The following is a 72,089-nucleotide window of genomic DNA, read 5'->3' as shown; positions in this document are numbered from 1 at the left end:
TGGGGAAAAATCTACTGAGGAGGAAGAGAAGGGCTTCTCCCCCTACCTGCCAGATGGGTCCCCACCTGTAGCTTAACATTATGTCATGAGCAGATTTCCTTGTGACCATGTTGGGAAATGTCCTATTTGTTTTGTTTTGAACAGTAAATTAGGGTAGTTCCGTTACAAATGAGGTTATAATGATCTTAAAATATGAAGCAGATTTCGGTGTGCTTTTATATATTTTATGGCCAATGCATATGACCATAAAGTTTCTCTATAGCCAGTATTTTTCCATCAGATGGAAACAGGGCAGACGCAGGCAGGGGCCTGGAAGGGACAGCAGGTAAGAAGCACACCTGGCCTCCAGCTCATTGTTCAGACAGGAAATCACCGGTTTCCCTACGTTTTCTGTTTTCTGTCTTTCAGAAGTATATATTTCTGTCTTTCAGAGTATATATTTAAAGTGGACTTTCATGAATAGGTATCACACAATCTAGTTTCATAGATGACAAAGGGCTTGCAGGAAGTTAATGTTTTGCTACTATTAACTTATCAAGCAACTACAGTTCCACGACATTCTTTCAGGCAATAACCCATACTTTTTTTGTTGTTGGATCACCCTTTATTTTTATGGTCCATTAACTAGTGCTGAATTAAAATTTGCGTAAATGACATAGTTTTTATATAAATAGTCTTGCAAACTAGTTAGTCATCTGAATATCCAGTACATTGCAAGGCCAAGATAAGGTTATGAATCAAATGCAAAAGTAGATTTTAAGTGATAGATGGTCAAAAAGATACTTCTTGTAGAATCAATACTCAAATCTGGGAAGGAAAATGTTAAAAAGGGGCCAAACAGATAAATTTAGAACAATGTTGCATTAACAGAGCAGAGCAGGTTTTGTGGCTGAATGAATGATACACACATTCTGTGTGCAGAGTGCTATTTAGTGCTGCTTCTTTCTTGGAGTCTCATTTTATTGGTTTTTGGAAGAGATGAATGTTTTTGGACTAATTTCTGCACTTTTCAATACCAACACCATCAGAATACACAAGAGCTTCCATTCACAAATCCATTTACCATCCCGGAAAAATGAAGACTAAAGAGGATTTTCAAATGGGAATATTTCTGTGATACTAATGAGAGGTTTAGAGTTCAGTGAACCAATAATTATAATTGTTTGATTGTGATGTACTTCCTAAAATAAAAAGAAATTTTTATTTTTGAGACAGAATTTAACTAATTCATTTTCCTCTAAGGTGAGCATCTCAGCTTCCAAGTCCCTAACCATAGAGACTCTGCCTGCCTCACTCTCAACCGTGGTCACATGAGTGACCTCAGAGACATCCTGCTTCACCCCTCACCCCAAAAATGGCCACGGAACTGACCACAGAGACTCCCTGCCTGACCCCCAACCAGAGTCAAGTGACTGGCCACAGAGATCCCCAAACACCTCACCCACTACCATGGCCACATGACTGTTGGGGAGGTCAGAGTGTCACTGGAGATTCATGCAGTCATGCAGAACATCTTTGCTTGGCAGAAGGTCTTCTCAGAGCTCAGTCCTTCCTGGGAGGGCATGCAGGGTGGCTGGTATTTCTCCTGCAGTGAAATAAACTACTTCCCTATGTGTTTCTGCCAAAAAAAAATTATTAAGTAGACACATACTTAGATGGAGCTGCTAGAACTTGAAATGAGAGGAGTTTGTGTGGTGTAAAGATAGGGCCTTCAAGTCAGTGAGCTTGTTTCCAGTCCTGCCTCTCTTGCAATCTGCAGGCTGTGGAACTCTTGCAAAATGAAGATGATGCACACCCACCACGGCAAGCATGGGAAAAACTACCTGAGATGGTGTGTGCAGTGTGGTTTGATGCCTGGACACAGCCCAAGCACAAGAACAGTGAGCACTCCTAATAAACCAGAAACCAATATGAGAAGACTCAGGCATGTCAGTCTTCACTTGGACACATTCCATGTGTTCTCCTCTGGGCCTCTGGTGCAGTTTATGCAGTGAGAGAAAGAGAAAGGGTATGGGATATGGATCTCAGTGTTTGCAAACCTCACACCCTCTTTAAAAATCTTCAATAGATTTGCACTCCATATATAATCTAGAAATGAAATGTATTGATCAATTAAAAATATCCAATTTTAAAAAATGTTCTCATTATCTTAAAAAGGAGAAATCAAATCAAATCAATTTAAAATAAAGTAGCATATGTTCCAGAGAACAAAGCATGCTACTGTAAAAGACATAGCCAGATGCTCATTCCCTGCTGTGGTCTTAATGTTTATGTCCTTCCAAACTCATTTGTTGAAGTCTAATTCCCCATGTATTGCTAAACCATGGGGCCTCAGGGAAGTGGCTAGGTCATGAGGGTGGAGCCCTTGTGAATAGAAGTAGTGCCCTTAGAAAAGAGGCCTGAGTGAAGTTTGTCTCTTCAGCCACGAGGACACCACAGCTAGGTGCCATCTATGAGAAATGGGCCTTCACTGGGCTCTGAAATCTACTGAAATGTTGATTTTGGACTTCCCAGACCCCAGAACTGTAAATAATAAATTTTATTGCTTATAAATTACCTGGTATAATGTATTTTATTATAGCAGCTAAATGGACTAAGACATTCTTGTATGTAAAATCCCCGTGAGTACAATAGATACAGATGAGGATGGGATAGACAAGAGATAGAAATGCAGATACAGTAGATGCTGACTTGGATATTTCATGATGGTGATGTAAACACTGCGGACAATAGCAGGGGTTTTTCTAAAGTGATGAATAATTCTAGGGGAAGTTTAGGGAGAAAGACATCTTTCCTTGTTTTACATGAAGTTGCATTCCTGGAAAACATGGTTTATATTAAAGCTGCACAAAAGTAGTCTGCATTCATAACGTAACAGTTTCAAGGCAAAGTGTGGGGAAGGTTTTCTGCTCCATAGCGGTGTCCTGTGGCTGGAGGGAAGCCATGGGGGACGTGACTGCTCCTCACTGTGTAGGGAAGGGAGCTTCCAGGGGCCTCTCTGCTAAGTGCTCGTGGAGCTGCTGATGACCGGACAACCAAAGGACACAGGTCCACAGGTTTCACACTCTCCTTTGTGTCTGCTTCTCTCTCTAGGGGAAGAGGTCCCACGGAACACGCAGGTGAGAGGCCAGCGGTGGTCACCAGGTACCTGCAGCAGAGAAAAACGTTCGGAAAAACATTGGAAGGGAAGGAAGACTTTGTCAGGAGCTACCCGAGCACGATGGAACTGGCCAGAAGCAGAGGCTGGGGGCCTGGGAACTGGGAGCAGATGAGCACCCCTATGTAGGCTCTCAGCCAGGGGGTCCTCTTAGTCCCTCTGGGCTGCTGTATCTGAATACTGTAACTGGTTTATAACAAGAGCAATAAACGGTTCCTCATAATTCTGGAGACTGGAAAGACGAAGACCCTGGGCATATTCGGTGTGTGCTGAGGGCCCACTTCCTGGTTGGTAGTGTTCTCAGTGTTGTTTACACTGCAAAAGTCAGGGGCGGGGCATGTGTGTCCTTGGGCCTCTTTTACCAGGACAGTAATCCCATTCATGAAGATTTCGGTATATGAATTTTGACGGGACACTAACATTCAGACTATAGCCAGAGACCAAGTGGCTGTAAGTCTCAGAAACCAACCCTAAGCTGAATCAGATCACAAGAGGCAGGTGCCCCTGTAGGGGGAGCAGAGACAGATGTTACAGCTCCTGCGTGTTCTGCCACTCTGGAAAGCAAGAACAGAGCCTCCTCTGCACCCAGGGTCTGAGGATACATGGAATACTTACCCTGAGAGTATTTGCCACTGGAGATAAGAACCATCTTCATACCAGCCCCTGAGTATTTCTGCCCACACATCCAGGAGTCAGAAGAGGGCAACCTTCCAACTTGATCTGCCTTCTAATGAGTCTGCTTCAGCGATTCAGAAAAACACAGCAAGAGCTTTTTGTCTTTCTCTGAACAAATATCTTTGATTTTTGTCTCTAGTGTTATTCTGTGAAGCCATTCCATTAGTGGTTCAATTGGGGAACTTAAAGAAAATAATTGTTAGCAAAATGTCATAGACCTGCAAGTCATGTAATTATACAATTCCTACTGTTAAAAAATAAACCCCATACACAGGGTACTGCTTCTTACTCCTTATTGTGTACCCCAAACACAAAGCTTACCAAGAGTCTTACCCAGGAGCTTTCAAAAGAAGAGATACTTGCAACTCAAGATTTGTTTCTACGAACAAGGATTCAGTATCTTCTGCCTATGATATTACTTACCATTATAAAATTTGGTTAACAAAAAAGCCAAGAAGTGTAGCTGGATTCTGTGCTCTGTTTTGCTTAAAGGTCAGGACACTGCTGTCTGTATCCTCAATGTGCCCTTCAATCACTCTAGTGTACCTGAACGCACCTGCATACATTTGCCTCAATGGCTCTGTTTTTTCTTGCCCTGGCTTTATTGAACTGTGGCTGGTTAATTTTGGACTTCCTGTCTGCAGGTCTTAATAGAAGCTCTGGATGATGTATATCAAGCACATGTAGCTGGCTGCCACACAGCCCGCACGATCTTGCCCTTTTACTGGGCTCCCTCGTTACAGGGAACTTGGTTGTCTTGTTTTCCAGAACCTAGAATAGCTTCAGACAAGGATTAGACGCCCATAAGTAGTCATTGAACCAACGAGTGATAAGAACTAATTTTCTGAATGTGTAGAGGTCTTTTTGCTCAAACTTCCAAGATCATCTATTTATATTTTGGGGCAGCTTTATTGGGATATAAATCACATACTGCACAATTCTTGCATTTAAACTGTTCTATTCAATGATTTGTTATATACTCCAGTTATGCAGCCCTTAAAAGAATCCATTTGAGAACATTTTCATCACCCTTGAAGAAATCTGCATCTGCTAATGGAAACCTTGTATCATTTCCCCGGTTTTCCCCAAACACCCTGAACTCTGAACAGCCATGAATGCACTGAACATTTTTGTATGGACACATGTTTAAAATTCTCTGGGGGATATATGTGGCGAATTCGCAGGTAATATAGTAACTTTAATATTTTGGGAAACTGCCAAAATGTTTTCCTAATACTGTGCCTTTTAAATTTATATAAGCAATATATTCAGGCTCAGATTTCTCCATCACCAATACTTGCTACTGTCTATCTTTTTAAATTTCCTATTGTAGTCATTGTAGAGGGTTGAGATAGAATCTTACTGTAGCTTTGGTACATATCTTTCTCATGAATAACAATTTTAAGTTTTTTTCATGTGGTTATTGGCCACTTGTATACCTTCTTTGAAGAAATGTCTACTAAAATCCTTTGCTAATTTTTAAATTGTCCTTTATTTTTATTCTTGAATTGTAAGTATTCTTTGTTTATTCTGGACATGAGAATTGTAATTTGTCAGATATTTGATTTGAAATATCTTCTGTTCTGTGGGTGTCTTTTCACTTTCTTTAGAATGACACTTGGAGCACAAATGTTTTTAATTTTTGTAATTCACTTCATTTTGTCTGGTATCTTGTGTCTTGTAATGGCTAAGAAATCATTGCTAATCCAAGAACACAAAAATATAAATAAAAATATAAAAATGCTTTGTTCTACTAGCTTTCTATTTCTGTCTATTACTCTTGTCTATTACTTTCTGTCTATTACTCCCCCAAAAGCTCACGTGTGAGACAAGGAAAGAAGGTTCAGAAGAGATCTAATTGGGTTGTGAGAGTCTTAACCCAACCAGGATTAATCCTCTGATAGGGATTAACCGAGCGGTAACTAAAATGGAGGGTGTGGTGGAGGAGGTGGGCATTGGGGACATTGCTCTGAGGGTGTTGCTCAGCCACACTCTTCTCCTAGGATGTTGTGCCTCACCTGGAGCCCCAAGGAATGAGGGATGGAGCCAGCCTTCTATGGACTAAGACTCTGAAACCATGAGCCCTCAAATAAACCTTTGCTCCCTTACAATTGTTCTGGTGGGTCTTTAAGTCACATCGGAGAAAAAGCTGACTAAAACATAGGTCTTGGTCCATTTTGAGTTAAGTTTGGAATACAATGGAAGGTAGGGTCCAGTGTTAGCTTCTTTTGTTGAAAAGAATTTTTTTTGTTGTTGTTGTTTTGTTTTTCCCCAGTGAATCATCTTGGCTTCATTGTAAAAACTCAATTGACCATAATACATGGGTTATTTCTGGGCTTTCGATTACATTCAATGGATCTATGTGTCTATATTTGTACCAGCATTATCTTATCTTCATGTTGAAGCTTTATCATGAATTTTGCAATTGTTAAACATGAATCTCCTAATTTTTAATTTTTAAATTTTTCTTCCTTTTTTTTTTTTTTTTTTTTTTTAGCAGTGCTGGGCATTGAACCTACATCATGGCCAAGTGCTCTATCATTATGCTACATCTCCAAACTTCCTCCTTCTTTTTTCTTTATTTTGAAGTTTTTTTTGGCTGTCATGGATCCTTTGCATGTCCACATGAATTTAAAAATCAGTTTGTCACTCAGGGGCCATGGCTTATGCCTACAATCCCAGTGGCTTAGGAGGCTGAGACAGGAGGCTCACAAGATCAAAGCCAGCCTTAGCCCTTAGCAACCCAGTGAGGCCCTAAGCAACTTAGCAAGGCCCTATCTCAAAATATAAAGGGAAAGTCTTGGGATGCCACTTAGTGGTAAAGTGGGCTCAATCCCTGGAAAAACAAAACAAAAGCAAAACCTGAATCAGTTGTCAATTTTTGCAAAAAGTGACAGCTGGTCTGCTGATAGGGATCGTGTTAAATCTATAAATCAATATGTGGGATATTGCCATTTTAATACCATTAAATCTTCCAGCATATGAATATTGAATATCTTTTCATTTATTGAGGTCTTAAATATATTTGAAATATATTTTAAGTTTTTAGTGTTCCACTGAAAACTTGCATTTCCTTTGTTAAATTAATTGCAAAATTGTAATTTTTTTCCCCTGTGCTGGGCTCAAACCTGAGGCCTCACCCATGCTCAGCTCTGAAGCCAGCCCCCAGATTTGTATTCTTTGATAAAATTGATCTCTAAATTTTATTTTCGGGTTGTTCAATTATAGAGTTTGGAAACACAGTTGATTTTGTACACTGATTCTGCAATGCTGATGAGCTCATTTATTATCTAGCACATTCAATCATAGATTCCTTAGAATTTTGTATATGCCAGATTATTTCACCTGACCGTGTCTGAGGTTGCTTCATGTATTTCTGTGCAGTCTGGATATTTTTGTTTCTTTTCCTCACCTAAGACAGCTTTCAGTCAATTTTAAACAAGTGGTGACAGGATTAAATTGCATAGTTCCTGATTTTACATGAAAGATTTTTAGATTTTACCAGTGAGTGTATTATGTCAGATTGAAGAGGTCTCTTCTGGTCCTAGTTTTTTGAACTTTTTTGTTTTCCACCATGAAAAAAGTGTTAACATTTGACAAACACTTTTGTATATCTTAAGATGATCCTGTGGTTCTTTGCTCTATTAAGATGGTGTTTTGTATTATATAATTTTTTTATGTTGAAGTAATTTTGCATTCCTGGGATGAATCCAACTGGTAATTGAATTCCCTTTCATTACCCATTTCAATAATTTGAATCCTCTCTCTCTCTCTCTCTCTCTCTCTCTCTCTCTCTCTCTCTCTCTCTCTCTCTCTCTTTCCCTCTTCTTGGACAATTGAGCTAATAGTTGTCAATTATATTGATCTTTATTTTTTTTACTTTGTTGATTTTTTTCTCTGTTAATTTTTTAAATTCTCTATTCCATCTAACTTCACTTTCATATTTATTGTTTCCTCTATTCTGCACACTGTAGATTTGAATTTAGTTTGCTTTTCTTTTCCTAGTTTCTGACCATGAATGGTTAGGTTATTATTTTGTTACTCTTTGAAATTACAGCCACTTCCATCTATCTATAAATTTCCTCAAGAACTCTTTCTTAGATGTAGTTCCATTAGTTTTGATATGAATATGATTTTGTTTGTTTGTTTTAATTCATTTCAAAATTTCTTAGTGTCTTTGGCTCAGGTTTTTTTTTTTTTTAAGGAATGTTTTATTTAATTTGCTTGTTTGTCAAATTCCCCAGGTTTCCTTCTGTGATGGACTTCTCAGTTCAATCCATTGTGGTTGGAGAATATATCATTTGTATGATTTCAGTCTTTTAAAATGCCTTGATATCTCTTTTATACCCTAGCATATGGGCTGTCCGAAGCTGTCCATATATACCTGAGAGCAATGTACATTATGTTGCTGATGGGTACTCTGTAGGTGCTCTTTAGGTGCTTTGGGGTATAATGGCCTTAAAGGGTGAGTTAAGTCTATTATTTACTTGTTCAACTTCTGACCTATTCTTCTATTCACTATGGCAAGTGAGTATCCAAGTGTGCCAACACTATAGATGAATTACATCTTTCTTCTTTTTTTCTGACAATTTTTGCCTTGTGTATTTTGAGAGTCTATTGTTAGGTCCCTGTATGTTTAAATTATTTTGTTTTCATGATGACTTGACACTTATGCCATTACACAAAAATTCTCTTTGTTCCCAGGAAAAATTTTTGTTTTAAAGTCTATTTTGTCTTAAAAAGCTACCCCAGCCATATTTTGGCTACTGTTTGAACGGTATATCATTTTCAGTTCTTTGACTTTAAACCTATCATTTGTTTGAACATAATGTGCCTCTTTTAGACAATATACGATTGGATTACATTTTTAAAATCCATGCTGCTAATTTCTGCCTTTTCCAAAAGTGCTTTATCCACTTATGTTTAGTGTAATTACTGATAAGATAGAATTAACCTTAGATTTTTTTTGTTCATTTCTGTCTCCATTACTTCCTTCTTTTGTGTTAACTTATTTTCTAGTGCAGTATTTTAATTCCTTGCTCATTTATTTTTCTTTTTTGAGTTATTTTCTGAGTGATTTAAATGGGGATTAGAATTAATATATTAATTTAAGATAATACATTTATATTGATATCAACTTAATTAAAACAGCATATGAAATCTTTGTTTATGAGGGTGGTTTTGTTTTGCAATCTGAAGGCACAATAAATTGCTGATATGAATTAGTACCTTGATACTAAAGACAAACCCATAAGTCATTTTTCATAAGAGGGTCAATGACAAAATATCACATCTACTACCTAATTCTAACATTTATTTTCAAGAACCAAATTTATACCTTTATATGTGATGTTTTGTCATTGATCCTGTTATGTATAATGATTTTTAGGTTTGCTTTAGGCCATTTTATAAGCCAAATTAAATAAATTAGGTCATTACTAAAATATGTGTTCTGTGACTTTTATTTAGAAGTGTCTAGTAATATATTAGCTTGTTATTAAGCATTATTTTTATTTAATATTTCTGACACACATTCTTCTCAAATACAGAATGACTATTTAATTTCAGAATTCCTTATATTCTAGATCTTCAATTAGATAATTACAGAGAACAAGTTAATCTTGTACTTCAAGTTGTATTTTTCCATAATACATTCATTTGAACTTATTCATATCAACCCAGTTGTATATTTTAACTTAAGTTTTTAGAAGATACCAGTGTATATCACGATATTTAAGTTCTGTTTTAGTTTTAAATAGATAAATAGATAGTCTTAATCCGAGGGAACCATCATCATCATGGAGCAACACAAAAAAGAATGAAAACTGTCTCCAGTGAATCTACCTGATGATCAAAAAAACATAAGAAGAGGTTTCTTGTGTATAATAAGGAAACTTGAAGTGCATGACACGTGAAATAATCGAAACCTCAAAGTAGCCACCCTAGGGACAGGAGACATGTAAGAGGAGTCCAAAACTTTAGGAACTGTCACTTCATGGTGAGTAAGGAGACATTGCAAGCATGTTTCCACATGGGCAAAGGAGCGCAGTGACTTTAGGCAACCAGGAAGGAGATCATTGTGACCAGACTCTCACACAGGGGAAGAGCTGGTGAGGTCCTTGCCCGGTTGAGTTTAAGTTTGGACAGGGAGTGGGCCTGGTGACCATGCAGGTGCTCATAACCCTACCACATTGGAACTTGTACAGCTTGGCCTTCAGGAGCACTCCAAATCCATGCCCCTTTGTTTTGTGAAAAACAAGTACCAAGCATTATTAAGCTATAAAACTCAGAGGGTCCTGGCTTTAAGAAGTGAATTTCAGAGGTGGGAGGATTAAGATCTTTTGGATGAGGGAGGGTGGGAGTATTTGTTTTGTGGAAGATTGGGAGCGTATTCAGGGTGTGAGAATGTTCTGAGGAAATCTGCAGAAGAGAGGGAATGGAAATCATCAAACACACCCAGTGATCAATTTGTGTAAAACCTGGGTCTTGTGATTTTTATTGTGCTACAAGACAAGGAAGGAGAGGAGACTTGTCAACTGAAAAATACTATATACCGAGAAATAAGGAAGAGCTGTTAAGTATTAATCTATTTCCATCAGAAACTTGAACCAGGTGATGAATTCCAGAGTAACTTGGCACCCAGAAATACCCAGGCCCTAGGTGGACCAGAAATACATGACTCAGTGAATCAAGAGACCTCCTGTTTTCAGGAAATGGGGTTCTGTGCAAGCAGGTAGTGTGAAGGGACAAGACTTTACCCACCTGGAGAGGCTAGTGAGAATAAGGGAAGGAGTAAGACGTGCCCTCATCAAGTAACCAAGACAGCAGCTCAGACCTGGCACCTGTACAAAGAATCTCAAGGAACAAGTCAAAAACTTGGTGAGTGGGGTCAGCACCGAAGATCAGACTGGTCCTGATAACGAGATTGGTTTGTTTCTGGATTTGTAAAATGCTGATCTGAAGTTTCTTACATGATTTTGCTCTGGAGGTTGGTCTGAGCTGATCGGGCTGACCTAGAGATGGAGGTCAAAGGGTCCTAGCCACAAAGATTGGAAAAGAAGAAGTCAGCAAGGAGCAGCAGATACTTTTAGCTTGCCTGGCCACTCCGAAGTTGAGCACAGACCCCTGGAACAGACACTGTGAGAACCTGAGAATACCTACTGCTCTTTAGCATGAACGAACGTCACAATCACATTGCTGTCTGAAGTGGGCCTGGCATGGGTCACAACACTTGTCACCTGCTCACCGTTTCTGCATAAATTATGGAGAAAGCTCTAGAATGAATCAGAGTGTAGCAAACCTTGATTATCAGATCGAAGGATCATGATTTTGAGAGCTGAGGGACATCACAGGAAGATCATGGCCAGCAGAGACATGCTCTCCTGGTTTTTGAGCTGGGCTAACTGAACAGGTTTGCAAAGACGACAGGTTGATAGGGATGGCAACAATTCTTCAGTTCTGTGTTTGTGGCTCTCAGATTTCACCCTAGTGTGAGAAATGGGATTCTGTTCCTTCGTGTTAAATTTTCTGTGCAGTGAGTTGTAAAAGCAATTGCCAATAAGAATGATTTCATGTACACATAATCCCCTGTGCAGCATGCTGCAAATTTATTCATGATCTTCTCTAGCTACTAGGAGGAAACTCAGCTGCAGCGCCAAAATGACAGGATGATTTATATATAAAACTGAAACACACATTAAAATTCCTCTATTTGATCTTCTGCTCTGGAATTTGAAGGGGAGTACAACGAATCTTTAAAAAATAGCCCTTCCTAAGGTGAGATGTGCACACAGCAGATGAGCATCTTCGGCCAGGGAAAGTAGAATTTATATGTTGCTCATGACCAGAGTGGAAAAAGACACTGAAGAAACCACACCAAAATAAGGAGTAGAATGTGAAAAAAATATAGATTTTTAATTAAAAAATTAAAATATATATTTAATATACACATACATATATATTTTTTTCCACTGAAAACCAAAAATTTTATTGAAGAAAATAGACCCCAAGAATGGTAGTGCCTCCTTAGAGCTTTGCTGACATTTAACAGCAGAAACTTGCCTTGATGCTCCTTCCACCCACCATGTGCAGAGTGTGTTTGGATTCTGCTTCCTAGGGTGCCACGATCGCCCTCCAGTTGGTAAGCCTGAAGCTCCAGATGGTGTTGACTGCACACGCCCTCCTGTCCTCCTTGATGTCCCACCACTTTACTCTCAAGTGCAAGTTTATGCCCATTCTGCCAGCCAAATTCTTTCATTCATTTCTTCCTTCTTTCTTTCCTCTTAAATTTCTCAAGTGGACTTAGCTTAGTGGCTTTTGTATTTTTTTTCCTCTTTGTCAGATTCCTTAAACCATCATTAGGTTGGTTTATAACACAAATTCTATCTTCTCTCCCAGATATCTCTCAATGGCATCCTGTTCCTTCCTGTTCAGGTCCAACTTCTCTACATCCTCCCCTGGAGGATGCCTCCACTACTGAGCCCCAACTCCAGACCCACCTCCAGAGAAAAGTAGTTCTTGAGTGCTTTGTTCATATCTCACGCAGCATGTTTGTATACAGACATAATACACATGCACACGTGTGTGTGTCACCTTGGCAATGTGGACACACTTATTATATTCCACCCACTGTGCTAAATTCCTCATATGGTTCTCCACTGCTCTCTTCCAAGAGGTGTCTCAGACAGAGAACTGGTCTGATCTGACTCAGGGGCTGCTCAGTCTCATTTGAGGTGCTCAGAGATTTAGTGAGGGAGTGAAGCTGCCTTCTACCTGCCCATCTTATCTGCCGCAGTCTGGCTGGGCACAATTCAGGAGCCACTTGTCAAAAGAAACGAACTTTATTTTTAGAACCACACATGCCAAACAAAACAGCTCCTCAGGAAAAACCCTCAGAGCCCAACTGCCACCACCGGCTTCCCACAAGCCTCTCATTTCATGAACCTGGCCTTAGATTCCATCTTCCATTCTCAGTCACATCCAAATCCAGAAAGGCTTCTGTGCTCCATTCTTAAAAATGCATTCCCAAGTCCCAGAGGACCTCAGCACAGACTTATGTTAATGAGCCTGTGTGCAACCTTCATCCAGAACCTCCAGGGAAATCAGGAGCTCCAAAACACAGTGCAGTGTGTGTCTTTAAACAATAGTTTTAACTGTCAAATGAGCCTGACATCTGACAGGCCATATGCATTTCATAAGCAAACCAAAATATTGTCTTATCTTTCTCTTTTTTATTTTTTGAAAAAATGTTAAGTAAATCATCCAAGTGGGGGAGGGGACAATGAAATTTCAAAGGGTTTATGAAAAAAAAAAAAAAACAGTCCTCTGCAGCCTAACTTATTTGTTTTTGGGCTGTGAAGCCATATAGAGGGCAATCAGGCAGTAGATGGTCCCTCCCACAGTCAGCGCCATGGTGGTCCGGTAAAGCATTTGGTCAGGAAGGCCTCGTTTCAGATGGACGGGCACACCATCAGATTTCTGGAAAAAACTTCTGTAGCTCTGGAAACTTTTGAGCTGATTGTTTGGGTACTAAAAATGTAAAAGTTTGATCAGGTGTAACTATTGCTGCTGTACCATTATTTGACCCATCAGTGAATATATTTGGAGCATTCATGACAGGTGTTTTTCTTGTCATTTTTGGAAAAATTACAGGATGTGATGACCAAAAGGACAATAAAGGATTAGATGGTAAGTGGTTATCAAATGAAACATTAGATTTGCACATGATTATTGCCCAAGTATTTAACTCATTAGCTAACTCATCAACTTGATTCATAGTATATGGAGTAATAATTTTATTGGGAGAAATTCCAAACACTCCCTTTGCTGCTTTTATTCCTTTGAGTATTAATTGTCCTACAGCCTCAGGATACCTAGTAAGAATAGTGTTAGGAGAATAAGATAAATGTATCCACAATAATGGACCTTCTTGCCAAAATACTCCTGTAGGAATATTTTTTGTTAGTAGTACAATAAATAATAAAGGCAAACTTATATCAATTCTACCCAAATGCATATTTTCCATATATGTTTCAATGATTTTTAATGCCTTTCTTGCTTCAGGCGTTAACATGCGGGGTGAATTTGGATCTGATGGACCTTTTAGGATATCAAATAAAGGTCCCAACTCTCCTGTTGTTATACCTAGATAAGGCCTTATCCAATTTATGTCTCCTAATAACTTTTGAAAGTCGTTAAGTGATTTGAGTTGATCTACTCATATTTGAATTTTTGGTGGATGGACCATGGTTGAGGATAATAGAACTCCTAAATAATTAATTGGAAAATTTAATTGTACTTTATCTATTGCTATCTCTAGATTATAATTTTTTAGTAAGTTTGTAAGTGTGGCATAACATTCTAGCAGTGTGTTTTTATCTTTGTGTGCTAATAATACATCATCCATATAGTGAAATATTTGTAGTTCAGGATTTTGATTTCTAAGTGGCTGGATTACTTTGTTAACATAAATTTGACACATACTTGGGCTGTTAGCCATCCCTTGAGGGAGTACTTTCCACTCATATCTCTGATCAGGACCTTCATGATTCAGTGCAGGGATAGTAAATGCAAAACGTGGACTATCCTCAGGATGAATTGGAATTGAAAAAAAACAATCTTTAATATCTATAACTAAAACATACCAAGTTTTTGGCAAAGCAGACAATTGAGGAATCCCCGATTGAGCAGGTCCCATAATAACCATCTCATTATTAATGGCTCTTAAATCTTGCAATAATCTCCATTTACCAGATTTCTTTTTGATGACAAAAATGGGAGTATTATGGGGAGATACAGAAGGTTGTATATGTCCTTCCACTAATTGTTGTTTGACCAGGTCATGGGCTGCTTGTATCTTTTCTTTAGTCAGGGGCCACTGAGGAACCCACACTGGTCTTTCTGATTTCCAAGTAATTTTTATTGTCTCAATGGCCCTTTCTGAAAATCCAACCCATGTCTGTCCGTTCCTTGATCTATTTGTATTGGTGCTGCTATACCTTGTTCTTGTTTTTCTAATCTTTTTCCTTTCCTAAAACCTTGTCTAGTCATAATAGTGGGTGCATTTTGGTTGATGTTATTTGTTAATGTCAAACCTAATTGATCTAGGACATCTCGTCCCCATAAATTTACGGGAAGATGATCCAACACATATGGCAGTATAGTTCCTTCACATCCTTCAGGATCCTTCCAATCTAATACCGTTGCACTTCTATGGGGATTAGTCACCACTCCTAGGCCTCGAAGAGTTTGAGTGGCTTGTTGTAGCGGCCAATGTTTTGGCCATTCTTGATGAGAGATGATGCTAAGCTCTGCACCTGTATCCAGTATCCCATTAAATTCATGTCCTTGAATATTTAGTTTTAGCATGGGGCGAGAATCTAAATTTAAAGAAAGCATAGCCCAATCTACACCTGTGGAGCCTAATCCCTTGGAACCTCTTTCTACAGCACGACTGGAAAATTTATCATGTAGGCTGGGTATTATTAGTAAATGTGCTATTCTATCTCCTGGTGAAATTACTGATATACCCTTTGGAGAACTGGCTATAATTTTTATTTCACCTTCATAATCGGGATCAATTACCCCAGGACTTATCATAAGTCCTTTTAGAGTAGAAGAGCTGCGTCCCAATAATAAGCCTACTGTTCCTTTGGGAAGAGGTCCTTTTACCCCTGTGGGAATGATTTGAACTCCCATCTCTGGAGTTAGTACTGTTTGGGCGGAGACGCAGATGTCCAACCCTGCGCTACCTCTGGTTTGTCTGATGAGGGATCTAATGGACAATGTGTCCTGGGCACTACCCTGATGGGGTTGCTGGGTTCCTCCAGTGCTCCATATATTTGTGGTTTGGGCCCCGGACCATTGGGCCCCCCTGTCCATTTTTTGGCAATGGAGCCGGATGCCTTTCTCCACGATATTGTGGATAAACACCTGGTCCTTGTTCGTTTTTTGATAATGGAGTACCCTCTATGGTGGTTTGAGAACGGCATTCATCAGCCCAATGTCTCCCTCTACGGCATCGTGGGCAAATACCCGGTATTCTACTCCTTTGATACCTAGTTTTGTTAAACCCTCCTCCTATGGGGCAATTCCTTTTGCAATGTCTTGTTTGTTCACAATTGTAGCATGTTCTTGGCCTGGCATCTAAAGCCTGTTTTACTGCAGCTGCCACAATTTGCCCTTGTTCATTAATGTCTCTGGCATCTAAAGCCTGTTTTACTGCAGCTGCCACAACTTGCTCTTGTTCATTAATGTCTCTACATGATTTAATATATGTGTTTAAATCTTCATGTTTCCATGGTTTAATGATTTCTCTGCACCAACGATTCGCTTGGTCATAAGCCAGTTGTTTTATTAATGGCATTGCTTGTTCTGTATTCCCAAAAACTCTGGTAGCTGTTTGAATAAGCCTATCTACAAATTCAGCGTAAGATTCATTAGCTCCTTGTATTACCTTAGATAACTGACCTTGTAAACCTCCATGTCCTTGTAAAGTCTTCCATGCCCTAACCGCCTCTGCAGCAACTTGTGCGTATACGCCAGGATCATATGCATTTCATAAGCAAACCAAAATATTGTCTTACAAACAGGACATTTTTTCAGTTCAGACAAAGATAGAGGAAGAAAGCTTAGAGCAGAAAAAGCCATCAGGGGGAAAGTTACAAAAGGAGACTGCTACTAACAACTTTCTATCACCAGAGGGCGTAAGTGTCCAACCAACAGTGCCACCTCTACAGGAGACTGCTACTAACACCTTTCTATCACCAGAGGACGTAAATGTCCAACTAACAAGGCCACCTCCATATGCTGGAGGCCCCTAACCCCCGCAGTTGATAGTTGGGATCCTGAGACAGGATCTCAAGTATTAACATGCCCTGTATTTGAGGTAGGAGGGCAGCGAATTCACCATGCTTTAAATTTCAAAACAGTGAAGCAGCTAAAAGAGGCTGTAACAACCTATGGTCCTCAAGCACCCTTCACTGTAAGCTTGGTCAAATCCATTAACAACTTGAACATGACGCCAGCAGATTGGGCTAATATGTGTAAAGCTGTGCTAAATGGAGGACAATACCTGTTATGGAAGGTTGCCAATGAGGAATTTTGCAAGGAGATGGCTAGGCGAAATGCAGCAGCTGGTTATCCTCAGAGAAATCTAGATATGTTGTTAGGAAAGGGACCTTATGAGCACTTATCGAGCAGGATCACTCTAGGCTCTGCCCCAAGAACAGCCTTATGCTGTGGCTCATCTGTGGGCTCTTTCCACCAATCTCTCTCCTCCCTATACACCACCCAGTTTGGGTTCCTTCCTACCACTGCATCTTGCCTGTTCTACTCAGATACACACTCTGTGTGAGGCCTGTCTTGATGATGGCAGCTGGAAGGACTCTGACCTACTTTGGATCTGTCACTTGCAAACCTGGATTCCAGGCACTTAGGATAGGTGCCCCAAAGCCTGTGCTGCAATTGTCTGTGTGTTTATTCCTGGTGGACGACAGGGCTGCATTCCCCATGTCTGTAGTTCCTGGAGTGTTTAGGCTGAATGGAAAAGCAGATCTGAAAAGCTGCTTCAACACAGAGCACCAGCCATATTATTTAATAAGATACTAACAAAAAAGTGCTGCCAAATGATAGGAACGGTGCTATTAGCAAATAGAAACCTCAAGGAACTTCCAAAAAAGGTTGAAAAAGTTCCTCAAAGATGTAAACTGATGGATGTTTCACCACTCCCTGGTTAGGAAAATCTCCAACTTAAAAAAAAAAGCAGGTATTAAATGAACATGCAACTTCTCTTTGGTAAAATCTAATGCCTGGTGACTGTGGAATGACAATCACAACAGCTCCAGGCAGGAAAGCAAAGTAAGGAGATTTCCAACATAAAGAGATTCAGAAAGTTTCTTTCGCATGCACATTATATTAGCCTATTTTCTCTTGCTATAGCAAAATGCCTGAGGCTGGGTAATTTTTAAAGAAAGAGGATAGTTAGCTCAGAATTCTGGAGCTCAGTACAGCCTGGCTTCTGCTCTATGGGGATGAGGGTCCCATGCCAGGGGCATTGCAACCCAGGAAGGTACAGAGGAGCACTCAGGGCAAGTGGGAAGCCGGAGCACTGGGGGGCGGGGGGAGTCTTGTTCTTCTTCAACTCTCTCTTGAGAGAACTGCCTACACGAGAAGATCAGCATTAGTGCCCCATGGACTAGCTGTGGTAGGCCCCATAGTGGGGACCGGGCTTCAGTGGCCATAGTGGGGACCAGGCTTCTCGCACATGAACCTCCAGGGGATGAACCACATCACACCTTTTAACAACCATAAAAAATATAAAATCCAAGAAACAAATCCAAAAAGAAATCTGAGAAAGAAGATTCAGTTTTAAGAAATGTGGGACTAACTTATAATGAGAAAAACAAAAAACAAAACAAAACAACCCCTCAAAATGATTCCCTTCTTGTATAGAAATACTCCAAATTAGAAAGCGAAGCCTGAGCACCACGTGGAAACATGCTCAAGGAGAAAACGGTGTCATACAAAATGAGTGATGGTTCTTTCTGACAAGAAAAAGAAAGGCAATTATAAAGTGAGGCTTAAAAAAAAAGATAAATAAATCATGGTCCCCAAACAAAATCTGCCTTTTTTAAAAAAAAGTAATTGATGCAGTTTGAAGACGAGAGCCTTTTGAAACAACAGTCAAGCAAATCGTGTTCAGGGAGTCTGGATATGTCCTCAGTTCAGTTGTTACCACTTCTGATTTATGCTGCCACAAGTCTAATTACTTTACCATGATTTACTTTTCTAGAAAGTGATTTACTACTTGTTGTTTCATGACCCAACCTCTAAAGTCTTAGATACATTTTACCTCCATGAAAATCTCTTAAGAATTTACATATATTGTTGAGAGGAAATTTTTATTATAAGTTCAGTAAGTTCTTCAATTTTGTTTGTAATTTTTCCTGTATGTTTGAATAAAATCAAACAATGGTTAACTAAAATATCAAATTGTTTTCCAATAATTATACTTTTCTTCATTTTTTAAAAATTTTATAACACAAGTATATATCAATTTATAAAACAAAAGCATAACATATTAAGCGAATAAATATATTGACAATACCAATGAACATTTTCAATGTTTTTATTAAGAATACTATAAACAAACCTCAGGACAGCTTCAAACATAAGGTGATGAGGTGGCTTCTTAGACCATTGTGCTGTTGAGTTCACACACTTTTAAAATCTAAAACAAAATTGAAAGTGAAAAAATATTATCATTAATTTTTAATCTGTAATCATTTTTCTTTTATTTTATGAAAAATAAACTTTAAAAATTTTAATGAAAGTCCATCAGGATTCAGTAAGAAAGAATTTTGCTCCAAAGGCAAGGGAGAAGGACATCTGAGGACTAGGCCCTTCTTACTTACTGATTAAACATAAAGCACTTAAGCCCTGCCCATCCTCTAGTGAAGAGCACTACAGCCACGGACAGCAAGCTCCAAGCTGGGGAAGACCTGAGGAGGGTACTGGTCAGGGGCAAAAGAGAGATGGTGTGGGGATCTGGGGACACCAGCTGGGATGAGCTGGATACAGAATCATCATCCAGGAGAAGAGGAAGCTGCCGGCGGAGCTGGGTGGAGCTGGGTGGGACAGGGCTGCCGAGCTGGCTCTGCTCTGGAGGGGTTAGGTAGAAGTTTGAGGGAGGGGAGCTGGGGACCAACATTAGTGGTCCAAATAGATTTGTAGCCTTTGGAGTCAGAGAAGCCCCAGATCAAATCTAGCACTGCGATTATAGAACAAATTATTTAACTTCTCTGAGCTACATTTTTCTTGTCTTCCAACTGGATTTTTTTCCCCAGATTCTTATCTTGTAAACTTGGTATGAGGCCAAGAGTGGTTTGTGCTGGGAGCCATTAGCCAAGTAAGTATGACAATTTCCTTGCCAGCGTACCCCATGTTGCAGTGACATTGAATGTACTTAACCTTGCTCAAGGACCAAGGCAGATTAGGGTGTTCCCGGTTTTAAGATAATCTTGTTTAGGGCGTTCCCAGTTTAGGTTCCAGGTTTAAGGTTTAAGATTATTCCTGCTGGGAATAGGGCGTATCCTGCTGCCTGAGTTCCCCTTGAGTTCTCACGGGATTCAGACAGTATATTTTGGAGATAGAAGCCCAGTGGAGGTGGATTTGGGAAGAGAACGTGGATTTCCCCAGAACGTGATTGTAGACGGCTGGTGTGAGTTCGGGAATAAAGAGTTGCTGTTTGAATCTACAAGCTGTGTGGTGGCTCGTGATTGTGTGCCCAGCCAGACTGCGGCATTTGTGCCCAGCCAGACTGCGGCATTTGGCGGCTCGTACGGGGAACTTCTGAAGCTTAGAGGTAAGTGAAATTGCTCGCCCCTGAGGAAGAGCGAAAGAATGGGTGACCAACTCAAAAAACAATGTGTTATTGTTTTGATTTATCTTGTTTTTGTTTCAAGCTGCCTATCCCTAGAAATTTCTCAGGCAAACTGGAAAAAATGGTTGACTAAAGGTTTGAAGTTTGTCGGCCCTGAGGAAGAGAAAATTGATACAACGATTTTTTATTCCGTTTTTGTTTCATTCAGTTTCGGCTTTGTTTTGTGCTATCTTATTGGGTTGCGTTATCTTTATAGTAGATTAGAAATTAGTAAAAAACAAACCGAAAAGATGTTAAGTAAATTGTTAGAGGTTCAGACCATGGAGAAAGACATTTTAGATCAAGCAAAAGAGAAGGTCTCTCGAGCTAGTCAGACAGAGGAAGAAAATTTAAAGGAAAAGGGGTTGTTAGGAAAAAGGCCACAACAGGAGGCTGTTACTAACTCCATTTTATCACAAGAGGGCGTAATTCAACCAACAGCCCCACCGATGGAGACAGCTGAGTGGCCCTCAAACCCCGTAGTTGATAAATGGGATCCTGAGACAGGACCTCAAAGATTAGCATGCCCTGTACTTGAACAGGCAGGAGGGCAGCGAATTCACCGTGCTTTAGATTTTAAAACAGTGAAGCAGTTAAAGGAGGCTGTAACAACCTACGGGCCACAAGCTCCCTTCACGGTAAGCATGGTCGAGTCCATTACTAACTTGGACATGACGCCAGCAGATTGGGCTAGCATGTGTAAATCTGTACTAAATGGAGGACAATATTTGTTATGGAAGGTTGCCAATGAGGAATTTTGCACGGAGACAGCTAGGCGAAATGCAGCAGCCGGTTATCCTCAAAGAAATCTAGATATGTTGTTAGGAAAAGGACCTTATGAGGGTCAACGGCAACAAATTGAATATGATCCTGCTATATATGCACAAATTGCTGCAGACGCAGTTAGGGCATGGAAGACTTTACAAGGACATGGAGATTTACAAGGTCAGCTATCTAAGGTAATACAGAGAGCTAATGAACCTTACGCTGACTTTGTAGATAGGCTAATTCAAACGGCTGCCAAAATTTTTGGGGATACAGAACAAGCAATGCCATTAATAAAACAACTGGCTTATGACCAAGCAAATCGTTGCTGCAGAGAGGTTATTAGACCATGGAGACATGAAGATTTAAACACATATATTAAATTATGTAGAGATATTAATGAACAAGGACAAGTCTTGGCAGCTGCAGTACAACAGGCTTTAGATGCCAGGCCAAAAACATGCTATGATTGTGAACAAACAGGACATTTTAAAAGGAATTGCCCCATAGGAGGAGGGTTTAACAAAAGTAGGTATCAAAGGAATAGAATACCAGGTATTTGCCCACGATGCCGTAGAGGGAGACATTGGGCTAATGAATGCCGTTCTCAAACCACCATAGAAGGTACTCCCTTATCAAAAAACGGACAAAGACCAGGTATTTATCCAAGATATCGTGGAGAAAGGCATCAGGCTCCATTGCCAAAAAACGGACAGGGGGGCCCAATGCTCCGGGGCCCACAACCACAAATATACGGGGCAGTGGAGGATCCCAGCAACACCATCAGGGTAGTGCCCAGGACACATTGTCCATTAAATCCCTCATCAGACAAACCCGAGGGAGCGCAGGGTTGGACATCTGTGCCTCTGCCAGAGCAGTATTAACTCCAGAGATGGGAGTTCAAATCATTCCCACAGGAGTAAAAGGACCTCTTCCCCAAGGAACAGTAGGCTTATTACTGGGACGTAGTTCATCTACATTAAAAGGACTTATGATAAGTCCTGGGGTAATTGATCCCGATTATGTAGGTGAAATAAAAATTATAGCTAGTTCTCCAAGAGGTATATCAGTAATTTCACCTGGAGATAGAATAGCACAGTTGTTAATAATACCCAGCCTACATAATAAATTTCCTAGTCATAGTGTAGAAAGAGGTTCCAGGGGATTAGGCTCCACAGGTGTAGATTGGGCTATGTTGTCTTTAAATTTAGATTCTCGCCCAATGCTAAAACTAAATATTCAAGGTCATGAGTTTAATGGGCTACTGGACACAGGAGCTGACCTTAGCATCATATCTCGTCAAGAATGGCCAAAACATTGGCCATTACAACAAGCCACTCAAACGCTTCGAGGCCTAGGAGTGGCGACTAATCCCCATAGAAGTTCTATGATATTAGATTGGAAGGATCCTGAAGGATGTGAAGGAACTATACAGCCATATGTATTGGATCATCTTCCTATAAATTTATGGGGACGAGATGTCCTAGATCAATTAGGTTTGACGTTAACAAATAATATCAATCCTAATGTGCCCACTACTAGAGCTAGACAAGGCTTTAGGAAAGAAAAAAGATTAGGAAAACAAGGGCAAGGTATAGCAGCACCAGTACAAATAGATCAAGGAACAGACAGACATGGGTTGGATTTTCAGAAAGGGCCACTGAGACAATCAAAATTACTTGGAAATCAGAAAGACCAGTGTGGGTTCCTCAGTGGCCCCTGACTAAAGAAAAGATACAAGTAGCCCATGATCTGGTCAAACAACAATTAGCGGAAGGACATATACAACCTTCCATATCTCCCCATAATACTCCCATTTTTGTCATCAAAAAGAAATCTGGTAAATGGAGATTATTGCAAGATTTAAGAGCCATTAATAATGAGATGGTTGTTATGGGACCTGCTCAATCAGGGATTCCTCAATTGTCTGCTTTGCCAAAAACCTGGCATGTTTTAGCTATAGATATTAAAGATTGTTTTTTTTCAATTCCAATTCATCCCGAGGATAGTCCACGTTTTGCATTTACTATCCCTGCATTAAATCATGAAGGTCCTGATCAGAGATATGAATGGAAAGTACTCCCTCAAGGGATGGCTAACAGTCCAACTATGTGTCAAATATATGTTAACAAAGCAATCCAGCCACTTAGAAATCAAAATCCTGAACTACAAATATTTCACTATATGGATGATGTATTATTGGCACATAAAGATAAAAACATATTGCTGGAATGTTATGCCACACTTACAAACTTATTAAAAAATTATAATCTAGAGATAGCAATAGATAAAGTACAATTAAATTTTCCAATTAATTATTTAGGAGTTCTATTATCCTCAACCATGGTCCGTCCACCAAAAATTCAAATACGAGTAGATCAACTCAAATCACTTAACGACTTTCAAAAGTTATTGGGAGACATAAATTGGATAAGGCCTTATCTAGGTATACCAACAGGAGAATTGGGACCTTTATTTGATATTCTAAAAGGTCCATCAGATCCAAATTCACCCCGCATGTTAACTCCTAAAGCAAGAAAGGCATTAAAAATTATTGAAACATATATGGAAAACATACATTTGGATAGAATTGATATAAGTTTGCCTTTATTATTTATTGTACTACCAACAAAAAATATTCCTACAGGAGTATTTTGGCAAGAAGGTCCATTATTGTGGATACATTTATCTTATTCTCCTAACACTATTCTTACTAGGTATCCTGAGGCTGTAGGACAATTAATACTCAAAGGAATAAAAGCAGCGAAGGGAGTGTTTGGAATTTCTCCCAATAAAATTATTACTCCATATACTATGGATCAAATTGATGAGTTAGCTAATGAGTTAAATACTTGGGCAATAATCATGTGTAAATCTAATGTTTCATTTGATAATCATTTACCATCTAATCCTTTGTTGTCTTTTTGGTCTAAGCATCCTGTAGTTTTTCCTAAAATGACAAGAAAAACACCTATCATGAATGCTCCAAATATATTCACTGATGGGTCAAATAATGGTACAGCAGCAGTAGTTACCCCTGATCAAACTTTTACATTTTTAGTACCCAAACAATCAGCTCAAAAGGTAGAGCTTAATGCAGTTTTACAAGCTTTTGTGATGTTTAAAGATTCTGTATTTAATTTATTTTCTGATAGTCAGTATGTAGTTAATGCTATAGTATCTCTTGAAGATGCTGGTAGGATTTCCCCTTCTTCTACTGTTTTCTCTTTGTTTTCCACTATACAAAGTCTAATCTGGGACAGAAAAGATCCATTCTTTATAGGACATATTAGGGCACATACAGGATTGCCTGGAGCCCTTAGTTTAGGCAATGATTTAGCAGATAAAACTACACATGACATACATATTTTCTCTACATTTGAAGAAGCTACAAATTTTCATAAAAGGTTTCATGTTAATGCTAATACTTTACAAAAGCGTTTTAAAATAACTAAGGAACAAGCCAGACATATAATAAAACAATGTCAAAATTGTGTGACATTTTTACCACAAGTTAATCTTGGAGTCAATCCTAGAGGACTGATACCTAACCATATTTGGCAGATGGACGTCACACACTTGCCAGAATTTGGAAAATTAAAATATTTACATGTTACAGTCGATACTTCTTCTGGATTTTTGATGGGCTCCCTTCATGCTGGAGAAAAAACTAAAGATGTTATAGCTCATTGCTTACAAAATTTTGCCACTGTGGGCGTTCCTAAACAGTTAAAAACCGATAATGGTCCTGGCTATACCTCTACCTCTTTTAAACAATTTTGCTCATCATTTGGTATTACTCATATAACAGGAATCCCATACAATCCACAGGGACAAGGCATAGTTGAAAGAGCTCATCAAACTATTAAAACATACTTATTAAAGCAAAAAGAGGGAATTGGAAGGGGGTATATATCCCCCAAAGATAAACTTAAAATAACGCTTTTTACTCTAAACTTTTTAAATTTGGATTCATCAGGACTTAGTGCTGCGGAAAGGCATATGTATCCAAAAAATGTACATAAGCCTAAAGTACTTTGGAAAGATATTCTAACAGGACAATGGAAAGGTCCTGACCCAGTGATTGTCTGGAGTCGGGGGTCTGTTTGTGTTTTTCCACAGGGAGAACAGCAGCCCATTTGGATTCCAGAGAGATTAACTAAAACAGTTTCTACAGATCGAAAAGAAGATGATTTGACTCAAATCCATAACAGCTGATATCCAGAACTCCAGCTTGGCCATTCTTACATCTGCGACAGTGATTAACCAGGATGCTTTTTTCAATAGCTATTTTATTATTGCATTTTTCCACATCATAAGGTTCTATTTTTATTTTTTGAGCTCATACAAACCTAGGTTAATGTTTTTCTGATCAGTTTTATTTTTTGACTGTGGAGTTTTTAAACATTGCAATGGAGATTTCACCTAGGTAAAGCTACAAGGCCTTTACTATTCTTATGTGTTGTACGTTTGTGTACACTCTTGTGTTTTGTGTTGTATGTCTGTATGTGCGTATGTCCATATTTCTTGTATGAGGAGCGCTCATGAAAAAATGGATCCGAATTATTATTATTTTTTTATTCACGTGATTTAAATGGTTTAATTTAAATTAGGTAAACAGCTGTTAAGGATTGTTTTTAAAGGTGGTTAACAGATCTGTTTGTTTACTAATTTAAATTAGGTAAAAAGCTGTTAAGGATTGTTTTTAAAGTAGGTTAACAGATCTGTTTGTTTACTTTCACCTTTCCTTTTCATTATATTTAATAATTCTTTTCAGGATAATGTCTCTTTAGCATCATTGCCAGAATTCCTATCTCCATCTCAGTGCTGGTGAAGAACTCAACAAGTAATGCTCAATCAAAGAGTCAACTTACTTTGGGAGGAAACGGATTTTGGGAGGAAATGGACATATTGATAGATTCCTCCGCTTTGAACTGCTTGCAGAACTTGCCTGGACTATGTAACTATCGTTTGGTGCAGCGAATTGTGGTAATGCTGGCATATCTTTGCTGATGGTGTCACCAGTGATGCAATTTTTCCCAAGGAGCCGTCAATTGGCTTGGTGTCGTGGCATTTCTGTATCCTCCTCCCTTCTGCTAGTGATGGTCTAAAATTTGGGGGCCAATGGCTTATGCTGGACCGGTAGTCAGTGACGGGTATGATCCAATTGCAGTGGTATCAACCTAAGACAGGAGGCTGACGCCTAAAGGTCAGTTTTCCGATGACGGGTAAGAACCATATGTTGAATTGGACAACCTACCAGGCACGGTCCTTAAGCCACATTGCTTGTTGTTTAATTAATCAGAAGGGGGGAGATGCTGGGAGCCATTAGCCAAGTAAGTATGACAATTTCCTTGCCAGCGTACCCCATGTTGCAGTGACATTGAATGTACTTAACCTTGCTCAAGGACCAAGGCAGATTAGGGTGTTCCCGGTTTTAAGATAATCTTGTTTAGGGCGTTCCCAGTTTAGGTTCCAGGTTTAAGGTTTAAGATTATTCCTGCTGGGAATAGGGCGTATCCTGCTGCCTGAGTTCCCCTTGAGTTCTCACGGGATTCAGACAGTATATTTTGGAGATAGAAGCCCAGTGGAGGTGGATTTGGGAAGAGAACGTGGATTTCCCCAGAACGTGATTGTAGACGGCTGGTGTGAGTTCGGGAATAAAGAGTTGCTGTTTGAATCTACAAGCTGTGTGGTGGCTCGTGATTGTGTGCCCAGCCAGACTGCGGCATTTGTGCCCAGCCAGACTGCGGCAGGTTTGTGCAAAGCCAGTGGCATAGTGCTCGCAAGTAGTGCTCACTCAGTTCATCACTATCATCCCTGTCCTTCTGGTAGCCATAGAAACCAGAGAGCCCATTCTAGGGGAGGTCCAGGTACCTGGCCATTCTGGACAGTGACATTATTGTGATCCCAGAAGATCTGTTCTTGCAGAGCATAGAGGAGTTTAAAGCTGGAAGCAGGCTCAGGAGAGCTTTGGTCTGTGTGTTCATAGGATGTTCATGCAGGAAGGAATTTAATGAGATCAGTACACACAGGGGTTGCTGGGAATGGCCGGTGCCTGGGTTTGCTCCAAGCACACAGGCTACTGGGCTCTTGGCACAGCCAGCTTGCTCTGGACCTCTGTCCACTAGGGTGAGGAGGGTCTCATGATGTTCTCTAGGCCTTACCACATTTCATTCAAAAGTCGGTTGAACTAAATTTACAAGTAGTGACTCTCTACTGTACCTTTGAATGATTGATAAAGTTTGTTAAAAAATGTAATCCTGAAGCCCCTTCCATATGATTTTTATTTAGTTGGTATAATGTGTAGCCAGGATAGAAAGCCACTTAGCTGAATTCATCAGTGTTTACAGTTGAAAGCAATTGACAAATTTAGGAGAGAAAATAAATTCCTCAGTTACATAAAGATGCTACCAACCACTTGCTCTTGACTCTAGTTCTAGAAGCAATAGTTGTCTTGGGTTCAGCATCAAGTTCTAATTCAGTTACTGTGAAGGCATTTCACAGGTTAAAGGCTATGAGATAGCTCTTTAGTTAGCAAAGTCCCTATAAGGAGCCCTCTTGAATAGTGTCTGAAAGTAGTAGGAAGCTCCAGGGAGCTTATGATCAGGATGTCAGGCCACAGCTGTATTTGTCAGGTGTTTAAACACACTCTATGCATTTTTACTTCAAAACAATCTCCTTGGTGATTTGCTCAGCTATGGGAGGCAGCCCCCAGGAGGGCAGGACTTTGCAAACCTGCTTCTTGACTGCTTTTTGCACTCATCCTGTAGGTGGTGCCTGTGGGCCAAGGTCTGCCTCACACAACCTGTTGATTGACAGACAAGAGCTTATTTATTTATTTACTATAAGAAAAAATATCTTCGAGGTGGCAACCTTGACCCCACTCCCACACCTTCCCCTCTACTATGCTTCCCAGGGGGGGAGCCCTGCCACTCAAGCAGGGCCTGTCGGTCTGTCTGCTAAACCTCTGCGCCGGGATGTGGCTGCGCCTGTTCATTTACGCATCGCTCCATATGGCCCATTGACAGCGACAGCAACTTTACTCATCATTACAGTTGGGTGGTTGACAGATGACAGATGTCAGTTGGAGATGGCGCTCACACAGGGCCAGCCAATCACCAGGCACTCCCCAAAGGTGCGGACGAGATCCCAGTCAACAGATGGCATGGCCTGTCTAGATTAGGCAGTAATTAAACATTCTGGCTAGAAATCTCCCTTTTTAGGTTTCCATTAAGAAGTTGTCACTCAATCCCACAACTCACTGATCTCCTCCCTCTCTAGCATTGTCTCGCTGTCATTCGGTCTCCGGAACTTGATGCAATGCATTCTCAGGGATTCCCATAAACTTTGGAAAACCAAAAGATGAGGCCCGCAGTCTGCGCATCCCGGAGCAGCCACGGAATTCCGCTGGCAGCGCAGCTTGGTGGAGCCAGGGCGGTTTTAGGGGAACACCCACTGCTTCCCTTCCCAAGAGGACCTTGTAAAACGCAGTTGGCTTTTCCTACGGCTTTCTTCCTAGTGTGGCTGATGTTGATGCTTCAAGGAGGTGTTCTCTTTCTCAACTGGCGAGCTCTAGCTGAGTATTTGCATCAGAACTCCCACAAACCTGGGGCTTTTTCTGACTGGTGCCAGTGAGCTCAGTGCCGGGCACAGGGGTGCCCGGGTTGGGAAGCAAGGACTGCATTCAGGTGGAGGGCAGACTTCCCCAGGCCGCCCTCGCGCTCCTTCTCCCAGACCCACGCCTGGGGATTCTCTGCTTGATGGCCCTTGCTTCTATTTCAGAATATTTTTTTTTTAAAAAAACTTAAAAATCTCGGTCTGGGAATATAGCTTAGTTGGTAGAGTGCTTGCCTCACGTGCACAAGGCTCTGGATTCAATCCCCAGCAACCCCCCACTAAAAAAAAAAAAAAAAAAAAACACCAAAAACCTCAAACTTTAAAAATCTCATGTATGCCTCACATGGAGGGATACCTTAAAAGGGCTATAGAATATTTTAACAAAAATATGAAAGGTGCTATTAAAGTCCTGCTTATTTTATTCTTGTCTATTAATAAAGGAATTAACTTTTCCAATGCAAATGGCAATGCTTTCAAAAACCATACCAAACAGAAATTTTTCTAAGAGAAACAAGAAAAACCCTTCAAAAATCTGAATATCTTGATCTCAGCAAGTTTTTTAGAAAAAAAAAATAGTGTGTCTATACATATTTAAAAAACAAACTTCTATCCAAGGATTATTGAATTAAAGACCTGCTACTTACTATATTGTGATTTGATTGAATCCGTTATCTTACAGACTTTTGGTAATTTTAATTTCAGTATTTTTTATTAAATAAAAATTAAACACAGAAGATCATTAAAAATATGGACCTGGGCAGTGCCCTTGCTGCTGCTCCATGGGCTCCCTGCAGGGCCTCACATGCAGCTGCCTGCAGTCCAGTTATCATGGCCCCCTGAAGCTTCATGGCTTCCCCAGTCATTACCATGTGTGGTGACAAAGTATACCAGCTCCCAATCCTCGTGTCTTGCACAGGACTGAGGCCATGCACCTTCAAGCCACGAGATATCAGCCAGAGGATGCAACTAGGCCGTGTTTGTGTGCTGTGTGTTATTGATGCAATTCCTTATTGTATTTCCCCTGGAGTGTACTTCATTCACAACGTTTTAATTTATTCAAGAGTGCCCATCTTCTGGAACTTATGCAGCTCACTCCCTATACTAATGGTGTATTTAACACACATTTACAATCTATATACTTTAAAATCAAGTCATTGAAAAATGATGTATAATAATTTCTACATTTTGTTTAACTTTATCTTCAAATGTTTTTCCTTACAAAATTCCCACTTGTAAGACTCCATAGAACTAGTCTGTAGCAAGGGAGCTAGGTAAACATAATTGGTTTCTAGATGCTGGTCCTTACAGAAGCTGTTATGGCTCAGCCTGTGGCTGCTGCCTCTTGGGATGATCTAAATCCAGGCATGGTTACCCTTTGGTCATGCAGCCACAGGCCTGTCTCCCAGGAGCAATTCCCGAGGCACAGGCTTCCAGTGCAAGCAAATTATTAGGAAGTGCTCCCAGGAGCCAGGAAAGCAGGACAGAGAAGCGAGGAATTCAGATGGAGCCAGACTCAGCAGAACTCTGCAGGGGACTCCATAAGGTTCCCAAAAGGAAGAGAACCAATAGAACAGATATGATTCAGAGAGGGTTTCATTAGACTGGCTCATATGATCAGAGGCTGGATAGCCCCGTGGCAGCCGTCTGCCTGCTGGAGAGCTGGGAAACCAGTAGCTTCTCAAGGCTCCAAGAAGCTGGAGCCTCAGAACAGGAGGAGCCAATGATGCAGCCCTTGTCTGAGGCTGGGGGCTGGAACCCTTTTGGAAGGGGCTGGAGAATCTGGATTCCAAGGTGTACGAGCCACAGCAGCAGGAAATACAAACCTGCTCAAGAAGTGTCCAGGGGACACTGGAGAGGGCTTCCTTTCTTCTACTTTTTCTTCTAAGCAAGCCCCCAGCCAGTTGGATGGTGATACCCACACTCAGAACAGACCTTCCCCACTCACTCCACTGACCCGCATGCTGGTTGTCTCTGGAAACACCTCAAAGACACACCCAGACTCTTTACCAGTCAAGCTGGCAGCCAAGGTGGACCATCACTGAGGGTAGGTAGCCTCCAAGAGGACTTCGGCTTGAATCTAATGTATGAAATATGATATGTCAAGAGCTTTATAATGTTTTGAACAACCAATAAAAAAAATTAAAAAAAAATTATGCAGACAATTTGCACAATAAACGTTTTTTGGCCTAAAAAAAAAAAAAAAAAGAGGACTTCGGCTGCCTTGGGCCAGAGCTGGTGCTGGTGTAGCTGGTGGAGGGCGTTGGAATCTCTGGGCCTTTCTGTCCTCTCCACAGCTGGGCAGCTGATCCTGCTGCCCACATGTAGTCTCCGAAGGTGGCCTATGTGAGTCCTGTTGCACGATTCACAGAAGCTCATGTTCACAGATGCACAGAGCTGATGAAAGGTACAGACGTTATGGTACCTGGAGACAGATTCCACCTGCTACAGGGACCTGGGGAAAACCACACCCTTGGAAGACCAGGTCCTTACCCACCGTTACAGAGTTGCCATAGGTAGATGAAAAGATGGTTCTCTGGGGTGGGTAGGGCATTAAGTGAACGATACTTGTGAGCATCTGGCAACTCAGGTACATTACTTAGTGATCTTTAGTTCATCTCCACACATGCCATTTCCTTGGTTAGGAATCACCGTAACTTGGTTCTTACAGAAAACATCTTTGGTATGCAAAGTCATAGTCCGTGTGAAGCCAGCATTTTTTCCCCCATTATTCCATAGATATTGAAGATGAAGGCATTGGAATCAGTGAATCTGTGAGCCCTCTGAGATTGTGCAGGAAATGCAGATCACACATTTTTCCAGGAAAAGCAGAGGCAGGGACATGCCCAGCTCACCTACTATTTGCAGATTGACTTTGGGCAAACCTCACTGAAGCCATCTGCACTTTGGTTTTGTTATCTGTTGAAGAGGAGGCTGTGATCCCACTACCTTGTGGGTCCTGCTGAGGATTGGATTAGTTAATATGCAAAAAGTACTTACATGAAAGACAGCACAAGGAGACATTGAAATTGTGTGTTCAATTCACAATCTTGCTATTATTGCTGTGTTATTTCTATTATCATCAGTTCATCCCATTCTCAGAACATGAATGGGAGCTACTGCCCTGGAGACACTGGCTGTTCTAACACAGTTGTCCTGATTTTCTCTTGGGCATCTGTGCACCCTGGCCTCCTCCCAAACCCCCTCTCCTCATGGCCAATCATCCTTCTCCTTCAAGGGCAGCTCCTCCATCACCCTCTCTCCACCCCTGGACTCATGGTCTGCCTCTGTCTGCTGGAATCCAGTGTGTCTTGGTCTTCCCCCTGAGATTCCAGTTTTAAACAAATGTTGTTGGCACTCTGGGCAGCCAGTCCTCCAGTCCAGGATGGGATGCTCTTTTCCGAGTCTCATAGCACGAGTGACCCTAACACACAGAGTCGATACGAAAACACGCATTAAACTGTCCTTCTAAGACAGCTCATCCATGTTGCCACAGTACATCCCACACAGCAGGAAAGAACTCTTTGTTATGAACTCCTAGCAGAATGCCTGACATGTAATTGCTCAATAAATTGGACTGAGCAGATACATAAGTCAGTTGTAAAGTTGGACTTACATCACTGTGTTTGGAGTTAGTACCACCACTGATGATTTTTATGGTTAAAGAACTTGGTGGAAAGTTATGGTTAAAGAAGTCTTAAAGAGGAACAGGAAGTGATACTCTCTTCCAAACACTACCATTTTGGAAGTAGCAAACGGTGTCACTAACTAGAGCCGTCTATTGCAAAGCCCTGAAATAACTGTTGCTGTGGGGCTGGTTAATGATAGCTCATTAGTGATAGAGATAATGAGATGATAAGGGCAAGATTCATTGACCTTTCAGAGGCTTTTGATTTACTAAATGACACTGTTGGATAAGCTAATTAAATTTGGCTTTTCTCCTGCAGTGATAGCTGGGTTCTGATCTCATTTGATTAGCAAGAAAAATCAGGGGCTGTTTTAAGGCTATCAGCCTGATTTATTACTGTTCCTATCTGATGGTGCCTCAGGGCTCAATAACTGATTGGCTTTATTTTATTTATTTTAAAATTATCTTTCTGATGCTAGAGATAAGCTAGGGATTCACTTATAGAGCAATGATAATACCACTTCAAATAATGTTTCTCTTAGTGTCCTGGAATTTAATATGCTCTCCTTCTGAGTCGCTGCAGTAGCCAACAAGAAGATTATGAAAGATGAGTGCACTCATCACGAAGACAGGACTTGGTGGCAAGTACCCTCAAACACGTGAGTCCAAGCAAACCTACACTGAGGTAGAGCAGAAAAGCAACCAGTTTGGTAATAATTGGTGAGCAAGGCTACCTAATAGTCAGTTCCCAGGTGGTTTTCTGCAAATCTGTGAAATTCTATTTCACTGGTAAACACTTGACATGTTTCTCAATAAATGCCAGTTGGCCTCTATCAAGCCAATTCCTACATTGAACAACAGACTGCTCAGTGCTGGAGAAAAAATAGCTACATTTATTTTTAGACTTAGGAATAGATTTAAAATGTTGAACACCTACAAAAAGCTTTTAGTTCTGTTCTTTCTTGAATGTAAATTTTAATTCCATTCTCCATTGATTGAAGTTAAATGCAAAGAATGTAAAGCAATATTCTTTGTACATTAAAATGAGTTTAACTTTTAGATCCTGAAAGTGTAGATTTATTTCCTGAGACTTTCAAAGTCAGGCCTGTAAATAGTCATTCAAAAGGTTGTGTTGAGCTCTAAGAGTGAAATAAGTCGTAATTGATAGCTTGAGTTTATAGGACAATGATAAATTTGGCTTCTGATATTTCTATTATGAAACAGAGAACAGCACTAAGTTAAAAGCTTATTAGTAACATGAACCTACCAGGTGACTGCCCACATTTTCCTCATAGGAATTTATCCAAGAGAAACCAAACCATGCTGCCCAGCAAAGACCTGCACACATGTGCTCATAGCAAGTTTATTTGTAATAGCCCCCAGGAAAGACCCTCAAATGTTCATCCACAGGTGAGTGGATTTAAAAAGTGTGGCATGTACATATTGCACTATATGATTCAATAACTGAAGATTTGATTCATCACTGCAACAACAGTGATGAATGTCAAAAGTTCTGTGCTAAGTAAAAGGAGTCAGACAATAAGAGTACATGCTATATGTTTTCATTTGTATAAAGTTGTTAAGTCTTTAGTAATCTAAAGTGATAGCAAGAAGAGCAGTGGTTGTCTTGGGAACAGGTGCTGGGAGAAAATGTGGATAGAGATAGTGAGTTTGGAATACAGTTGTGAGAGAAACACTACCAACAGAGTGTGTGCATGTGTGTACAGGATGGTATGTATTTTAAGGAATTGGCTTATAGGATTATAGAAGATAGAAGTGCAAGTCCAAAATCCAGTGGGACCGGAAGGGCCATCAGGCTGGAGACCCAGAGAGAAGCCCCAAGGCAGTCGGCTGCAGAATTCTTCCTTGCTAGAATCAAGTTGATCAATCTTTATCTGTTAACACCTTCAACTGGCCAGCTGAGGCCAACCTACACTGTAGGGGAGCACATTTTCCTCAAAGTCCACTGAGTCAAACATGCATCCCATTCAAACAACACCTTCCCAGAAACATCCAGAATAACGTTGGACCAACGTGGCTCAGCCACGTTGACAGAGTTACCCAACATAAAGAGGGAAAGGGAAAAGGATTCTTAAAGGGCGTGGGGGAATTTGGGGGTTATTTATGTGCTAATTAGGTTACTCATGGTTATAGTTGATTGGTGTGTACACAAGTTGAAGTTTATCAAACTATACACGTGCACAGTTCACTTCATGCCCATTATATCCCAATAAAGTTGTTTTAAAATTGCTAAAGGAATAAACTTTTAACACTCTCACTAAAAAATTCAAAAAAATGGTAAGTTGGTGAAGTGTGGATTTGTTAGTTTAATCTTTAATAGACACAAAGATGGAAATCATACCCTATACAAACAGACAATTATTATTTGCAATTAAAATACATTTTTAAAAATTGTACCAAAAAAAAAGTGAGTTACTGGAATAAATGCCAGCTGAGCCAGGGTGGTGGGAACAGCGAGGGCTTCCGGCATCATCACTGAGGTCATGAACAACTTCTGAAAAAGTGCGCAACCTCAGAGAAGTGAGGTTCTCACACAGGAGTGTGATTTATGGAAACTGTCTCCAGGGCCTGTCACCTACTGAAATTACCTACTGAAAAGGTCTGTTTGGGACAGAAATGCTCTGACATTCTTCCTGGCACCACAGAAGACTCCACATTTCTGGCATTTATTTATTTATTTTTAAAGGAAGTGCTCAGGTGATTGTCTGTCTGTGTGGGAAGAAGAGAGGATATCAGTACATAGGAATTTTAGCAGCAAGACAAACCTACAAATTATGCACTCTTTGTTGTGAGAAAAAATGCATTAAATTCATCTCTTGGTTATAAATGCTAATGAAAATCTGGGAGATCGGCTAATGAAAATCCCAGTTTCAAGCTAATATTTTTAGGCCCAATAGGCTCACGTCCTTCCAAAAGAATGATCAGTCCTTCCTGATAGTAAGAGGAATCTTTAAAATAATCACTCAGTTTAGTTTTTAAAATTTTATTTTTAAGAATTTTCTGATCTTGAATGTCATCATTTCAAGGGGATAGGGCTCTCCAGGGGATTCAGGAAGCGCTCTTTTACAGGTGGTCTCTCTCAGCCATCTTTACTTCTGACCATCCGCTCACCGTGCCCATCTTGTGTCCAAAATCTGCCCCACATCTGCCCAGGCCAGCAAAGCAGAGATGGACTCTTTCCAGAGATCAGGCAGATTCTGAATCCTGCCTGGCCCTGAGTTCCAGGGTCTACTAGGGGATGAGACCAATGGTCACCCTCCTGCCAAGCAGCCCAGGGAGGAAAGATCGACTCTGAGACACGCGGGAGAGGGTAGCATCACTGCCTGTTTACCTGCACCTTCAGCACACTCCCTCCTCATCTTTATGCAGAGACACACTCTGCACAAGTCTAGAAATCTCAGGTGGAAGAAGGGACCAATGCACCTGGAGAGCGTCCCTTTTCCTGTGTGGAGAATCCGGGCACAAACTTGCTCAGGGGTGTGTTTCCAGAAGCAGCTCTGTCTGTGGATCTTATTGGCATTCTCCTGGGGTTGCGGAGCACCTTGCCTTAGTAACCCAAAGGGGATAGCCACGTGCTTTTGCAGTTACTCAATAATTTATATTTCTCCAGCACTCCTGTTGGGGAGTTGCTGAGTGGTCAACGTCATTACTTCCACTTGACGTGGGAGGACACAGGGCAGAAGGGAGTTGAGTGACTGGCTGAAGCACAGACTGGCTCAGGCAGGGAGAGCAACACTGCGGTCACTGTTGCAAACGGGCATACTCCTCCTGGGCTGGCTAATTCCCTTCTGCTCTGGCTTCCTCCACTCCCCAGTCTCTTGTTATGGAACTAATCCAATGCTTCTCCCATGAATATCTGTCTTCCCTGCCCTAACGTTGCAACTAGCACTTGCAGCCATGGGCCCCAGGCAGCTTTGCTTCTGAAGGCAGCATGTTCATGGACTGTTGCTTTCCCAGCAGCATTAATAGCCATATTGGTCAAAGAGCTGTCTTGAGCACAGACAAGGGTATTGTGCGAGTCCTGAGGAAAGCAGCAGCAACCAGGGAGCGGAGCCATTTGCTTTAGGTTCATTTATTTTGCATCGCTACAGAGTAAAGCAATACTTTTTTTTTTTAAGCAATACTTTTTCTAAAAGGCTCATATGATGTCCCCAAATTAAAACCATGCCTCTGAGCAAGCATCCCTGCTCCTGCCCTGTGTGTGTCTCCTGTGATCACTCCACACCCAGACAGGAGGAATCGACTTGGGTAATTGCCGCCCTTAATTGTCAGTGTGGCTCTCCAGGCTGTACTTGTGTGTCTTGGCATGTCTCTTGGCCCCATAATTCTCAGTTGCTCCAGAAGCACATCGTTCCCAAGATGGGCACCGTGCATGGTTCCCAATTGCAATCACTGACTACACTCTGCTCTGCAGATTTCGCCAACCTAGACTGCGAGGAGGGAGAGGGAACACACCTGCAGCCTCCTTCACAGTCACATGGAGACTCCTCTATGTGTTTCTGGATGCTTGTTTGCAAAGCCTGTGCATGAAGTCAGCAGCTGTTGGCCCTCAGCTAGTGGAGAGTGGGGACCCTGTGGTACAGTCCACAGGCGGGGGCTGTGGCAGGGGAACTCAGGCCTAGGGATTCTCTGCAGGCTGGAGATGAAATTGCTTATTGAAACTGGAAATAAAAATAATGAAACCACAAGATCATAGAAACCCAAGGATTTTAGAGTTGAAAGGGACAATAGAGAACATCTAACTTAATTCCCCTTTCTAGGATAAAATGTGAATTGGAGTCCCAGTGAGATTAAGGGATTTTGGAAAGCATAATTTTATGTTTCTTTTTGTTTTCTTGCTCAAGGACTTACAATATTTCTTGTTTGTTTTGGTCCTTGTGGTGCCGTCTTTGACTGAGCTCTTGATTGTGCTCACAGGAGGAGAACAGCTGAGAGAATCTTGATCTTTGTGACTTTGCACGTGAATATATTCACATGCATGAAGATGGCAGAAGGTGCTTCCTGTTAAAGAGGAAGCTCAGGTCTTGTGGCCATTTTGATGCATGCCGTAAATTTACTGGAAGGAGGTCAGATTCTTGTCCTCTGTTCATGTCCAAGTCCTATTTTCTTGCCGAATTAGGCCCTGGGAGATCAGAGTTGACCATCTTTATAAACTCTCTGAAATAACTAAATACTTATGCTGCTTCTAAGATGAAATACAATGTTCTGAATGCAGATTGTATCTGCCAACAGAGGAGGTGGAAGTGCCAATAGACATTTCGACAGTCTCAGAGCTCTCACATTCTGCTCCTAGTTCAGAAACTCTTTCTAGAATATCCACATTCCTTTAAAGTCACAAAACTTTTGGAGGATCTGATAAATATTGGATCCTACAACCAGAAAATAACGTGTCCCCATGTTAAATTCTGTTTACAATCTAAGGAATGGAGGAACCCCAAGTCAAGAATGCCTATTATAGACTGTAAGAAACTTATTCCATCTTCAGAGTGGCTTAAGAGCTGAACTTCAGTTTATTATCAAACTGTACTAATTGGGGATTAACTAAGAATAAGGAGGGATACTAGGAGATTAGTAAAATGAACTGAGAGCTGAGCCCAGGGGAAAAGCCATTAGGAAGACCAAAGATATTGGAACTGGCATAATAGTGACTCATCAGCAAAAACTGTGAGATACTTTAGTGCTAGATATGCATAGATGAAAGTTGTTAACACAATGTTTCAGTATGTTTTATTATTTCAATTGAACCAAAATTATGAGGTACAGGTGCAGCTAAAATAAAGAGTTTTCTAAAACAAACCTCCCATCAAAGGTGAGCCACAGGTCAAAATAATATAGCCCATGTAGAATGTGTATATTTTAAGAAAAGCAGAATTATGTGATGAAGTTGCAATGCATAAAAAGTTAAAAAAAATAAATGTAATGCATTGAACCTTGAAAATTCCTCACTTGACTCTTGGATGAAATACCAGAAACATTTCAGAGGTGGAATCTCAAGGAGGATCCACTAGTCAGGACTCCTAGAAATTCAAGAAGATTGCATTAAAGGATACACATGCTTTGATAATTAAACAACATGATTTAATAAAATAATTTACTGAAAATTATTACTATTTTTGTCTTGAGATTAGACACGATGCAGAGGACAGTGACCTTAGTTGACTGTATATCATGGTTTTTTATACTTGAAAAGATTACTGAAGGGCATTTGGAGTGGAGAGAGAATAGGTAGGGGTAGAAGGGTACAGCTGGGTAAGAGTGAGAACTTCTAATATTCTGTAGCACAACAGGGTGATTACGGGTGACAGCGGTTCACTGTTAGGTTGGTCATCTTCACAGTACTACAACAGAATTAAAAAAAGAAAAGGCTTAATTAACTCACAACTTTGAAGCTTCAAAGTCCAAAATTGGCAGACACCTTTGGTTTGGCATCAGATGAGGGCGGTGGGTTGCAGCCCATCGTTGAGGGAGGCACACACGTGGAAGAGCTTATATCACCCAACAGGATGTCGCACAAAGAAACCGGCATCCTAGAATCCCTTCTGAGAGCACGTCCCCATGACCAATGGTCTCCCACTAGGTCCTTCTGATTCCTGTGCAGGTAGTGGAAATGGGGTTCCCCTTCATGAAATGGGCTGGCTGAGAAATAAAAGCTAGGAAAAATAGAATGGCGAAGAAACCACCGAACACAGAAAATAGCTCAAAAGCGGGGACAAGACGAGCAAGCCATCAGAGGGATCGAGCTTCTAGACTCCAGCAAAATGGAACTTGGGCTGCTTTATTTACATTGGGAAATATCAAAGGCCTTCCATAGAGTGTTCTTCACCAGAAAAGGTTAAAGTTGGGCTGTCCAGTTCCCAACCAGCTCCGCCCGTCTCCAGAGCTACCAAGAGGGATCTTCCTAGCAGAGTGGAAATAAAGGTCACGTGCATTGGGCAATCTGTTGCCAGGGAGAGCCGCGGAGAGTTTGCATTGCCCAACCTAAATCTCCCTGGCTGCCATACATACCCAGAGAAGACCCTCATGGGCTTCACGGATGGCTTCCCTCACCTGATGAGGGTCCAGCACCTCCCAAACGTACCACCCTGAGGGCCAGGCCTTTAACCAAATGGACCCTTGGGAACACTCAGATCACGCCCAAACCATAGCAATTGTATATTGCAAAATAGCTAACGAAAAGAAATTTGGTTTCCTAACACAAAGAGTGATACATGTTCAAGGTGAGGGATACACCAATTGCTCCAATCTGGTGATTACACATTGTAAAGACATATATAACATCACAGTGGAGTCCCTAAATGAGGACAACTGGAATGTGTTGTTCAAAAATTTTTTAAAAACATGATAGTGGCTAACAAAGGCCATGAGCCTCTCAGGCCAATTCATAATGATACTGTGAATTAATTAAAGTTGAAGAATTGCTTCTGAAATGAGAGAGGAATAGTAAACAGTCTTAGAAATCTAAGATTGAAAAGAAACTAAGTCCGTAATTGCTAAGTGATAATGCATACTTGAGCACCAGGAAAAATTAAAATACAGAATAAGAAATTTGAAGGAAGACATGTTTGGGGGAAATTCAGGGACGTAGGTGTGGAGAGGATGAGAGGGGGGTGAGGTAGGAAAGAGGAGCCTTTTGGTTCCAGCTTTCCCTCCTGCAGATCTTGAACGTTTTCCTGCCTGCAGTTGGAGGCTGCAGGAGATATTCTGGCCAGGTCACCAGGTACCAAGCAGCAGCCAGGAGGTGACAGCCTACAGGTGACCCTCCAAGGTGGTACTTTCAAATGTAGGCTAGCCCTCCCCTGCTGCCCCCTCAAAAAGCACATGGTGACTATGTGGTGACACCCCTCAAAGCAGGGTGCTCCTGAAGGTCTATAACAGATGTGACCAATTAACTCAGCAAAAATGTTAGATGACAGGGTTTGTTGGTGTCATACAGACAGGCCAACCCATCGCAGTGGCCCAATCCTCTGTCATAGTTATCGAGCTATTACTTGAAAACCATGTAATTGTGTGTCTCACTCTGATTGCAGGCTTTGAAGCTACTGGTCTTCTTGAGAATGTGGGAACAAGGTGACCTGAGAGGAGGGAAAGCCATGTCTTCTCCAGGGGACAGGATTGCCTTGGCAGTGGGACTTCTTACATGGCCATTTCCAAGGAAGGAGACACAAAGGAAAGAGAGGAATGCTATTCACTGAGGGAAGGTGGAGGAGATACTAGGATGTATCTCAGAACATACTGTGTTTGCCTGAAAGATGTTAAACAAACACATCATTGGATGCTTATATGGGCTAGCTGAAAATTTCAAGTATGAAAGTACTTTTATTTATCTATTTACTTTTGTATGGTTTGGACTTGCAGAGACTCTGCCATCTCAGCTTGAATTCTGTAGAAACAATCAGATTCCTACTACAGTGGAGCCCAGGGAGAAAGGCTGTAGGCTTGTTTTGTTTTCGTTTTTCAGAAATCTGTTCTACCCTCCATAAACATAGAGAAATCCTTCTTTACTATCATTTGAAATGTATTCATTTATAAACGGGGGAAAAAAGAAGCTATAATATTGAGGGTGAGATTCTAACTACTCCATCTCTGAAGATTCCGCCCTTCTGCACTGGTGAACTTGACCCCAGGCAGACCCCTTGCTGGGCAGTCACTGAGGAGTGGGGGAGACTTTAGTGGTTTTGGCTCTGGGACTTATTTTCCTTTTTATCTTTTGTACTCTCTCTCTCTGTTTGCAACACACTTTCAGCTGAGTCTTCTTAAATTCAAAAATGCCACTTTGACACCGGGATAAGCAAATAAAAAGGGGAGACTCAATACCAGTCAGAGCATATATATTCACAGGATTCAACCTAGGACTGACAAACCTGTCAAGGTCGCAGGTGAGAAGGCTTTACAGACTGTGTGACGAGAAAAATCGGGAACATGTAAAACGCTAGCAGGTTCCGCAGCACAGAAAACCAAGGCTGTGCGCCCTGGAACAGGATGGAGCAGTCCTGGAAGAGGCGCCCCCACCTCAGAGCCCTTCCCTCCTGAGGCCGGAGCTGCAGAGAGGACTGGGGGACTTGGGGGGGCTCTGAGGGCAGTGCACATGACAGTGGCAGAAGGCTGACTCCCAGCTGCCCAAGACCCAGGTGATTTTCATGGCAGGGACAACCCACCACAGTGGTGAGGATCACGGTGGTGACACTGCAGTGAACCCTGAAGCTCTGTCCATGTCGGGAGAGTCTTGGATTTGAGACAGTTTCTGAATTCTCCAGATGGGGACTGACCCAGGGATCCTGTTATTGTTACCCCAGGAAAACATGGGACACTCATTTTCTTGGTCTAGGCCAGGATTTTGGGGGAAAAAAAAAACAAAAAGTTTCTCATGTCTCTTATTTCCACTGAATAATAAACCATTGAGTTTCCATCAGTTCTGCCAGAAGTAAGATGCCCCAGGGCTGGATTCTAGCTCCCGCTGTTCACTAGCCATCTGGCTTTGGTCAAATTACTTAAGCTTTTGAACCTCATTTTTTTTTCCTTTTTAATCTGTAAAACATGATAAAGTAGCTACCTCATCACACTGATTGTGCATTAAATGAGATGTATGGAAAATGCTTGTGCACGGCGCCTGCTGAGCAGGGGCTCCTTAGCTGTGTGGTAGAGGCTGGGCAGCCAGGGTCTGAGACGCCTCTCTGCACCTGCATCTCTGCTTCTTACCTCAGACCCCTGGGTTGACCTGCGTCTTCATGCAGATGACACCCGTGTCCGCATCCCTCTGTCCAGCCTCAATGTTGAGGTCTAGAGCTGATACCCACCATCTACACGGCCACACAAGAGGTGGCAGCATGATAGAAGGGTCACCCTAGCTCATCACCTCCCACCCCATGCCATGTCCCCCTGTGAGAGGCGTTTTCTGTGCCTCAGCTTCCTCACTGGTTCCCAGGATGGTAGTGGTGCCACCTTTGGTGTGGACACACCCCCCCCCCTTTATGACGACATTGCATCCTGATAAACCCATTGTAAGCAAATCAAAGATGCATTTAACACTTGACCCACCAACTATCATAGCTGCAACATCTTGACTCTCTTCAAAGTGTGGCCTGATGAGGCCTGACCCATCTAGAATATATACCCCCTTTTCATTAACTTAAAGTCAACAGCTCAGAGACCTTAATGATATCTGAAAATCTATTCCCTTTGCCCATGATGAAAATGCATCATGGAAATGATAGCTTGACATAAGCATAGTCTTGCCACACTCATAGGCAACAAATTATGTCTGGTGTGTCCACAGGTTGAGAGCAATTGCAGTAGCCAGCTTAGGTAGGTGGGATACCCCTGCTCTGTTGGAAAGTGGCAAATCTGCTGTACACATCTGCAAAATGGCTCCACAAACTTTCACTCATGATCATTTTGGGGCTTAAGTGGATAAAGCATCCTCTCATCAAAACACCTAGCAGCTTTGGTCACGCCCAGTATAACTTACTAAAGAGAAAGCACTACCTAGCGCAGAACTCAGTATTGCTTCATATTCCGTCTGTCTCCAGCTTTGCATATTTTGAGGCCATGATGTGCCCTACCATCCAGCCTTCCTCCAAGGACTCCCTGGGCAGTCAGGGGATGAAAAGTTGCCATGGTGTTCTTGATGCCAACAAGTGGCATTTGATGCAATTATAGATAAAACATAAGCAAAGAAGATGTAGCTGGGGTAGGTCGGGAGGGGCACCCAGAGCCCAGTTCCAAATAGTTAAATATTAGCAAAGCACAGGAAACATGACAAAAACAGAGGCCAGGCTGACATCTGGAGCTGGACTTAAATCCTCCTGGGAAGCTGGACATTAACCCTCTAGTTTCTGGACTATGGCAAGGTTCCATGACCCCAGTGTGGGGCTCAGGGGAAATGAGCAGCTGTTATCTTCCAAAAGGCACGGAGCTGTTTGGATATTTTATCAACTGTTAGGCAGCATGCACATACTAGCTGTCTGTCTATTGGCCCTGTTTGTTGTTTAATATTTAGTTCCTAGGAAAGGTGATATTTCAAGCCACTGTCAGCCAATGCTGGGAACTAAATCACCAGATACAGAGAAAAGACTGTCCTAAGCAAAATGCACTGGTGCTGCCCATATCTTCATGGTGGGGAAGGGAAAAAGACATTCAGAAAACAAAGCGGTTTTCCTAAGTCCAGTCCTTCTCCTCCCCTCTGTCTTTCCGTGAATGTCTCCACCATCCGTTGCCTGTGTCAGTCACATTGCTTCAGAGCTTTGGTCCTGCTATCGAATACACAAAGCCACAGTGAACTGGCTTTATTAATTAGAGTGCTCGCCCAATGGAACTGTTTGCTTCTATTCATAATTCATTGGCATCCTTGCTAAATAAATATTGGAGTATTCACTCATCCCAAATGATTATCTAAAAGAAACTGTATCTATCACAAAGGCTCATAAACTGGGAGACTGGAGTATAAAAAAATTCTAATTAAAAGAAGTCTACTTTTAATAGCAAAAGCCCCCATTCTCATTCATATGTGCTAAGTACACACCAGTCCTGGGAACGAGCTGCTAGCTAAGAAGATTCATTAAATCTCAGCCACTGGCCTCTCTCCTTGCATGCACATATTATAGCAGGACATTAAAAAGTTTCTGTCACCTGCTTGGCAGCGAATGTAGATGTTTTAGGCACCCGCTTTGCAGCTCACGACCTGGCAGAAGGGCCCGAGGGCCTCAGCTCCTTTCTGTGTTGTAGGCAGACTCCATACCTTCACGGCCTGGGCACACACCCTGACGCCCAGCAGCCAAGCTGCCAAGGAGAAAATTGGGACTAAGGTGTGATTCTGGCCTCAGAGGTCACAGGTGCTCAAAAAGACAGTTATGGCTTCCTTCCCCTTCTTAGATGCTCAAGGGAAGTGTCCACACCTGTTAGAGTCTGTAAACAAGTCTGGATGGCGCCTGGCAAAATGCCAGAGGGAGTGGTTTGTGAAGTAACACCAGCAAGCCATTAAGTGTGGAGATTCCTTATTGGTTGACTGATGTATCTAGTTTATGTTAATTAAGATAAGCTGTGTAAAATGTATAAATACCTCTGTTGTCCTACAATAAACGGCTCCTACTATCTATGGACGGGCAGCTTTTTTTTTGTCACTTACCCCCGAGTGTCCCGGGGCTCCCCTTAACGGGCCACCATCTGCCGCAAAATAACGGGGGGGGGGGGGTGACGAACAACTTGTGTATGTTGATACAGCAGGAGTAGGAGCTGGCTCTTCCACTGCCACGAGCCCAAATCTAGACCTGACCTGGAGGCACAGTCTCGCAGGCTCTTGCTCCCTGTGCCCAGAAGCAGTTTGAGTCCGGGACACTCCCCAGGGCCATCTGGGGCTGCCCAGGACGCTATAGCCAGCAAAAGACGCTACCGGTGTCCCTGATGTTTGGTCATTTCCAAGGCCAGTAACTACAATGGTTCTCCCACACCTGGAAGCTAATGAGTAATGAGCACTATTAAGGCTTATTTCAAATGTAAAAAAACCTTGAGATAATGTACTAAATTGTTCAGAAGGTTGTTTTCTTAGTAGAATGCTACAGGATTTTCTTTAGCCATCTGGAGTTCCTGCCTTCGTCCCAGTGCCGGTAAAGACCAAGGTGGAAGAACTTCCAGTGTTGCTGAAAACTGGACAAGACTTTGGCTGAGAACCGGAGGAGACTTCGGATTAAGCTAGCTGCCTAGAACTTACCTGGACTGTGATTTAAGCTAGCTGCCTGCAGAACTTACCTGGACTGTGATTTACCTGGACTGTGAGTTAATCTATTGAGACACTGCTTTGCCTGGACTGAGACAACAAACTGTAATCTACAACAAATTGTAACTCGGTATCTTTGCTAACGGTGTCATTGCTGGTATAATTTTTCCAAGGGCTTCTTGCATGGAGCCATCAATTGGGTTGGTATTGTGACATTTTGTATCCTCCCCTTCTGCTTGTAGCAGATTATTTATGGTGTTTCTGTAAAAACCACTATGGTCGTTATTTAAATCAAACAAAAGGGGGAAATGTTAGAGTCTGTAAACAAGTCTGGATGACACCTGGCAAAATGCCAGAGGGAGTGGTTTGTGAAGTAAGGCCAGCGAGCCATTAAGTGTGGAGATTCCTTATTGGTTGACTGATGTATCTAGTTTATGCTAATTAAGATAATCTGTGTGGAATGTATAAATACCTCTGTTGTCCTACAATAAACGGCTCCTACTCCTGCTGTATCAACATGCACAAGTTGTTCGTCACCCCCCGGTTATTTTGCTGCAGCCGGACTGCGGCACACACCAGCATGTCCCTCTGACATCTTTCTGCTTTTGAGCAACCAGTCATGAGGGCTTGCTCCAGGCTGCGTCAGCTCCCATGGTAAATCATCATGCAAGGAAATAAGCAGTTTTACCCTGTGCTGGCCCCTGTGCGGGAGACAGCAGTTTGGCTTTTATGACAAAGTGCCCCTGTTGACTTGAGGTGGATACTTGGATATTGTTTGAAATGAGTTCTTCCTTTTGCCAAAACTTTTCCATTGCTTTTACCCCTGTGGGGGGAAAAAAATGACCTCTTTACCATTCTCATTAGCCTCCAGTCCATTCCTGGTTATCTGCAAATATCTGTGCTACAGTTGATTCTGGAAATCACTCAGGAAACCTTAACTCTCAACTCAGACACCATCACTCTGGGTCCACCATTTCTTCGCTGAGTGATGACACATACACAACCAAGTCCTGATGTCTGAGCAACCCATTGTTTCCACGTACTACCTCCTACCTCGAGTTTCACCAAACACTGATAGTGATCTGATGTGGGGAATGACAAATACTGTGCTTTCTTAAAAACAGAACAAAATATCAGGGTAGAGGTTTGTGTTTCTTATTTCACAGCATGACACAAAACTAAGAGCTAACCAGCTTGTGTTTTCTAGTCCCAATATGAAGTGTTTTTGGACCATTTTGAGCCGATTTTTTGAGAGGCATAGGATGGGCATGACGGGAAATAAGCAGTCCCATTGATGAGTTTAAAAGGCAGTGAAACTGGGCAACAGGTTTTCCAGAAGGTGACCCGTAACTTAGGGAGGTATGACTACTGTTTTCGTCTCACTCCACATCCACAGGTGCCTTTGTTTGCTTTTTCTGTCTTGGGCAGTGAGCAATATTATCTGCCAACTGTCTGTTATGAGAATTAATGAAAAGATAACTTTATTGCCATTTGGAATTATTTTTACACAAGATCCAGTCTTAAGTGTTGAGCAGTTTGATCTACTTGTTTGTTTAAAGCGATGTAGATTTGAAAACATCACCCTCAGGAATTTCTTCAAGAGTTTCCCCCTGTAGTGAATTGTCAGTTACAGTTAATATTAGTCAAGGAATGATTCTTGAGCACACATTGTGTACAGCAGCCATGCAGCACATCTACACGACCAAGCCGGGGCTCGGCTGGAAACAGCACAGGTTGTATAAGCTCTTCATCCTGGGAAAAGCTCTCCTATCCTCAGGAGGCTCTTATAGAAAACAGCAAATCAAGCCTTTATGTAGGTCCCTCTCAGTTATCAGAATTTCATGTGGCATCTTCCAAAGAAAGAAAAAAAATATTGACACATGGATTTTCCAAGGTGTTGAAAAAAAACATGCCTTAGATTTCAAAAGACAGCTTACCACTTTGTATCAAGTCGTTAACATGGTGTCAATTGCTTGCGTAGTATGATTTGAGGCAATGTAAGAAAAATAAAATGATTATATCTTGAGCTTATATGACACTTATTCTGGAAATACTTAAAGTCACTTACAGTCTTATTTTGTTGTAAAACCTCTGAAAGTTAGTAGGATGCAGTATTCTGAAATAAGTACAAAGAAATGCTATATAATTCAAGTCAACAATAATCTGCAGGTAGATTCACAATTCCTACATCCTATAAAATTATTTTTCATCAATGATAATTTATGAAATATTTGGGAGAAAAGCAACCAGTTTCTATGAGACTTTTTTCTTTCTTTCCCACAAATATTTATTTTATTCATTGATTCACTCTTTTGTTTATTTGTTCAATGAGAATTTATTGAGTATCTACTTATGCTGCACATTTTACTAGGGGCTGGGGACATTGCAGTGAACCCAAGTTTAAAAAGCTCTGCCATCATTGACCTATTTTCCTGGCATGTGTAGATGGGAAAGGGAAAGATTGATGGCTGTCTTATTCTCTGTCTCTGTTTTTGTCTGCCTGCCTGCCTGTCTCTCTCTCACTCTCTCTCCTCTTTTGTCCTTACCTCTACACACCCATATGCACACTCACATACACATATGGGTCATGTGGACACACATGTGTGTATCTAAATACGTATATTTGTAGTAATGAAATAGTACAAATACTATCGAAACAAAAGCAGGAAATAGGGCAAAGCTGAAGTCGGGAATACTTGACAGTGTTAAAATTTAAAGTGCAGTGTGTATGGAGGGACTCACTAGGGCAGTGTAGCCAGGTGCTGAACATGGCCAAGGGGTGGAGATGAAGCCATCCAGCCTGCTGCTGTGGAGAACGTACTGGCACAATGAATGAGGAGCAAGGATTGACAGGGGGCTGGTGTGCTAGTAGCTGTATGGCAGACACTAGAGATTTGTTCTCCAAGACCTATTTGAACCCTGCTCCTTTCACCTCCTTCTACTCTAGTGGCAAGATCTATAACCCTTACTATTCCAGCCTCCACTACTCCCTAGGGGTGTCACATGGCCAGTCTGGCCAGCAAGATTTCTGCAGAAGTTCTCAGAACAAATTTTCCTTTCCAAATAAGGCCCCTGGGGGAGTAGCTCAGCAGTAGAGCACTTTCCCACCTGTGTGAGGCCCTGGTCCCCGCTCCCCAGCACCACGAAAAGAAGGCACATCTTGAAGGAAGACACCACCCATTTTCCTCTCTGCCACCTGGAATGCTGAGCGATGCCTGGAAGCCCCACAGGCTCCTGGGCGATCCCAATATAGAAAACTGAGGTGCTCCCTGAGTCTGAGCCCCAGCACTGCAAAAACAAACAAGAAAACTAAGATCCTTGAGCAAGAGAGAGGAAAGAAGTCGTGGCCCCAAAGACATTACAAGCAGCTTCTCAACCCTGGGCCGCAGGTGCTGCGCCTCCGTTTCTAGAAGAAAAAGAGTCAGTATTTGGAAATCAAAATAACTCAAGTGTATTACTGCCAGAAATATCTCTTTAGGTTGGCAACTTGAAAGAAAACAGGGTGCTGTAAATACACAGTGGACATCTTGTAGGTTGTGCTGATTGGTGTTACCTGCCAGGATTACTGAGCTTCAGGGTGCCCAGATATTAGGTTAAACATTATTTCTGGGTGTGTCTGCAGGGGTGTTTCTGAAAGACAGGAACAGTTGAATCAGCAGACTGAGGAGGAGCAGAGGGCTTACCTCATGTGAAGGGGCCTCTGAATTTAGGCCACTGGAAGTCCGAATATAATAAAAGTCTGGGAAAGAATTCTTTCTCTCTGCAGGGCTATATTCAGGTAGGGTTGACCAATCAGTCTTCTGGCTTCAGACTCAGACCCACACTGCACCAAGCACAGCAAGTAAAATTCCAGCTTTCCCAGGAAGGGAATGGATCTTTTGTGTGCAGTGGGCTGTAGGTGGGATGGGGCACTCACACTTTCAGCCCTCGTAGCCTCCAGTTTGGATCACAATCTTATTATGGACTTAGCCTCCATAATTGTGTGAGCCCAGTAAACATATGTTGTATTTTATCAATATATACACATTTATTGAGTGTGTGTGTGTATGGGTGGGGGGGGCTTTGCACCAGACAGGGCAGTCAAATCGATTATTATTAATCAGAGCATATTTACCCCCCAGTTTGGAAACAGTTAAGAGTAGCACAGGGTGACCTCTTCCTGTTCCCTGACTTTGTGAAAGTCAGTGCTGGTGGTGATAATTTTAGATCAATAAAACATGCTCTTGATTCTCCTTCCTTGGAGAACACACTAATGCACAGAGTGGGATACACCACTCTAATTGAGGCTATCCATGAATTACTGGTAATGCATTTTATTTCAAGGATGAAGAGGTCTTGCTCTGTTTTCTGAAACATTTCTGGATCCAGGAAGCTCCTGCTTATGTCTGTGGCGTCCACAGCAGCATGGCCTCTAAGGAGACCTGTTGCTGGGCCACCAGATCTCAAGGCCCTCAGGCTCCAGAGAAAAAAAAAAGGGAGCCTCTGATCTTGTTCTACCTGTCAAAGAAACCTCACAGAATAAAGAAGGGCTACCTCTCCAGGTTCTAGAACAGTCTTCAAGGTTGCTATGTCTGAGTAACTTTGAGGTCATTTCAAGTTAAACAAAGTGTGATGGATGAGGAGGGTAGACAAGCTCTCATTTCACATATCAAAATAACTCAAAATGTCCACACTTTAATTACTTTTGTCAAACCACATATTTTAGATTCATTGAGTTCGGGAAAGGATGGTTAAACGTCATGAAAAATTGAAAATGTATTTTTATTTCTGCAGTGATAAAGTGACATTGCATTTCTCAGGGCTCTGCTGTTAGCTGGTTTTTCAAAATTTATTGGCAGGGTACCCTGGTCAGCCCCTAAGTTAATCAGCATTATTAAATATTTAATTTCTGCTAAGGACAACAACGTGAAAGTGAGATACACTAATAATCGAGGGCATGACTAGATATCAAAAGAAGTAATTGTTAAGTGTCTGGGATCAGATGTGTCCCTTTTCATTTCATCGATAAATAATACTTCTAGATCTTTAAGACATTTTCTTTTCTCCAAGGTGCAATTTACATTAGAATAGTACAAGTACCTTTTTATTTATTATGGTTAGGTTCTCCGGCATTCACCCACTTTTGAATTACTGGAGGATTCAAGTATAAAACTTAATAGTATACCATCAAATAAGGAAAGGAGGGATGAGACCCGGGAAGGGAAGATGTTAAATCACACGTTTTAGCTGTAGTGGGTGAGTAATTCTCAGAAAAGAATAATGTCCAAGTTCTCAGGACGAATGAAGGTTTTATTGATCTAAAATCATCACCACAAGCACTGACTTTCACAAAGTCAGGGAACAGGAAGAGGTCACCCTGTGCTACTCCTAACTGTTTCCAAACTGGGGGATAAATATGTTCTGATTGATAATAATCGATTCGACTGCCCTGTCTGGTGCAAAGCCCTCTGATTGGTGCTGTTACAGAGTCATTCACCTTAAACAAATTTTGGGTTGTGTTTCTTTCCAACTGAGCGCTGTGCTTACCCATCAGTTCCCCAGCTGTGCTCGGAACCACGCTGCACCATGCATCCCCAGGCAAAGCTCCCGTGCCAGGGGATGGATCTTTTACGTGATGGGGGCTGTCCGTGTGATGGGGCCCTCCACATTCCAAGTGGCATCCCCATACAGACCTCAGGTGTTCCCTGGGGCATGCCTACACCCTCTCTGTTCATCCAAACAGGCTATTTAGGGACATAGAGTAAAACTCTAGGAAATTGACACAATACATTGAAATAATACCGAATAATTGCTTAATTGCAGCTGAGAACTTGAATAGAATGCATGGAATCAGATAAACCTCCTCACCAACCCCCCTTCTTCACCTCTTGTTTTTCCTTCTGAGGCTCGAAACCCCCAGGCAGGAGGTGGAATGCAAGGGCCCTGCTTGGTGCTGGCTATGGTGCTTCTCCAATGAGACCTGGGCGCCTGTCATACTAATGAAGACAATTGGAGTATTGCTCTCAAAGCACATGGCTGTGCAAGGGGGAAAAGAACGTTTTTAAGAGGAAAATGACCTCTTATATAAGAGGTTGTGAGGGGAAAGGGGGGGGAACAAGGGAGAGAATTGAACAACAGCAGATGAGGTAGAGAGGGAAGATGGGAGGGGAGGGGAGGGGGGAATAGTAGGGGATAGGAAAGGTTGCAGAATACAACAGTCACTAATATGCCATTATGTAAAAATGTGAGTGTGTAACCGATGTGATTCTGCAATTTGTATTTGGGGTAAAAATGGGAGTTCATAATCCACTTGAGTCAAATGTATGAAAGATGATATATCATGAGCTTTGTAATGTTTTGAACAACCAATAAAAAAAAAAAAGAGGAAAATGAGAGCCATAGATCCAAGGAGTGCTATGTGAAGGGGCACATTGTGACTACCAGGGACCAACTCCCAACTTCTCCAAAATTTGCACTTTAGGCTCATTACTGAATATGAAAAGGAAACTCTCAGAAATTCAAAAAGATTTGATTTAAAAAAAAATTACATACTATTGAATGTGCAAGGAACAAGAAAGAATTTTTGAGAATTTTTGACTAATAAAATTTAGTCATGTTAATTAGATAAGAAAAAATTATTGAGGCTTGGTATTTAGCATTTGGTAAACCATAAACAGATTTCTGCCAAACACTTTGTGGATGTGCTAATAAGGACCTAAGTTGACTCTTGTTTGGCATGGTGTTGTACACTCCAGAGAGCACAAGCCTACCAAAGTCGGCCCTGCGGCACTCAAGTTCAACGTATCTTATCTACAGCATTATGACCCTGTGAGTCACAGGTTAGATCCTTCAAGATTTAACTACTGGAAGTTCACTTACAGTGAGCAATGGTTAAGGACGGATGATGTATCAGCAAATAGGGCATCTCAGTCAAATCAGAAAAGCAGAGGATGGACATCTAAGTTGAAGTGATCAATTGAGAATCATCTAAGATGTAATTAGAGTGTTGACTTAAATTGACTTTTTTTACCTGAAAAAAGTCAATATCAACCAAAGAGTGGAGATCTTTCGAGAGCTCAGAAAAGTGGAAATTAAAATATTTATGGTCCTCATTCAGTTTCTGAAGGAGAGAAATGATCTATCTACTACATTTAAATATCTAATAACTAGAACAGTGCGCCCAAATGGAGAAAATGGGAACCTACTACATTTGTATATGACCTGAGGAAAATGATTATTAATGTTACTGAAGGTTTTTTTCTGATTCTTATTTTTAATGTTTCCTAAAACTAGTAAAAGTACATTTTTGCATAGTAAGTTAAGTATTTTGATCTCTGTAAAACACTCTTTCTCTTCCTTAATATTACAACTTGGAATACTGACTTATGCATTGATTTCTTGTAAGTTTGGTCAATGTAAGTCAATTCTTCAAACTTACTCACTTCTTTTTTTTTTAAATCACCAATAAAAGAAATTTATTAAGAAATTGGCAAGGTGTCTTGCATATTGGTTATCTCATTTTGCATCTTGACCAGCAATAAATGAGAATTCCTGTGCTCCCTATGCAAGCAAGATAAATAATGGCAAATTAAGATATGAAACATTCTTCAATATCCTATTATGTGACATTACAGAACAAACTTACTTCTAAATACACTGACATAAATAAAGCTTCATGACATGAAATCTGAGAGCCCAACTCTTTTCCATGGCCTTCCCACCAAATCCCTTGCATCCAGTTAGGTCCTAGCCTAAGAGACAGCCCATCACCATCCTCTTTCCCTAAGTGCAGCAGTACTTAGATTTTGGCTTTGAAGTTGTTATCACCAACACGTATCAATGGGTCTGTGCCACATAATCAAAGAAAATAGAAGGGACACAGTGGAGTAGTGGTGTGATAGTAGGAGCAAATGTGACTCCATTTTGTTTTATGACTTCATCCTGTAAAACAACCATGCCAAGTAGAAGAGTCATGACTGGAGCAAGATGTTCTTTTCCTTTTGCTATAGAAACCTTTAAGAACATGGAACTACCTAATGGGGCTTTGTTTCTGTAACTAGGGTAATGGGGCTCTGTTTCTGTAACTGGGGTGAATGGGCTAACTGTGATTGGTTAGGCTTCCCTCCGCTTGACTGCACTGTCCCGCTTCTGTAACCTGACTTGCTTGCATTGGCTAGACCCCCTGAGCATCCCTTTTGCGGTTTTCAGGCTTATAAGGAGTGGCCTTGCAATTGTTCGGGGCTGATCAGGGGAACAGCTTTATGTTCTGGTCAGCCGCCACGGATGTGCTTCAATAAAGGCTTGATTTGATTATACGTGAGTGGTCTGGAAGTCAGTTTATGAAACCCTGGGAAGAAGCTTTAACTATAACAGTGGAAAGGGTATGAGAGGGAGTATGGGAGGCAAGGGGTGGTCCTGGGAAAAGAATTCAATCAAATTATGCTATGTCCATGTACAAATGTACCACAATGAGTCCCATTTTAATGTATAATTATAATGCATGAATTAAAATAAATAGGAGACCAGTAGTGTAGAGGAAGAGGGGTGAAGGGAGGAAGGAGGGGAAGGAAAAAGGAAGTACTAGGGAATGAGATTGATCAAATCATGTTATGCGCCTGTATGAATATGTCACAGTGAATCCAGCTATTGTGTATAATTATAATGCATCTATAAACAACAGAAAAGAATGAATTTGGATGTGCAAATTTGAATGTCATCTACGAACCCATGTCTTGGGGTGAGGGTTGGGGTTTTGTCTCTTTTCTAGATACTCACGTCATTGCAAAGATCATCAAGGCTCCTCTGCGCTTCTCTTTCTAAGCAGGTTGTGTTGAGCGGGAACTCTGATCAGCTTGGCCCCTGCACATTTGCAGAATTAGCGGCTGAATGTGTTGCTTGAGTGATGGTGGCTAGCAGCTTTGCATGGTTGCAAGGAGCTGCACTTTACAACCCACTCCCTGGGTCTTCCTGAGGGTCCCTTGGCCTTAGAGTTGTGGGAGACAGTTAGCGTGTCAGATTTACATTATCTCACCGAATTACCAGACTCTCACACTCTCCAGAGCCCACAGAGTCACGGCATTTAAGAGCTAGAATAGGCCTCTGGGATTGTGGCAGGGGCCGGCTGTATCACCCAGCTCAGTTGCCAGTGCTGTGTGGTAAGAAACTTGGAGGCCGCGTCTAGACTTGGAGTAGAGCATCCCGTGCACTAGTCAAGTTGGTCATTGGAAGAGGCTTCCAAATGTCAGCACTCAAATCTCATTCAAGCCCCTCATCTAAAACTGGGGAAACTGAGATTGACCGGGCCCAGTGGTTTTCTGCTGGCTTACCTATCCACAGTGAAGCATCCTGGGAAGTGAGAGAAACACTGAATCCTCATCCTTGGGGACAACTGCTCTTTCCTTATTCTTTGCACTATGAAGGATAAAAAGCCCATTCCTTTCAGGGAAATTCACTGAATCTGAAAGTCAGTGTCTTCGGTTTAGATATAGAGTTGAAGTTCCTAAGCTACAGCTTAGACCTAAGTCTTGTGAATATTTAAGAGAAAAAAGATTTTATGCTAAACAGTTTAAATTTTTAAACATTCATTGCTAAAATGTTGAATTCTGGCCCTACCTATTATTGTCATTGGCAAGGGATAATGTGAAATGAAGACATCAAGGTCAAATTTCGAGGGACTTCGGTGGTAAGTGGAAGACGAGTGTTTGATGCAGGACTCAGAGTCGGGCAGAATCTTGGAGCTGGCCTTACAGACCTGGGCTTCTCAGCCCTGGCACTCTTGCACTTGGGCCAGAGAGTTCTTCATAGAGGGGATCTCCCGGACATCACAAGGTACCCAGCAGCAGCCCTGGCTTCTACACAGATGCGAGAAGCATCACCCCCACTCATTGTGAAAATGAAAATGTCCCCAGACATTGCCACGTGTCCCTTGGGGAAAGAGTACTCCCAGTTGAGAACCACAGATCTAATGACTTTAGTGGTTACAGCATCTAGGAATTATTGAGAAATGAAGCCCAGAGGAGGGCTTTGAGGAAGGTTAATCTGTCCTCTGTAGCAGCATAGATTATTTATTTAAACTTCGTACACTATCTCCATGGTAATTTGGAGTGTTTTGGATGGATGATTCAAAAGAAATATGGTAGAAGAGATGTCATTTAGGAAGCCACTTCATTTGTTGTTGTTGTTCATTCAAAAATATTCACTGACAGCCTACTGTGCCCCAGACACAGGAAGCTCAGAGTGATGGGAGCGGTGGCTTGTGGTCCACGGGAAAAGGCAAGCACCTGGCGGGTTCTGTGGAGCCTGCTCCTGGGAGTTGGCTGCATTTGACTGGCCTGGGAGGGCTGGCCCTGGCTCCCAGTGTTTCTGGTCAGTCGTGGGGCCAGGACATCTGCATTCTAACCCAGCTATGATGAGGTCATCACCATTGCAGTGGGGGAACCCAAGGTCCACCCGGAGAGTGTGGGGCCCATCCAGGTGAATGGGGAGGCCCCTCCAGGCCACAGGAGGTCCTTCTAGATGCAGACCTGGAGGTGAGAACTAACTTGCCACAAAAAAGTTAGCTCTTTCACACATTTAACGGAAAGTTATCATTAAACCCTATAACATCATCAGTGTTGGACACAATGTGGACTTAACCGTAAACACACAGAAATGTTAAGAATCTTCTGTCATGATATTGACCATATGGTACTTTATTTTTAACTTTATTTTGTGGACAAATGTTAACTGTATAACTTATTACAGGTTTTAAGATATATATATATGTATATATATGAAATATATATGCATATTAATTATATATATATAATTAGGCCATCATCTTCTATACTTCTTTTTTTGTGTATGTGGTGAGAATATTTCCAATGTATTCTTTTAGCTGTTTTCAGTTATAAAATATATTATTATCAACCATATTTTGGTTGAATAGTATTCCATTGAATCACACTGTATGTATATATTTTTTTTAGTTGTAGGTGGACATAGTGCCTTTATTTTATTTATTTATTTGTATGTGGTACCATGGATCAAACCCAGTGCCTCACACTTATTAGGCAAGCACTGTCCCACTGAGCCACAACCCCAGCCTTGATCATACTGTACTTCAAGTGTCAATTTCTCTGTGTGCCTTTCTAACTGAAGTGAATGCAGAGGTTGGGCCACATTCAGTATTTTATCCCAGGTCTCAGCCCAAGGCCTGGCACAGGGAGGGCCTCATCTCACCTGGACAGCGCTAGGAACACATGGATCTTGTGTTTTTCTGTATTTTTTTTTTCTGTGTCCAATATTTCTGTAATAGCTCACACCTCTGCACATCTGAACACAGCCATGATTTTCAGAAAATGTATCAACACAGGCTCTTCCTGGCGTTTCCCCGTTTCATGGATGTGAGAATCATGTGCCTTGGGTTTTCTAAGTTTGAAACAATGTCCCCAATCTTAGGACTAGGGAACCTGAACATGGAGTCTTTGTAAGTGACTGCAGGTCTTGTCCAATGTGCTCCTCCTGACAGAGGGCAAGGCGTCTGCTCAGGTATAACCCTTTGACTGAAGGCACACAGCAGGCACACGGGAAGACCTCTGGCATATCCCAGGTCTTCTCGGACCCGGTACAGTGCTCTTATCGCTCTGTGTCAGCTTGGTCATATCTGGTGATACAACTGGCTGTGTATTTAATGTCATGTTAATTGCTTCTGGCAACTAACTAAAAAAAAAAAATCAATCCCTGGGTTCTATTCCTAGGACAAAAGGGGGCGGGGGTGGATCTGTCCTGAAAGGAGTTTAAGAGCATCCTCTTTTCCCTGCTGGTGGGCCACCTCCTCACACACTGAGTCTTGCCCGGAGAAGACAGGCGGTGGTAGCTCCCTTCTCAGAAAGGCCCAAGCTTCTGGGAGCACTTCTAGAGGTGGATGCAGCATCCTGCTCCTACCTCCGACACAATCCCATCAACCTCATTCTGTGAGAATTAGTTTCTCATCGTTCCCTTAAACAGTCCTTTGTTCTAGGCACTCGTGACTCTCCAGGCTGGCTTACAGGACTGCCGGCCAGGGTCTTGGGGGCTGTCCAGGCAACACTGACCCTCCGTCCTCACCAGGGATCGTGGTGCTCCCACCCATTCCCACCGTCCTGGACTCACCTGCCCTCCCAGAACGGAAGGGAGTCCTTTACCCACAGCCACACCACGGTTCGCTGCTTTGCCTTCTTAATTTCAAGGTGTAGTATTTCTACTCAGTCCATGACGGCATTTTTCATGAGAATATTAGAAACTGGTGATTTTGGAAATTGGGAAAGTTGCTTTTTAACATTCAATCAGGCTCTGCTTTTGAATTTCAATAATGAAACATTTTCCCTTGTATGTTTGATTGCCTTTTTCTCCCAAGCATAATGTGAAACTCTTAAGATGCTGATCCTTTAGATGAATCTTATAAAATTGCTTCATGCTATAAACGATGTGGTTAGGAGTGACAAAGACCCTGAAAGACCAAAGTCCTTTTCCGGCCCTGCCTCATTTAGCAGGCTGATAAGCCCATGAAAGGGCAAGGCCTGGAGCACTTAGGTTATCATAACCAGAACCTCGGCCTCAGGGAGGGCTTGACGAGACCCTTGGGGGCTGCCAGCCCGTGATAACAAACAACAAAGGCTGGGCCATCCCGAGGGGCCATTCCGAGGAGCCCTGACCAGGCTTCTTTGTGAAGCTTCCGTGAGAATGTGCCAGAAATGAAGGAAGCAGTTTACCAGTGCTGCTACACGTGGGAAAAGCCAAGGTGTCCACTTGGGGACTAGTTTTGAGGACAGATGTGTGACTGGCCATCAGTGCAGATGAGGCAACAAAGAGTACACCTGTTGTGGTCACAGACAGAGGACCACGCTGTCCAGGTGGGATGCGGCACCTCTGACCAAGCAGCATGTTTTATTCTTAGCAGTGTGCTTGCTGTTCACAAAGTGGCCTGCAAGGTCACCAATGAGGAACTAATTAATGCCTGCTGGTGACACATCCTGCTTTGTAAATCCACTGTGATGGAATCTACTGTCCCAAGCTGTAGTATAAGAATGACAAGAAAAAAATCATCATTCTCCCATACAGGTTGACATGTAACTAGTTCTTTGCCAAGTGAACGTGAATCACAAAACCTTTCAATCTTACCTCAGAATGACAGAAAGCGAGCACATGACAAATATGTACAGACAGAATGGTCGTGGAACATGGAGACATACATGACAAATGGCAGAACCCCAGGGATGTTTTGAACAAATTCAATATGCATCTCAGCTTTTTCCGTTCCTCCAGCAAACAGAACTAATGCATGAAAAGTGGTTTATATATATATATATAAAATTATGTAGAAAATAGAGATTTTCTTCCTCCAGCCAATTACCCTATCCTGGGTTTTTATCATCAATTTAACAATTAAGATTTTATGTAATTTTTATAACTTTTCCTGTTGTTTGTGTAATGTCTAGAGCTGGGCTGGATGTGCCCATTGTTAGTGAGTTCTTTGGAATGATTTTGTGTTGTGGAAGTAGAAGGTGAGTGGAGGGAGCCCCTCGCTAGGCGCTGAAGCTTCAATCCGTGATACCCACGCTCCAGACGCAGAATGCTGCACGTGAGTCCCCATGCCCAAAACATGGTCGGTTCAGTTTGCATCTGCATATAAACCTCCAAGAAACATTTTAAAAACCTAAAATTTATTTTTGTGGTGGAGAAAGATGTTACTTAACAGGTAATACTCAGGTTGAAATTAAAAAAAGACAAAAAAAGTATTATATTTGTTTGCTTTTTTTCAGAAGCACCACAGATGCATCCTATGAACGCTAAAATCTTCAGTGCACCCACCCGAGTACACCCAATTCTCTCATTTCTAAAGCTCTCTTCATCCCTTTAGATTGCTCCCACTTCAGATGCTCTGTATAGCTGAGAGCAAATTGAACTGAAATGGAATTCTTAGTAGGCATAATTTCCTCCACCTTTATAAAGAAGCATTCTGGGACAGAATCTGATGAGCTGATCTTAAGGCTCCTGCAACAGTTAGATAAGCTGAGAACTGATTCTCTCACTGCTGGGATGGACAGAGCTGCAGAAAACTCAGGTATTAGCCTGCATCAGAGGCACTTATCCCCTGTTTACATATACTTCTGTGTTCTATAAGTCAAAATCCAATTTACCTAAAACATGGCTTCAGCTGTTCATTAGGAAGGTCAGGCCACATGCTGGTTTACAAGTCCTGTCTTGGGTCCCAGAGACTTGCACTGGCCTCTTTGCTCACGTTCCTGTACCTTCATATGCTCTCACTGGCCCAGAGGATCCGCGTGACGCTTATGTGAGCAGGGACACAGCCTCTGGGCTGTCCACTTTGGTCAACCAGCCATGCACAGACTGCTTTCACTGACCCCCTAGCATTCTGAAGGGACCCATCTCAGCTCCAGAAGAAGCCCAGAGACCCAGCTGGCCTGGGATGCTTCCACGTCATACCTGTTTCTCCTCTCATCTGCCATACTGGTCATCTTCCTCACACCTATCATCCTGCAGACAGTGTGTTGGGGAAAACTGGAAGTGACATTGAATGTCTGAGCACATATATAAGGAGGTCATGAAGAAGACTCCTTCCCAGCACAGGGCCTTCCACAGGCTGGAGGCAAATACATACCGCTTGTGGAAGGGACTTGGGGTCTGCGCTACCATTTTGGAGTTTACTTTACCTTGTGAATCTGTGGATCTCCCAGAGAGGAGTCTATTATTTGATCTCCTTTATTTTCTTTCTCTGCATGTTGTTATGAAAACAAACAACCAAAGTGTATTTACTTTGGCTTACTATACTCAATAAACCCAAACCCAAATTCAATCAATCAATTCTGGGTCAGGGAGATATAATTTATAACTTACCCCAACAAAAAAATGAATTTGAGGTGAAGAAAGGTAGAGATAGCTATTGGATTTCTCTTACAGACTGTTGCTTCTTTGCCACTCTCCTTCAATGGGCTCAGTGCCTGATCATCATTAATTACTCCCTGTTTTCTTTAAGGTCCAAGGTGTGCAGACTACAACTTAATTCACAGTTTCACTGCAATGCATTTAATTTTTATATTTAATTAACAAAATGGCAATAAAATTGACACCCAATTTATTCAGCCAGGCTGAGATTGTGTCTGAGATGTTTGATAGCTTTGTGTCAGTTGAATGAAATATGATGTTTGACAAAGTCCTCCTTATGATATATGGCACTTAGACTTGCTTCTGCACATTTCATCATCACGAAGCATGATTTATGTTGTATTCTTCATCACTGAAATAAAACCCTGTACAAATTCCCCTCACTATATATCTAGATCTTTCACCTTATTAATGATCTTTTGTGGCTGAGAAGAGTGACTGCTAATAAGCACTCTATACGGATTATAATAAGGTAATAAATAACTATCTTTTGAGGTTATGTGCATGCTGATCTCCTCTCACTTTAAATTACTCAAGAATAAATACAAGAATGCATAGAGGATTTCCAGGATGAATGGACGATCCCATCAAAAGGCACATGTTATTCGAGTGCCTCTCCGTCTGCCTACCTGTTATTACCACCTGGACCATCTTGCAGTCATACACCATCTTTCTTCCTCACCTACATGTGGCCACATCCCAGGCTACTTCCACAATTTCTTTATTCAGCCATATTATTTGCTATGTCTGAAGTACGTTTGGGTTTAGCCTGGCTGCCCTGTGCCTGGGAGAACTTCTGTGAGTTCATTGTTGCTTTATGAAACTCTGCTCAACTCAGAGAAGCACCACTCTTCCTGGAAGCCTGGCCTAGCTCCTGCAGATGAACACACTCATACTTTCTTGCCAACTGCTCTTGTGGGAAATGCGAGGAGGGTAGTCTGAGGAATGAGTGAAGTAGAACGTACTCATTGTAAAACTATCTTAAAGGAAAGAGCCAGTACTATTGACATTAATTTCTAGAATTGTTGTTGGGTTTAACTCCCTGAAATGTGCTGGCTGTCAGATTGACACTGACCACTTAACCTAGCTAGAATTGTGGACCAGAGAGTGTTTTTCTGTGACTTCTTTCTCACTTTCTGTCTTCCCCATATGAATGACAGTAGAATCCTTGACTTGGGTTTCTTTGTATCCACAGCCTCCACTGTTCATGGCATGCAGCAGATGAACAGGGGAACGTTCAACCCAAGGCACAGCTGAGTCAATGTCTACTTCAAGAACCCCTCTTTTACTTAGGTGTTCCAAACGTTTTGGTGATGATGGGAGAACTGGCACTTTTCTCACCAGGGAGATATTCTGGGCCAGCCTACAGGGTAGCCTGTCACCATCCTGGTGGTCTGTCTCTAGAAGGACACAATACAAGGCCCAATATCAAATCACATTTGCATAAAATGCAAATACAAGTAGTTTTTAGAACAGCTAAAATTTCCAGCAGAATTTCAGATAGTTGGGTTTCAAGAGAACTAAAGACATAGTCTTTGTCAGGAATCCCTGCAGATTATGACCCTTCAGGTAGTCTTAAAAATGTGGATAGCATTTGAAATACACAGTAAGAAAAGTCATGAAGATTGAAAAATTTAGGTAGTAGTCAGCAAAATGTTATTGTGATGCACAAACTGAAAGTTTTCAATTTATGAGCTATTTTGTCACAAGTCAAGAAATGGTTTGAAGAATCTCACTTTATGTTCCCAAGATATTTGACTCACTTGAGAGTGAGTTTTATTACCATAGACTTGGCCAGATTCTAAGTTTAAGGTCACCATTCGAGATTTTAACACTCTTTTCCATGTGAGGAGTTAATACTGGGAGGATGTCTATTGAGTGAGGCGAACATGCTAAAAACAAGAGAATCATTGTTTTTAATTTGCTGGAAGACATAATTGACTAAAACTTCTTTTGTAACATTCATTAACATTCATTTAACATTTTCTTGTGTTAAGAAACAGAAATAGATAACAACAACAATCGTAGAAATTAATGTCAATAGTACTGGCTCTTTCCTTTAAAATAGTTTTACATTGAGTACATTCTACTTCACTCATTCCTCGTACTACCCTCATCACAGATAGATAGAATAGAAAGAGAAAATGCAAAAGTCTCAGAAATAAAGGTGGTTGTTAAGGTTTAGGTAAGTAGTGTTCCCTAAAGTTCACGTGCGAGACAATGCAAGAAATTTCAGAGGTGAAATTATTAGATTATGAAAGGTGTGGCCTAATCAGAGGATTAATCCACTGATATGGATTAACTGGGTGGTACCTGTAGGCCGCTAGAGTGTGGCTGGAGGAAGTAGGTTAGTTTACGTTTTGTCCCTTGGTGAGCAGAGCTGTCTCCCTGCTTCCTGGTGCCATGTTCTGAGCTTCTTCCCTCTGCCATCCCTTTCCGCCATGATGTTCCGCTTCACCTTCAGCAATCAGTCAGCTGATCACAGACTGAAACTCTGAAACCATGAACCAAAATAGGCATTTGCTCCTCTGTGTTGTTCTTCTCAGGTCTTTTGGTCACAGCAAGGCAAAGCTGACTAATATACTAATTAAATAACTAAAATACTATTTTTTTAAAGACACTAAAATTAACTATTTGGAGGAGAACATGTGATGATTCTCTTTTGAAGCCCAAAGGGCGGTCACTTGGGCTATGGCCCACTCAGCTACCCAAGCTCTTCACCTGCAGACCCATTCCTCAGTGGTTGGGGCCTACAGTTAGACTCTGTGCTCATGACTGCCCTTCCTGGAGCCATCGGAGAGGCCTGTGGAATCTCGCTGGTTAGGTTATAACCTTAACCTTCTACTTCACCATGTTTATTTGTTCTGGGACTGAATGTCTGCTTTGTTCTCTGTCTTGTACCATTTGCCCCTTTGAGAATGGAATCCTGCCCTGGACTCTGGTAGACTTGGATCTGGACTGATCAAACCATTCTCAGGAGCTGAATGGGTGCCCCTCTTCCCAGTTACCCATTGCTTAAAATCATATGATGTATCTGGAGGAAAAATTCTGGAGAAAATTCTCTGTGTTTTCTTCATTGCTGTCCTTCCCCTGTGCTGTGGTTTAGATATGAGGTGCTTCCCAAAAGCTCATGTGTAAGACAATTTCCGAATGGTCAGGTTATGAAAGCTGTAACTTACAGTGAGTTAATCCGTCTGATGGATTAATAATTTGAATGGGTTTGTAGGTGATACCTGTGGCAGGTAGGGTGTGACTGGATAAAGTAGGTCGCTGGCAGTGTGTCCTTGGGGATTATACTGTGCCTGGCTCTTTACACTCAAGTTTCTTCTGTTTTCTGGTTGCTGTGATCTTCCACCATGACACTTTGCCTCACTGTAGGCCTGGAGCAATGGAGTTGGCTGATCTTGGATTGAGCCAATAAACTTTTCCCTTCTCTAAGTTGTTCTTGTTGGGTATGTTAGTCACGGTGATATAATGCTGACTAACACACCATGTCTAGCCTTTCGTCTATAAAGTAAGTGAAAATTACCTGGCCAATTGATGAAAGAACATATTAAGTCTCTTTTTTCCTCAGTAAATAAGGAAACTGCCTTCATTGAATACTCCTTCCCTTTTAATCATCTTTCTTGAAAGAGTCCTCTGAACTACTTCCACAGTGCAAGAGGATGACCAAGTCTCCTAGAAGCACTCAACACCTCCTGCTAAGTTTCTCCTGAGGTGCCCATGTGCCAGATTGTCCTCAGATGTTGAGAGCCACAACCAAGTCAAGATGGCGCCTGGCATTTTGCCAGTAGGAGTGGTTGAGAAGTAATGCCAGCAAGCCACTAAGATGATGATAATTAAGTTAAGCTGTGTATAATTATTAAGATAATGACTGATTGGTGTAACTGGATGATGCTAAATTGAAACAAGCTGTGTATTCAGTTGTGTATACAAACCTCTGCTGTCCGGCAATAAGGCGGCTCCTGCTACCTCGGGTCCCCGCTACTTTTGAGTTCTCGTGGAGTTTCCGTTGGGTTCCGGGGGAGTTCCTGTTGGGTTCAGGCAATAAAGTAGTTCCTGTTTGAACCTACAAGTGGCTCGTGACCTCCCGGTTATTTGTGCCCAGCCAGACTGCGGCACTCACAACTCTGCCATATCTTAAGAAGTTGTGGTTTCTGCTCACTCACCTTGGGCCTCGGCTCTGCAGTCATAACACTTGACCCCACTGGCTTATTCATGCTTCCCCACTATCCCCACTGCCACACTCTTGGGACCACAGATAATTATTCTTGATCTCAAATGAGAATAAGGGTGCAAACTAGAAACTCTATGGTGGTTTCCAAGCTCTACTGTACTGCCTGGAGTTGTGGGTGCACCTCCCATGAATGGAGATGAGAGCATTGGTTAATTAGCCTTGTAGGATCAATCTGAAATATGTTATTATAAAGTTAATATTGAGAGCTGGGCCATTTTTATTTAATATATTCTGACAAGCAGAATGTTGTCGAGTACAATTCAAACCGGGCCTATGATATTAAAGTCTACCAATGTCTATCTAAGAAGGACTTTACAAAATGTTTTCATTTGATTAGAGCTGATATAAACATGCAATTCAAAGTATTGTTATAAAAATCTTTAAAAAACTTAGTCTGTGGAATGAGATGATCCTAGAAAACTGAAATAGTTTTAGCCATTAATCATCCAAGTTTTTAAAAATGTTGATTATTTGACCAGAAAAAAAGTGTACAACATTGTCTTATCTTTATATTGAATTAATCACTGGGTACAATCCTTTTTCCTACCATCATATTAACTTTTGGATATGAGTTTGTTTTATTAATATAATTGTAAAGGTAAATTTTAACAATATTTTATTTCTACATTTTTTTTTCTTCAGTATAAAAACTTTTAGAGTGAAGATAGAAGTCATCACTGCATTGAATCCCAACTGCTCCCAAAGAGGAAGGCAGATGTGGGTTCACTCCAGCTCTTATTGAGTCCCAGCTGATCCCAGAGAGGAGGGCAGATGTGTGGGTTCTCTCCAGTTCTTGCTGGCACATTTCCATTTCACGGTTTCACCTTGACCCTTTAACCCCAGTCACTCATACACCAAATGCACAGGATGGTTAAAGGGATCAGAACTTGGGGTTGCTTTAGGCCACACTTGAACAGGAATGCTGACCGCCACACTTCTTAGTGCTAAAGTCTACATTCTGAGAAGACCAAGAGGTGAGGGATAGGAAGGTGACCTTTTGAGTGGAGTGTGTGATGGGCAACATGCTACTGTGCGGATGAATCAGTCTTCTTCTATTTTTTATTATAATTCTGATGACATAGATGAACATCTTCATTTTATAAATGACAAACTAAATCTCAAAGGTATTAAATATCTATGAGCAAGGTTACCGAGCGGCTAGGCGGAGTTGAACCAGGCTTTGAACAGCAAGTGGCCTGTCTACAATATGTTGCTGCAGCCACTGCCTACCCGTATCCTGTTATAAATCTTAAACGGAATCCTAAGATCCTAAAATTTATTTCTGCTCACACTTCTGCACTAAAACAATCCTCCCCAAAGTCATCAGCATCCTTCAAACTCCAAACCATTGTTCTCCTGTCAGTTGTAGTTGATCTGGAATGTTCTCCAAAGGCTCACGTGAGGAAGGCGTGGGCCCAGTGCTGCAGTGTCCAGGGTGGGTTTCTAGGGTCAGTCTGGAGGGCACTGACCTCTCGTGGACTCATCCACCAAGGGTTGCCTAGCTCAATGGATTCTTGGGATGTGGTGGAAACTGTGGAAGATGGACCTAATTGAAGGGTGTGGGTTTTTGGGGACGTGCCTTGGGACGTGCCTGGGGACTCTATATTGTCCCCTGTCTCTTCCTTTCTCTCAGCCTCCTGGGAAGCCTTTCTCTGCCATATCCTTCTATGTGATGTTTCTGCCTTGGAGACAGCTGACAAGAAACTGAGACCATCAAAATTGTCAGCCAAAATAAATCTACCCCTCACGCGGTTTTCCTCAGGTATTTTGTAACAGTGACAAAAAGCTGACTAAAACATCAGTTGTTGTTCTCTGTAACTGACAAGCAGCATGTCATCCTATTGACCTTATTGCTTCTTCTTCTAACTCTTTCATCTTTAGCTCCCAAGAAAACTCCCCGCTTCCCCCTGCCCTGTTACCCTCATTTCTTGGGTCACTTCCATTGTGGTTTCCACATTATTTTGTTTCCTGAAGTGAGCACATTCCAGGACTCAACACCAAAATCCGTTATTTTTCCTTTTAATTTCTTTTTTGCGTTTTAGTCTCATAGTCATCAAATTTGTGTAAATAACTCCATAAGGTCACTGTGTAATCTACTCTAGGGGATCTCTCCACCCGATGCCTTTCTCTTACGTCTGCTATTTCTTTTGATGAGCTGATGAATCCTTTTCAGTGTTTTGAAGTCAAATCTCATCCTATGCATCACCCACTCCTCATTTTGCTGTAGGTCCTGCCACTCTCAATTACCCATTCCTCGCGAATCCACATATTGTGCTGCCTGGTGGACACCGCAGGCAGTGACGTCTGTGGTCTTTCAAAAATCAGCCTATTCAAAAATCAACACGTCTCAATTGCTATCTTAGGGGTCATCAAACTACAGTCCACTGACCAAATCTTGTTCTACAGCTTGTTTTTATAAATAAGGTCTTATTGGAACACAGACGTGACCATGTGTCTACAACTTCTTGGATCCTGGTCGCAGAATTAAATAGTGCTGATGGAGACAACACGGCTCCCCAAATAAAGACTATCTGGCCTTTTACAGAAAAAGTTTAGCCACCCAGGTCCTGTGCCTATGCCAAGGGTCTTTATTTTGAATGATGACGCTATTATTCATACTATCTTTGTTCTCTCATATTTCTCTCCTTTGATTTCTAATCAGTGAAATGTTCTGTAAATTTCTTTTTTGTAAAGGCCTCTCTCTCATTCCATCCTGTCATTTTCCAGTACCCATCACCCTGGTCCACATCATAATTATGAAGGTCCTTCATTTAATTTCCTCTTTCACTTCTGTGCTCTTAGTCATCATGCAATGCACTCCTTGTTAATTCTCCTAACTCCACACAGTGATCTTTCATTCAGAAGTCTTAAAGAGTCACTCATTAGAATAAGTCATAGATGTACTGTATTATGTATTATATTATATAATATTTGATTCATGAAAGCATTAGCGATCGAAAACTCTGTATGCTTTAACACAAAGAAGTCAGATTAAATCATTGTGTAAATAAGATAAATAATTTATCTAAAATAAAGTATTCTGGCCATGGCAGAACTGAAATTGTAATCCAAATCTCTTGGCTGCTAGTATAAAACTCTGTGCTACTTAGTCTCTTCCAGCCTCTCTTTCCCTGTCAGACCTAGGTGAAGACTCTGAAGGTTTCCTATTACCATCTTAAATAAGTCCTATAGTTCTGCAAAACATTCCCATTTCTCACATTTGCCTTTTACACCCCCATAAGCCACCTCAAAGCCCCTCCACTGCAAGTTCACTTGTTTCCTACTTCCTTGTGTTCTCCACTTTTCTTTTTGTGAGATTCATTGTGTGAAGTCATATTATATACATCAATGACCCATGTTTTATTTGTTTTGCCAGACATACATTTTTCTAACAACGTTGTAAACCTACTCTGGGTACTGCTGGTAGGATTAGTGGACTTAATGGTGGGTCATGCGGGGACCTAGGATACTAAATCTGGTGGCATGGTGGGGAGAAAGGAGCCAGGCTTAGAGAAATGGAGGACCAGAAAGCAAGACTGACCACTGGGAGGTGCACTTGAGGAGGCTGACCAGCTGTCTGTTGGAGATTCTCTGTGTTGAATGATTCCGTCTACATAGTTCCCATCTTGGTTGAGAGGCACTTCGACAAACAAGCTGTTTATGGGGAATGCTCAGTGTCAGGTGGGACACAGGAGAACATGCAGTCCTTCACTTGAAAGTACAGTTCAAGGTCATTCTTAGCATATGGAGCCAAAGTTAGCCCAAGTCCTTGGAGTCATGTTAAGACATCAATTACAACAAAGAAAGAGAAGACAGTTGAAATAAAAAACACGGAGCCAGAAAGTCTAGTTACAACGATGGGTGAGTGCTGTGAGGTTGGGGAGTCCCATGATTTTGTGAGCTCATGTGTTCCTTATGAGATCAGCATGACCCAATTTAGCCAGATGGCATCACAGGTTGGCTTAGTCAGTTTGAATTGTGAATCAGGCTGAACGACTTTGCTGATGCTGATACGTCCTCAGATCACAGAGTCTGGGGAAGACAAACCAATGATTTCCTACGATGCTTCTCTTGAACCCAAGCACTTATCACAGGGCTCGGCTCACATCAGGCTCTCAACACATTTGCTGCTGCTACTGGAGAGAGTTAGGAGACCCCCTGTGTTTACTTAACACACTCACAGAAGAGGGATGTCAGGGAGGGCAGGGAGACCAGGAAGAGTAGCGACAGAGAGACAGATGTGGATGGAGGGGTGAAATGTCAGTGCTTTCAGATGGCTTCCATTAGGACAAGCAATGCCTGGCTCTTCATTATTCTGCACTAAAAGGCAGAAATTACTAACAATGAAAATGAAAGGCAGGAGGAGAAAGGGCCTGAGAGGAATGGAAGATCCCCAAAGTCACAGCTGTGACTCGTCTTTCCTCAGAGTAGATCTGGTCCGTGATGCAGGCCTGGGAATGTGGCTACTGACGGAAAGAGAAAATAGGAAAGAAAATCGGGACATTCAGAAGAAGGTGGTAGTAATATGGAAACTGACCATATCAACCCCGTCTGTATTTGCAGAAATCCCCTGAAGAGAGGTTTTCTTGATATGCCTAGCACATCGCATTCACATCGCAGTTAGCCTGCAAGGATATGCAAGGAGACCGTAGGCAGATTTGCCTAACTCTTATTCAGTCGGTGACATCTATTTAGATAAGGAAATGGCATCACTGAGAGGCCCTGACTGTGGCCACCCAAGGAGTCTGAGGTGGATCCAGGAACATTTCATCTTATGTTGGCTCCTTGTCATCTTCCTCAACACCATTCCCTACAAGGGAAGCAAATGGCCCCTGTGGTCAGAAGAGAACACTGTATCCTTCAATTAAATAAATGGGCAGCTCTCCCGCCGGTCTCTGCCTATCTAAATAATGGATTAACATTTAAAGTGAGAGAGGAAGAGTCCTGCTTGACTGAGAATTCTACTTCAAGGTAATTTTAAGCTCGGTTAGCATTAGTTTCATGGATCTTTTTGGGAACACATTGAAGCCCACAATCAGCCCCCATGGAGTCTACTGTGAGCCCTGAGTCTGAAACCCTACCCCAAACAAAACTCACAAGGGTGTTTATTTAAATTATATTCTTTTATAACAAACTGGGATTTATTCTTAGAGCTGCTGATTGAACACTTTAATTTACAAACGGGTTTCCCAAAGCTTCGTGAAGCCAGCAGATGCAAAGAGAAGTGGCCGCATCCCCGTGCTCAGCCTGTTTAATGCAGGCGATATTGTAAACAGCACTCTGGGGGAAGGTTTCAGAGTGCATTTAATTGCATTTTCCACTTCTCGTAACAGCAAGGGATTAGGCTGAGATGGAACGTAATGGAACCCACTCTGTCCTACCACCTCAAAGGCAGAGAGGAGAGGAATACGCAATGGCAAGTGTATCAGGACAAATGCCATCATCTTCATTCTTGTTCATGAATGATTACGAGCACATCAATTAATTTCTAGTTTAAGTTTTCTGGTGGTCAGTTGTAGTGGCATTGATCATAGGTAATTCACATTTATTAAGCACAATTTCCATTTCTTATAATGGAATCTCAATTTCAGAAATAAATTCTAATAGGCATTTTATATGCAGCACCATTTAACTTGTTTATATTATATCGACCCACACAATGTATCAGAAGGAGCAAGTGGACTGGAAAAGCAGATAAATCCTATTTGCTAACCTTTCAGCTTCCTGGGCTGTTGTGATGCCAAGAGGAACGAGAGGAAGCAGAGATGAGCTGGGCATTTGTTCCCAACATTCCCCTTTAGGCTAAGTCCTCAGCACCACCCACTGTGTCCTTTCCATAGGTTCTGGCTGTGCCTTCCTCTACAGCATACGTAAAATATGTGACTTCATATTCTCATAGTTAGTCTGGAAACATCTGGGCTACATCAGTAGATAAGAGAGTAGGTGATTTTTCTCTAGGTGAAGTTGACCCTTAGCCATCAATATCAGAATCTCCTGGTTATTATCTGAAGTGAAAATCTCAAGCCCCACACTCGGGAAATCAGAGTCTGAATTTTTTCCCAGGTGATTATTCTACACACTCAATTTGAGGATCGGTGTTCTACCAGAATGCTACAGGCCCTATTTGGTCTATGCATACATAGGATTTTATTGGGTTGGTTAGAAATTGTTGCAACAAGAATTAGTAAGTAGTCTCAAAGTGCATCAACTGAAGTTTGCTACTTAAGTTGGGAGAAGATCAAAGCTTTCACTATCCCCCTGTAATTTTTCTGAAGTTCATGCAAAAGACCTGGACACCTCTAAGTCCTCTTCCAATAAAGACTTTCTCACTCTCTTACACCAAATCAGCATCCAGCATACGCTGGCAAACTGTTGGTTCTGACAGTCTGTAGCTCTTGGTGGCTTAGCTAAGTAAAGTTCTATTTGTCCTTGAAAGGCACTGTCATGTGGCTCTCTGCTGTGGCCTGTGGCTTACAGTCTACCACAGGACACTCTGCTGCAGCTGGCACATGAAGAAAGGGAGAGAGAGCAGGTGGGTGCCTGCAGGAGGCACCTAGAGTGCTGGACGCACTTAAGCCTCACTCAGATGGCTGGAGTCAGTCACAGGAGCTTCCTCAACTCAAGGGAGACCAGAAACGGCAGTAGTTATACGCCCACCTGGAGCAAGTCACAGGCAGGCCCAAAACACCTGGGGCACACTTGGTGTCATTCCAGCAAGTGGGGACCCGGTCTGTCCCTGGCCCCTCTGGCCATTGCTGCTGAGCCACATGGGTTTTTTGCACTTACAGAATGGCATATTAATTGCTTCGGGCCACACATTTGGGAATTAAATAAGATAATGAATGCCAAGTGCTCAGTATGGTGGACGGCACAAAATGCCTGCTCAGTGTAAGGAAATTTCCTGTGCCTCATTACGCCTACTAAATAGTGGTATTTGAAATTAATCATATTATGTTTTTTTTTCCCGCTTTGACTATATGTTGTCTTCTAACTATTTTCTCCAAGGCAGAAAATTTCCTTGATTTTTATTCTTCTAGTGCTGTGGCCAAATCCTTTGTGTAAGTGCAGAGGTGAAGGCTCTGGGCTACTCGTCTAACATCTGCTACCTACTAGCTCATATTTAACATCTCTGCTCCAATTCTCAGTCCTTAAACCAAAGATTAATCCTCACTCTATGAAGCTGTTTAAGAATTAACAAACACAAGTGCTTGGCGGAGTATCTGAAAAACAACAGACAATACCCGCCATTTCCTGTGGGCCTTGCCCTGCTGTGTAGAAGGTATAAGTCTGGTATAAGATGGTGTGAAGCTGAAAACTCAGAGAAAACTGGCATGACTCGGATCAGCTTTTCTGTTCAGAAAAAGCCCTGTGAAATAACCACAGATTTAGTAGGAGAGTAAACAGTTCAGTAGAAAATTTATAAGTGTGCAGAGGGATACACACACTGACATTTTAAATTTTATTGATAAGATCATAAATATCCCCAGTAAGTCTGTACATAATCCCATTTATTTATTTTTAATTAAAAGGATTTTACATTCACTTTGTCATATTGTAAAATTTAACTCCCTTTTAGAAATTAACAAACCTAAGATCTCACATGTTGAGGGAGAGGTGGGAATGCTGCAGACATTTCCTGAATAACTATAATGACTCAGTGGTAGATATAAAATGTCCAAAAAGCTCTCTGGAAAACCATAATTTGATTTGTCATTTGGAGCTAAAGTATAAATGCTGATAACATTTTGATTCAAAAGATCAGGAAAATATGTATCTTTGTTGTCAGCACATAATAGAGTCGGATATCAGTAATTATTAATACTTCAAAGTGTGTTTGAATTTGCTTAAGCCTAGTTAATAAGAAAACCTTTCTTTTTCTTGTTATAAATTAAGCATTAACCAGGCTTTCTCTTAACAATGCAGCTTGGGGCCATCCCAGAGGGCCCTCCTATGGCA

General features: G+C 41.7%; 1 long non-coding RNA gene across 1 annotated transcript; it reads left to right on the top strand.

Moving 5' to 3' along the window:
- The first annotated feature begins 25,109 nt into the window (after positions 1 to 25,109).
- On the top strand, positions 25,110 to 26,154 carry LOC131424573 (uncharacterized). Its single transcript, XR_009227854.1, has 2 exons — positions 25,110 to 25,446; positions 25,795 to 26,154. It is a non-coding gene; the product is annotated as an uncharacterized LOC131424573 (long non-coding RNA).
- Positions 26,155 to 72,089: the final 45,935 nt, after the last annotated feature.

This window comes from Marmota monax, unplaced genomic scaffold (assembly GCF_021218885.2).
Source record: "Marmota monax isolate L192 unplaced genomic scaffold, Marmota_monax_Labrador192_F-V1.1 WCK01_AAM20220418_F8-fsc00026, whole genome shotgun sequence".
Classification (NCBI taxonomy): domain Eukaryota; kingdom Metazoa; phylum Chordata; class Mammalia; order Rodentia; family Sciuridae; genus Marmota; species Marmota monax.
The sequence above is the reverse complement of the archived record's forward strand: the minus strand, read 5'-3'. Positions and strand labels throughout refer to the sequence as shown.